Below are 71,509 nucleotides of genomic sequence, written 5' to 3' on the forward strand. Positions count from 1 at the left end.
TTGACAGTTTCACGGAGCTGATGAGGTATTTTGTAGAATATCCCTTGATTAGGGTTTGCCTGATGTTTTTCTTATGACCAAACCGAGGTTATGGGTTTCGAGGAGAAAGCCCCTCCTCGAAAGCCCCTCCTCATTTTCATGACCTCCTATCAAGGGTGCACACCTTCAGCATGACTTAAGACTGTTGATGGCGACTTTGATTGTCTGCGTGAGAGTGTCTGCCGCCTGTTACCCAGGGAGAGTTACTCACTTGTGTGCCCCGCCCTCCCTTTCCCTCCAGTTCTCTTTGGGAGAAAGTCACTTCGTGTAACTCACGCTTAAAGAACGGGGCGTTATGCGCCACCTGCTTGAAATATCCACGAATATTATTTGGACTTCTTCTGCATAGGACCTTTCCTCGTTATCTAGTTAACTTGGCAATTACTAGTATTATGTACAAATGTATATACAGTTACATTTATTTATTTGGCATTTACTTTTAATCCCACGTTTTCAACCGCACACGGTCAGATGTATACAGGCGGGGATGAAACACAGATATGGATGGTGTCAACTTTAAAAGACAAACAGCATGGAGGGAAAAGTTCTTTGGCACCTTTCTCAACAAGTCATCCAGCTCCGCACTCAAGAGATGTCTTACGCATTTACAAACAAGTGTATCTTTCCCTCCCGCCCCGTTCTGTACTCAAATGGTAACTTATTTGAAACACGTATTTGTCATTTGGTTATTTTTATCACACTTTTTAAAAATTTGAGCGAGCTATCTGGGAGTCCGCCCCTTATCAGGCCGCCGCTTGTCAGGCCGCTGGACCGAGCCGTCCCGGACCTCCAGCCACCAGCCCACCCCGGAGCCGGGCGCGGCGGGGCCCTGCAGCACAGCACCGCCTGCCGGCACGTCCGGGCCGCGCGCCCTGCCTCTCCAGCGGCTCCGCGCGCGGCCGGCGTGGGAAGAGCTGTCTCCGCGCCCCCACCCCCAGCCTCTGTGACGTCCACGCCGGAACCTGGAATCCCGGCTCCTTGAGCGAAGGGGAGGAGGCGACGGCGGCGGCGGCGGTGGGACCGGGAGCGGGGCTCCCGCGGCCTCTCCGGTGTTCGAAACCGCAGCCATGAGCGAGTCCAGTGCCAGTGCGCTCCCGCCGGGCAGGCCCAGCAGGCAGCCCTTCATCCATCCAGGTAGGGCGGCGGGACGGTGCTCCTAGCGGTCGGAGGGCACACGGCGGGCGCGAGGTGCCCGGAACGTGACGAGGGCCCGGCCTCCCCCCACCGACCAGTCCTTGGGAAAAGCGGTCTTTCTTACACCTGCTGTTCCTCCTCTGACCCATCCTCACCCAGCTGGAAGAGCGCATGCCCTCCAAAAGGAGCACTAGAATAGGAGTGTGGACCGTGGTGGCTTTTCTTTCCAGTTGCTAGCCGAGAGATCCCAGGCTAGTCACTAGCCTTATCTGTTAAATGAAAGGATTTTGAGATCCCCGCCAGTTCTGACGTTCTGGTAGGAGGTGCCAGACCCCAAACATTTCAGGGTTTACAATTAATTAGGTGGGCTTGGAACGGAATTCGGCCTCAACTGTTTGGTGCTGTGTGATCTTGGGTAAGTGGCATGCCTTCTCTGAGCCTCATATTCTTAAGTACTAAAATGAGAATAGGATGTTGGGGAGATTACCTGGGAGAAAAACGTGTGAAGTGCCTAGCACAGTGCCTGGTACAGAGAAAGCACAATAAGCGGTAACCAAGCAAGCATTATCCTCTCTCTCTCTCTCTCTCTCCCTCTCTATTTTTCTTTTTTCTTGGGTGAAAGTTGTGTCCTTCTTTGTAAATTTTTACAAAATTATGTACAACCACTACCCGATCAAGAAAGAAAAATTGCCAGTACCCGAAGCAAGCTTCCTTGTAGCATTTTTATCTTATATTTGCTTTTGGCAAAACACAAGACCATATTGTGAATTTTATCTCAGTGTTTTCTCTAATTAGTTTTGAGAATAGGGGTTTTGTTACAAGGATTCACAGTAAAGTATGAGTGCAGATTTGGGCACTGGGCCCTTCTCATTGGATCGTCCTCAACGTCTAGAAGCAGAAGAGAAGACGTCCAGAAGGGACCCACACCCTGGGACCCTGCTCAGGAATCAGAACTCAGGCTGGGTTGGGTGATAGTTCTTATTTAGCTCATTATTAATACAGCTGGCAGCAGCCCAGTTTTAGCTTTACAACAGTGGTCATTCAAGGGTTTTTGTTGTTGTTGTTGTTAGTGTTTTTTATCTTCCTCTTATTTTAGCTCAGTCCATCACATTTAAGCTGCCAATCATGGCTCCCTATACAGAGGCCATGAGATGCATCTCTTTTTTTTTTTGATATTTACTGGGTGTTTAAGAAAACTCTAAGCATCTTTTTACAAGTGTTACAACTGGCCCTTCTAAAGTCTCCCCCACTCCTTGGACAGGTCATGTTTTTGACCTTGTAGCCACCAGCATGCATGGAAGTCTCAGAAGCGACATGTGTAGAACTTGGTAAACGGTTAGCTGTTATATGGGCATCATGGGAGTAGAGTTGGAAGTGGGCAGGAGACAAGGGGGGTTTGGTTTGCAGAATCGGCCATGTGCCTCTAAGTGCTAAAACAGATTATACCACTCCCCTTTGTAATGAAAACTTTCCAGTGGCTTCCCACATCTCTGAGAATAAACTCCAGGCTTTTCTATGGTGGCCTACAAGGCCTGGGGATCTGACCCCAACCTTCTTTCCAGGCCCTCATCACCCTTAACCCATCCTCTCTAGCTACTCTGGCTGTCTTGCCATTCCTCCAACATACCAAGGTTGTTTCTGCCTCAGGGCCTTTGCATCTGCTGTTCTCTTTGCCTGGACTATGTTTCTCTTTGCTCTTTGTATGGTAGCCTCCTCCTCCTCCTGTCAGATCTCTGTTCAGATGTCACTTCAGAGGGGTGGACCTCTGGAGTTATCTCTGAAGAGGTACCCCCATCTCGCTTTCCCTGACCTTGCCTATTCCTTCAAACACCACCATCTGAGGTCATATAGTTCGCTTTGATTGTAGCTGTCCCTCCTTCTAGAAAGTGAGTACCATGAAAGACAGGGATTTTGTCTTATTCCTGTAGGACCTAGAACCATGTCTGGTACATAGTAGATACCAAATAATGGTGAATAAGTGAAGGGAAGGGAGGCAGGTGTATCATAGTGTTTGCAAGTCTAGACTCTGCTTCCCAGATGCAAGTCCTCGTTTTCCCATTTACTGAATTTGTCTTTGGGCAAGGCACTGAATGGCTTGGTGCCTCAGTTTCCTGATGTATTAAGTAGAGATTATGATAGTATCTACTTCAGGGGGTTATGATAAGGATTAAGAGAAGTGATTAGAATTTACTGTTTATATTAGTTATTTTGGCTGTGTTACAAACTCAATGGCTTAGAACAGTAATACTCATCATCCTACAGTTTCTGGTGGTCAGGACTTTGGGAATGACCTGTCTAGGTGGTTCTGGCTCGTGGGCTTTCATGAGGTTGCAACCATAGTGTCAGACATGCGGTCGTCTGAAGACTTGCCTGTGGCTGGAAGATCCCTTTTAAGATGACTTGCTCACATGGGGATGGTGAACTGACACTGGCTGTTGGCCGGAGGCCTCAGTTCCTTTCCACATGGACCTCCCAGGGGGCTGCTGAGTGTCATCCTGACATGGTGGCTGGCTTCCCCCAGCAGACGATCTAAGAGGAAGCAAAGCAAAACCTGTGATGTCCTCTAGATCTGGTATCGAACATCACACTGTAGTATTTCTGCAATACTCTATTGGTCGCATGGGTCAACCCTGTTCAGTGTGGAAGGAGCCTAGATGAAGGTATGAATGTCAGGACACTGGGGGTAGAGGATGGATTGGTGGGGACCATCCTGCAGCCAGGCTGCCATGGGACCATGGGAGTGTTAACTGTTGTTGTTAATGTCTCCACTTTCCCTACTAGACGATAAACTCCAAGAGGCAGGGGCTGGGCCTGTTGGGCTCACCACTGGGTCCCCATGCTTAACACGGTGTTTACTGAAGGATTGCTTAGTGTAGCAAGTTTTCAATAAACATTAGTTAAGGGATATTATTTGTGGTTTTGCTCCTGCCTTAGCTTTCATATGCCCCCTCCCCCCTACATCTGCCTGATCGTCTGCAAGTTGCTCCTTGAGCCTGAGAAACTCCCCATGCACCCTCTCCTGGGGCCATTACCTTACTTCTTTATAAGGCATACTGCTCTTCTCTTCTTTCAATTTGGTGTCACTTCCCCTGAAGCCTTCCTTGATTACCTCTCTTCCTTCAGGCTGGACCATGTGCCCCTTCTCTGTGCCCACAGAGACCTTGGCCTCTCCCTGTGAAAGTATCCATTGAACTGTATTCTCAAGTCTCTTGAGCTGTTTTGCTTTTAAGGGTAGGGATGGGGTTCAGACATTGACTTAGCCCTGTGGCCTTGAGCACCTTACTTACTTTTCTGAGCCTCAGTTTCCCCATCAGTAGTAGGTGGAGGACCACCTCGACCCAGGGTCCCCTAGAGAGGACCATCTGAGCATTCATGGCTGCTGCACTGCTTCTCCTCCAGGACCCAGCCACCAGCAAGCCCCTTCCTGCATCTCCTTGCTCATGTCTTTGCAGTTGCTGTTCCCTCTGCCTGATACACCTTCACACTGCTCTTCCTGTGCCAGCTCCTCACACTTCTGATCTCAACTTCAGTGCCACCTCCTCCAAGAGGCAAAACCCCCACTCTATCTCAAGTAACCCCCGGGAGACATTCTGCCCACCCCTGGGCCCCTCAGCCCCAAGGTGCCTGGTATGTTCTTTTTGTGTGGAATAAAATAACTCTTCTTGGCTTTTTCCTTTTGCCAAATGTTTTTGCTATTCTAGTCACTAAGTACTTCACACCACGTCATCTTCAACTAGCATGCATGCAGTGGCTGTTTTTCTAGTCGAAGTATAATTCCCATGACAGAATCAACCATTTCAAAGTGTACAATTCAGAAGCATTTAATACACTCAGTGTTGTGCAGCCATCACCTCTATCTGCTCTCAAAATATTTTCATCGCCCCCAGAGGAAAACCCGTGCCCTGTGAACAGTCACTCCCTGTTTCCCCTCCCCAGCCCCTGGCTACCACCAGTCCGCTTCCTGTGCCTATGGATTTACCTGTTCTGGGCATTTCACATACGTGGACTCATACAATAGGTGACCTTTTATGGATGGTTTTTTCCACATAAAATAAGTAATGTTTTTGAGGGTCATCCACATGGTAGCATGTGTCCATACTTCATTCCTTTTTATGGCTGAATACTGTTCCTTTGTGTGGGTATGTCCTGATTTATCCATTTACCCACTGGTGCACATTTGGAGTGTTTCCATCTTTGGCTATGAGGAAAAACATGGCTAATGAACATTTATGTACAAGTTTGTTGTTTTAACATCTATTTTCAGTTATTTTGGGGCATTCTACCCAGGAGTATATGGTAATTCTGTGTTTCACTTTTCGAGAAAGGACCAGATTCAGAGACTCCTGACCCTTCTGTGGGGAGTGACCATGACCATTATGTCATTGTTCAGTGGGGGAACCGAAGTGACTCACCCAAGATGATCTGATGGCCGTGATGTGGTGGCAGGGCAGAATTAAGAACTGTGTGATGGCTAGAATGGTGTGACCTCTTCTCTCTCCTCCTCAAGGTGCACCACTCTTAGGAGGGGACCTGGAGGGCCCTGATGTGACTGTATTTGGATTGACCCCACTTGCTAGAGGGCCAGACTTGGTCTGGAAGGGTGAAGGGGTACAACTGAACAGCCCCATTAGACTCCTCCTGTGAGGGGAGCTGGAACTTTTTCATTTTTTAAATTGATTATGCCATTACAGTTGTCCCACTTCCCCCCCTTCATTCCCCTCCACCCTGCACACCCCTCCCCCCCCATTCCCCCCCCTTTAGTTTATGTCCATGTGTCACAAGTTCTTTAGATTCTATATTTCCCACACTATTCTTGCCCTCCCCCCTGTCTATTTTCTACCTACCGTCTATGCTACTTATTCTCTGTACCTTCTCCCCGCTTCTCCTCCTCCCACTCCCCTGTTGCTAACCCTCCATGTGATCTCCATTTCTGTGGTTCCGCTTCTGATCTAGCTGTCCTCTTAGTTTGCTTTTGTTTTAGGTGTGGTTGTTAGTAACTGTGAGTTTGCTGTCCTTTCACTGTTCATATTTTTATCTTCTTTTTCTTAGATAAGACCCTTTAATATTTCACATAATAAAAGCTTGGTGATGATGAACTCCTTGAACTAGACCTTATGTGAGAAGCACTTTATCTGTCCTTCCATTCTGAATGAAAGCTTTGCTGGATAGAGCAATCTTGGCTGTAGGTCTTTGGATTTCATGACTTGGAATACTTCTTTCCAGCCCCTTCTTGCCTGTAAGGTCTCTTTTGAGAAATTAGCTGACAGTCTTATGGGAACTCCTTTGTAGGTGACTGTCCCCTTATCTCTTGCTGCTTCTAGGATTCTCTCCTTCACTTTAATCTTGGCTAATGTAATTAGGATGTGATTGGTGTGTTCCTTCTTGGGTCCAACTTCTTTGGGACTCTCTGAGCTTCCTGGACTTCCTGGAAGTCTATTTCCTTTGCCAGATTGGGGAAGTTGTCCTTTATTATTTGTTCAAATAACTTTTCCACCTGTTGCTCTTCATCTTCCCCTTCTGGTACCCCTATAATTCGGATGTTGGAACATTTAGAGATGTCCTGAAGGTTCCTAAGCCTCTCATTTTTTTTTTTATTTCTTATTTCTTCATTCTTTTCTGTTTGGTCATTTTTTTCTTCCTTCTGGAACACTCCATTGATTTGAGTCCCAGTTTCCTTCCCATCACTGTTGGTTTCCTGTTCATTTCCCTTCATTTCACTTAGTTTAGCCTTCATTTGTCCCTCTAATTTGTGACTAAAATCAACCAGTTCTATGAGCATCCTGATCACCAGTATTTTGAACTGTGCATCTGGTAGGTTGGCTATCTCTTGGTCACTTAGAAGTATTGGTTCTGGGGCTTTGAGCTGTTCTTCTTGAGCCATAATGTTTTGGTCTGTTGGCACCTGTTAGGTATGAGGGGCGGAGCCTTAGGTGTTCACCAGGGCTGGGCAACCCAGTTGCTGGGTTGTGATGCTGTATGTGGGGGCAGGGTCAGAGAGGGGCAATGGGGCTTATTCCACGCTCTCTCTCAGATTTCAGACCCCTCTGCTGCTTCCCGCAAGCAAATTGGGTCCTTCTGCTGCTTGTTCCCGGATGTGTGGGCTTGTGCACCTCCAGGACCCTGTGGGTCTCTCCAACAAACTCTCTGTGAGCCTGGGAGCCTCTCCCGGCACCTCGACCCCTGAAAGTTTTTCCAGTTGGTGCTTTTAGGCTTTAATTCCCATTGCTGGGGCGCTGATTTGCACAGTCTGTCTCACTGCTGGCTCCTTTGCCTGGTTTATCTGCGCGCAAATGTGTGACCACGGTCAGCCAGCCTCCTTGCACCCTCACTGGGTCCGCCCGTTGCCACCCCATGCCTGGGATCTGCCAACCTCTGCCTGTGCGCCTGGGTCGGTCTGGCCACTTTTTCCCTGCATGACCCTGCTCTTCCAGCCGCTGACTCCGCCCCTCTTACTGGTCTTTGTTGTTGTCAGACTTCCGTACAGTTCAATTTTCTTCTGTCTGTTTGGTTGCATTTTTGTTACTAAAACTTTGTTGTCTTTAAACTTGGTTGTGTGAGGAGGCACAGTGTTTCCACCTACGCCCCCATCTTGGCTGCTGGACTGGTTTTGTTTTTTAAAGATAAATGAAGAGAACCTCCCTCTGGTGGTAGTTTTCATGGAGCCACCTGGCCTAAGTGCGAATCCTAACTTGGCCAGTTTCCAGCTGTGTGACCTTGAGCAGATCCTGTCCCTTCTCGGAGCCTCAGGTTTCTTCTCTGTAAAGTTGGGAAAATCACACCCCCACCAGGGTCACTAAGAGGATGTAAGGAGATAGCATGTCAAGAGCCTAGCACCACACCAGGCAGCTATCACGTGAATGATAGCTGTTAGTATTATTATAACTGGGGCTTTTGTTGCCCTATTGTTGTAAGATTTGATGACTGCATGGGCGATGTGCCTATCTTTTCTGGAAATATGCTATTTATTAGATATTTATATCGTTAAACAAACTATTCTTTGGGTTGTTTTGGTCCTACAGAGGTATTAAACTTGAAGTAACCATTCAGCCTTCAGTGTTTATTTGGTTCCCCTTATCTGCTAAGCCCATTCATCCGGGTCATTCATCACCCTTAAATGGGCCGGGGAGGGAGAGATCACCTGCAGGTCTGGAGCAGTGGAGATCCCACAGGCCCAGCGTCAGCCTGGAATGGTTCTCTGATGAGTCGGCCATCTGGCTTCTTTTTTTCTGCTGTCCCTGGAAGAGTCAGAATTCTGCCCAGCAACGGAAGCCAGATTAGGCCCAGAGGCCCTGGATAGCTCTTATCACTTTTGTTTCTTTTAGGAAGTGAAGAATTTAGAGGGATAAAAGGGGGAAATGACTTTTCGGTATTGTAACCTTTATTGTAGTCTGGTTGTGTTTAAAAGGAGCATTGTTTGGGTGTGCGACCCACCCAGACTTTCTGTGGGGCTGCCCCTCCACCCACCAGGAAGAGCAGGGAGGGAACTGTCCCTGCGCCTTGGCCAGGCACCCGGCATGGGGGCTGGTGGTGAAAGGAGCAGGCCGGGGACACACTTTCATGAAGCTTCTGGTCAAGCAGGGGAGACACGAAACAGGAAAAGGCAAAAATAGGGTAGTTACAGCCAATCAGAAACTGCCGAAAAGGAGATAAACAGGTGATGGGATAGAGAGGGAGAAGAGGGGAACTGCTGAGTGGGAAGGCCTCTCTGAGGGGAGGTCTTCTGAGGAGGTAAAGGAGTCAGTGCCGGTGACTCTACGAAGTGCAGGCGGAAAGAGCGTTCAGAGGGAGGGCCAGGAGGAGCAGAGGGCTGGAGGTGGGAATGACCTTTGGGCATTTGAGGAGGCTCCCAACTGGAGGTTAGGGTGGAGATGGAATGAGGAAAAGCAGGAAACAGTTCCAGGGAACTGGGAGGCCTGGGTCAGCTCTTTGATTTCAGTTTTAAATGTGTCGCTTCCTTGAATTTCTTGCAGCAACTCAATGCAGTAGGTATTATTTGCCCATTTTACCCCTGTGGAAACTGAGGCTCTGAGAAGTTGACAAGCTCCTGAAACAGAAGGACATTATGAAGCCAGAGCCGGTGTGTCCATGTATTCATTTGACAGATGTTTATTTGAGCACCTGTCACGTGTCAGGCCCCATGCTAATCGCCAAGGGGGTCCAAGTAAGTCTTTGCCCTCAGCGTTCAGTGTGAGGGTGACTTTTCCCACAAGTGCCCCCGTCTGCCACGGATGAAAGTAAACAAGACTGAGACATGATCTGCTTGGGGAGGAGAGGTGGCCAATCCCTCAAGAGAGAAAGGCCCCGAGCGGTGGCCATTTTCTCAGGGGAAAAAGGCCTTGAGCCCCTTCCTCCAGGGGCTTTTATTGGGTTGTAATACACAGGAATACATGGCGGCAAGGATCAAACAGTAGATAACATTTTAAAGAAATCTAAAGGCTTAGTCTGAATCAGAGTCTATCAGGAAGTGAGTTGCAGAAACTTAGGGAGACATACTCATTTCCTGCTCGGACCCTTAACATATGAATGAAAGCACTCTTAGCAGAGCAGATTTCAAAGGTTCTTCAGGAGTTCTTTGTGATGCCCGATTAGCACCCCCCTCAACACACACATGCTCTAGCAAGGCAAGGAGCTGCACCCTCCCCATCAGGTATTCAGGCTTAAGGGGATTAGAGCCAGGAAGTGCTTCTCCCAGAGGACATGGGGACTCAGGTGATGTCACATAGCCGGAGGGCACGGGTCTATTGCTCGCTCTTTGTTGCAGCACCCCCCCCCCCAGTCCTTCCATGAAGGCCTCTCAAGTGGTCGAGTCTGGCCTAGGTTGCTCCCTGCTGTGAGGAGACTTATCCATCATGGACTTCCGACCATGCTTTGGGGTTAGGGAGGAAACTGAGGCAGCATTTGCTACCAGAGACAAGCTTTGTCTCCTGTGGCTCACATTCCAGAGGTCACTTGCTCATCCTTAGCTACAGGGGGTTGGGGGTAGGGGTTAGGGTTACAATTCCTGAAACCAGGCAGAGCGGTCCACAACAGTTTAGACCTTAGCTCAGCCTGGGCAAAGTTTGTGTCTTCTCCAAACTTTCCATTTTGCAAAATCAGGATGGTACTTGAAGTCATTGTGAGAGCCATGGGAGGTAAGTATGTAAAGAGTTTGGCATAACCATGGCACATGGTAAATACTAGTTGTAAATACTATGGTAATTACTAGTTTTCATGAATGTCACTTCCAAGAACTTTGGAATCTCTTGTAGAGATGTCCTGGCCAAGGAGGATGAACATTTCACATAAGAAGTAGCTTGTTTCATAGCAAGAAGATCCCCCAGTGCAAATATAAATCTTCATGTCCGTTAAGTTCATCAGTAAATAATGTCAACCGATGGTCATTGGCACCAATTCAACACCAACAGGAATCCCCAATTTGGAATGCGGTGAAGAAGGAAACTCTTTTCGGTGCAAAACAACTTCACTGTGACATAGCACAGCTTGGCTGGGGAAACAGAACGGCTGTGAGACAGCGCTAGGGCCAGGCGGCCCTGGGGCCCAGCCCCTCTCCAGCTAGACAGCTCTGTTCTGCTCCACTCCTTGCTGGTCTGCCTTGCATTGCACTGGCCTGCCCCACTGTGCTTTGGTCTGCTCTGCCCTGCGCTGGTCTGCTCCGCTCCACTCTGCTCTGCTCCAGGGAGACATCTTCAGTGTTTTAGCTCAGCCAGGGAAACACACCCTTCAGTCTTCAGTGGAAAGGAAAAGTGCTCTGTCAGAGCCAGAGGGCAGCTGGCTTATATGAACAGAAGTCCCCATCCTGGTCCCTGATTGGTCTGTCCTCTTGCAAATGAGGACTCCAAATCCTTGCGGTTTGAGCCAAAAGGCACTATCCTAACTGGTTAGAATAGAGCCTCTCCAGTTGGTAGAAGCTGCACAACTCCTATTGGATGGGGAAAGCCTCAAGTCTTATTGATTGAAATAGAATTCCAGGAACCCCTTTATAAGGGCTGGCTTAGATGGCAGGAACACAGTGCAGGCAGGCAGGTAGGTCAGTGCAGATGCAGATAGTTTAGTGCAGGCTTGTTCCTGAAGGGCAGTTTGCATGAGAAATCCCTGTGTAGAAATGGCTGCTAGCCTCTTTTTTTTTTTTTTTTTTAAATTTGAGGCCAGTTGGCCACAGGGAGTCCTCCTCAGTAGGTGTCTGCTTTCTCAGGGCTCACAATAACTAAGTCAGTTTATCAGAAAGTAACTACACATGTATAGCACAGTGTTCTAGGCACTGCTTTAAGCCACAGATCTGCAACGTACAACTCACAGGCCAAATCCAGGCTGCCACCTATATTTTTAAATAAAGTTTTATTAGAACACACTCATGCCCATTTATTTATGGATTATGGTTGCTTTCTGGCTACAACATCAGAATGAAGTAGTTGGGACAAAGACTGTGTGAAAAGTAGTATTTACTATCTGGCCCTATACAGAAAAGATTTGCTGACCTTTTTTCTAAGCACTTAATGCAGCAAAGCTGTTTAACTCTCAGGATGGCTGTGCAAGGTGGGGACTACTCCTATCTAACATGTGGGGAAACAGAGGCACAGAATGGCTAGGAAGCTTGCCAGGTCACACAGGTGGCACGTGGAAGTGGGATTTGAATCCAGGCAGAGGGCTTTGGAGGCTGTGCTCTTAACCCCTGTGTGATATCATCTTCTCAGACAGAATCAAAGTAACTGCTCCGCTGACAGCCCACAGGATACTCCACTGACTTGAAAACCAGGAGACCTGGGTCCTGGGCACGGCTCTGATTACCCAGTTAGTCACTGCTCCTGTAGGTCGTTTGCTCATCTGTATAATATGGCCTTGGATCAAGCCCATCCCCAGGCCCCACCCAGGTGCCAGGTGCCAGGTGCCATGATTCATGCAGGTCCTCCCAGCCCTGACCTTCTGAAGTCTGTCGGGTAGAGGAGGCTCCCAAGGCTCCTGGCTCCTCCCCTCTCATACTAGGCTCTGGGCTCTTGTGAATGAGGCCTCTCTACATCGTTCAACACACATGTGGCCTTGAGATACAAATTGAATAAAGCCGGATAAAATTAAAAATCATTTTCTTAGTCCCATCAGCCACGCTTCAGTTGCTCAGCAGCCATGGGTGGCTGGTAGTTACCATATTGGACAGTGCACACACAGAACGTTTGCAGAAGGACAGTGCAGCCCGATGCACGGTGCCCTGGCACACGATGCCCTGGGATATAGCCTTGCCAAAGCAAGCCACTCAGGGACAGAAATAGCAACAGGGCTGGCCAGAGGCATCCTGTTAAATCTGAGTTAGATCGTGTCATTCCTCTGCTTAAAACCCCTCGTGGTTTCTACTTAACCAAGTAAAAGCCATGACTTCACCTTGACCCATAGGCCCTGGTGGCTTTGACCTCCTGTCCCAGTACTCCCCTCCCTGCCAACTCTTCTCCAGCCGCAGTGGCCCCCTTCCTGTTCCTTAAACTGGCTGGGCATGTTTCAGGCTCAGGGCCTTTGCGCTTGTTCTTCTCCCAGCTAGCTAGGTGGATCTTTCTCTCCCTGCAAGCTTTGCTCAAACCCATTCTGGCCTTATTTTTCCCATATGCTTATAACTACCTGAAATATATTGTTCTTGTTTGTTTACTGTCTGCCTCCTCCAGCTAGAATGCGAGTCCCATAAAAGACAGGAAATTGTGAATCATATTCAGGGCTGTGTGCCAGTCCTAGGACAGTGCTTGGCACGCAGCAGTTGCTCAGCATATGCTTTTGAGTATGTGAGTGAATGGATGGATGGGTGGGTGGGTGGCCGTTCCAGGGGAAGGGCAGTGATGAGTCTCTGGCCGCAAAGGTTTGTGAGCACTTGATGGCGATGTCAGTGGCTTTAACTAGATCTCCTGGACTGTGAACCCCTGATACAGGCCCTTTGGTTGCTCTGCACACCAGTTACTCAGGTACTTCCCCTCTGGTTAGCATCCAAAATAAAAATCATGTCAAGCCATAGGATATGAGTAAAAAGAAGTCCAAACATTTTGAAATTGATGTCCACACTCCCTTCGTAGTAACGTGAAACTGAATATGCACATGCTGTTGATTATTTCTTGGGCAATAATAGCATAATGTGGTTTGTGTAAAGTACCTGGAATAGGAAGAACGTAATATACAGTCGACATCTCATTTTTTGCCAGCTTATTTTCCCTCCTTTAAAATTTTTAATTGTGAAAAAATATATCATCCATATAGAAAAGAATAATGTTAAATGCTTAAATTCCTTAAATCTTTTTCTCATTTTTTGGGGTGCCCCTGCTCCTGCTTATGTACTAAGCCCATACTATGGTCTGTCCGGTGGGTGATCCAATGTTGCCTGTATCCCTAGCACCAAATTCATTCATTCACAATTCATTCATTCATTCATTCATGGTAAAGAAGAGGGTGGGGGAGTCCCTGCCCTTGTGGAGGTTGCAGAACAATGAGAGGGTCAGAGACAACACACAAGCAAACAATTAGGGAGGGGGATGGCATAATGACAGTGACGTGGGCAAAGGGGTGGGCACCTAGCAGATACATGCTGGTTGAAGGAGACAGTGACAGCTCATCAAGGCAGGAAGCAAGTCTGCAAACCTTCATCCTCTCCAGAGTCCCCTGCAGAGAGGGGCTTCATGCAACCGAGCCAGTTCCCACAGCAGCGGGTGAGAAGCTGGGACTGGATGACCCGGAAGGTCCCATCTTGTCAGGAGTTTCCATGATTCTGCAAGTGGGAAGAAAAACCCAGAAGTGAACCCAGCACCAGATATGGTTGGGCTCAGGTCTTGGCAAACACTGGAGGGAGGCTGCTGGTGGTTTTAGTACCATTCAGATCACAGTCGGCCTGTGCCCACATCCTAGGAGTCTTCGTGCTCATTGGTAGGAGTTGGTGTCCTGAGGAAGGAGCTGCCAAGAAAGTTGGGACCTAAAGGTGCTCTCCAGATGTGCCTGCTCACGCATTCATTTATTCACTCATTCATTCGTTCTTCAGATAGAGGCCCTTCTCTGAGCAAGACTCTGCTCTAAGCTTCAGAGAGACTCTGTCCTTAACCTGGAAGAATACGAGACACCAGGAAAAGTACCCATGCCTGCCCCAATCCCCACCTCTCCTGTAATTACCCGGTCACCTGCCCACCTAAATGACAATCAAATTGCTGAAGTCTGGCTCTAATGGCCAACAGATTTTAGGTATTCCTAGATGGAGGTGCCTCAATAACTGAACTATGTTCCTGCCTGCCCTGCAAATGGTCAACAAACAGCCCGCACACTGACCACGGGACTTTAGTGGCCATGCTGATGACACTCTCAGCTGGACCAGCTCAGGAGAACACCTGACAATAACTATAATGAGACATTCTTATTATCTCTGGGGATGAGAAACTGAAGCTTGGAGAGGTGACGTGACCTGCTTCTGTAAAAAGCGGAGGAACCAGGAGTCTGCTTGACATCAAAGCCTTGGGCAAGCTGCCGTGTCCCTGGGCCTCAGCCTCCCTGTTGCAAAGCGAGGGCCCTTGGCTGCCTGCCACTGCAGATTGGCATGAGAAACCCGCTGCCGTCATGCTTTGAAGGGTGTGTGGTCCTATATGAAAACGAGAGGAGGTGGATCATAGTTATAAAAATAATGGCGCCTGTGTTCAAATGTATGGTGGGGAGGTTTTTTTACTTGAAGATGTAGAACTTCCTAAAGTATCTGAAAGGAAAAGTCATTTCTCTTCAATGATGGCCATTTTGAAAATACAGTTTTCCAGCAGGGACTGTTGTTGTAAAGTGTGAACAGGATGTACCTTTCCTGTGGAATGTGTGCAAGAACGATCAAATCAGTACTTTAATTGGTATGGCATTTTAGTGTTTCTGAAAGGCTTTCAAATCCATGTCCCACTGAATTCATCGTTTCATGGTGAAGACCACATCTTTGGCACCTGACAAACCTGCATCAGGGTCCTAGATCCAAAACTTCATAGCTGTGTGAGTGGGAAAGGCATTTAACCTCTCTGAGCCTCAGTTTCTTCATCTGCAAAATGGGATAATTCTATTCAAAGGGTAGTTCAGAGTATTAAGTGTGGTAATACATATTGAGTACCTCAAATAGCCTGTTAAATGTAAGTGCACAATAAATCCTAGCCAGTAACTGTCCTCATGATCACGCTGACGAGGTCCGAGGTGTCGCATCCCCAGTTCCGGAGATGAGAAACATACAATTCAGAGATGGTCATTGTCTTGCCTGGGGTGGCCTGGCTAGTTAGTGGGTGACAGGCCAGCCCAGGCTCCAGCTCCTTCCCTGACCCCACAGCTCTTGAATATTCAATAGGTCAGTGCTGCTTCATTTTAAGGACCTTTGTTCAAGGCTAATAACAGCTCTTTGTTGCTGTCCAGAGGAAGGAGTGGCCTTCAGCCTGGACTTGGACTCTCTAGCCTCCAGGTCCCCGCCCACCACTCCCCTGGTTTGCTTTAGGGAGCCACCATTACTAATGAGAAGTGTGTCATATCCTCAGGGTGTGCTGGGGCAAGGCAATGGAAGGCTGAGGAAGACTGACTGGCTTACGCTTGGCTACTGGCCAGGCTCTAGGAGCATGGCTGTGTGTCATCTGCAGCTGACAGCCATTCCATTGTGTCTGCACAAGCCCATCAGAAAGGGGAAGAGGGGAAGATTACAGCTGTGCACCATCGGCCTCCAACTCAGAGCGAGGCCATGGCTGGTTCTCTCCTCTCCAGCACTCCCTCTGTCCTGCTCAGGAGCGCCTTCTTGTTCTATTAGCTATATGTACATTTATGGAGTCTATGCATGCTGGGCACTAGACTGAGCGTTTCTGTCTATGAGAGGGGACCGTCCAAAAACAGAATTATCTTCTGGAAGGTGGGTGCTTTGTAGTACAGGCTTCCCTTGCTGGGTGAGGGTTGGAGGAACCCATCCGTATCAGTGTACCAGCTGGCGTTGCTCTGAGAGGCTGTATTGGGCCTCAGTGAATTTTTTTGAAGACTCTTTCAACTCATTTGCCCATTTCATGATGGGCAATTTAGGAGCAGTGCTGCCCTCCCCAAACTGAGTGTTCAGCAGTTTTTGACCAAAAAATGGCACAATCCTTGTGCCCCACCCTCCCTATTCACCTGATCTCACCCCCTCACCCCAAGCAACCTTTTTGTTTATTTGTTTCCTTGGTTGAAAAAAGTCCTCCAAGGGAAACAGTTTGCTGTTGTGGAAGAGATGAAACAAAAATACGGCAAAAGCACTAAAAGGCATCAAAACTGACAAGTTCAATTGACAAGTTTAAAAAACTGTTTTGAGCAGTGGAAAAAACATCTTGATAGATGCATTGCATCAGATGGAGAATACGTTGAAGGTGACGGAAGTTTAAATATGTAAGAATAAGTACACCATTTTTTAATAAATAAATTCTGTTTTGGGGGGTTCCCTCTCAAATATGATGTTTAATGCTCATAAGGGGGACCCCATGGTGGGTCCTCTTCTTAGCCTCGCAGCCTCCAGAGCGGCCCTTGAAAACACAGTCAGATAATGACGCGCTTCTGTCCAGAGTCCTCACTGGCTTCCCATCAGCCACAACCAGGGGTGGCAGCACTGCCCACAACGTCTGACTCCGTCTGGCCCCGCCACCTCTCTGACCTCCCCCCTTCTATTCTCCCTGACCCGGCCAACTATTGTTGCTTAACAAACTACTCCAAACATAATGGCTAAAGCCATTTTATTGTTTCTGCTGATCCTGTGCATCAGGAAATCAGCAGAGCATGGAGGAGACAGTTTGCTCTGCGGCATGTCATGTCTGCTGGGGCTGAGGTGTCCAGACGGTCTCTTCACACCCGTGGAGGGGCTTGGCAAGGATGACCTGAAGAATAAGGGACTGGCAATAATGGCCCACCAGGGTCATAAGCCTGAGGCCTTGGTTCTCCTCCTTGGAGGTCGAGGCCTCTTCCTCTCCATGTGGAAGCCTGACTTCTTACATGGTGGCCCTAGTCTCACAAGAGTGCAGAATTGGAACCTTCAAACTCTTGTAAGGCTTGGGTCTACAACTGGTAGAGTGTTACTTCTGTCATGTCCTTGGGTTCAAGTAAGTCACAGATCCAGCTCAGATTCAAGAGGAGGGGGCAACGAAGGCTTGGTGTGGCTCACCAGGGGCCACATATGAAACAGACTTCCACTCATCTACTTTTCTCCAGCCACACAGGCCTCCATGCTCTTCTTCAAACATGTCATGCACATCCCTGCCCCAGGGCCTTTGCACTTGCTGTTTTCCTATTCCAGGATGCACTTGCCCAGATGTCCACAGAAATCACCCCCTCCCTCCATGCAGCTTCAGCCTAAATACCACCTTAATAGAGAGACCATACCTGACCCCAGCTTATCAAAAACAGTGCATCTTGACCATCACCTCTGCCCCCTTACCCCACTCTGGATTTTTTTTCACTTATCACCTCTTGGCATAATATTTATTGCCTATCTATTGTCTGATTTCCTCTGCTCTCACCTCAGAATATAAGTGCCACATGCGTAGGGCATTTGCTTTGTTCTGTGTGGTAGGTCTAACTCCAGATCTGACATATGGTCGATGTATTTGTTGGATAAATATTAGAGTTGAGGAAACTGAAGCTCAGAGAGGTTAAATAACTTTCCCAAACACACACAGCTATAATTGACAGAGCCAGGATCCAAACCCAAGCAATTTAGCATGTAACATTGAGCCATAGAAATTTTGTTGCCTATAAGGTTAATTGCTTAGTTAATTGCCTCCTGTTTTCTCTCCTTAAGTCCAACCTGTCTTCACTCAGAGTGGTCTTCCCACAACTAAAATTGGATCAGGCATAAACGCCACCCTGAAGGTGGTGTCCTCCCCTTCAACAGAAAGACTTCCCTCAGACCAGAGCACAAGGCACAGCAAAACTTGGCCTCCAGCTGTAGTAGGGCCTGATGTAGTAGAGCAAATATAGACTTTGGAGCCAGGCAGACCCGGTTCTGTTCCCAGCACCCCTGCTCACAGGCTCTCTAAACACGGGCAGATCAGGAATGCCATCCATTCATCCATTCATCCATCCACCCAATAAGTATTCATGAACTCCTGCTCTGAGCCAAGGATTGTGGTAGGTCCTGTGTCAGACGTATGCTCACACAGTCACCCAGATAAATATGCATTTACAGATGAGATAGGTACCATAAAGGACTCATGGTGTGGGAACATGTGTCACAAGACAACTGTAATAGTGCGGGGAGGTAGGGACAATTTCCTGAGGAAGTGACATCTGAGTAGGGGCTAAGAGGGTGAAGACGTGGGCAAGTTCATTCCAGGCAGAAGAGCATATGCACAGGCTCTGAGGAGGTGGGAACACATTTTAGTGTTGGAAAGACCCTAAAAACTGTGTGTGGGGCAGAGAACCCGAGGAGCTGGAGAGGCAGGCAGGAGCCAGATCATGCAGGACTTTGAGGGTCTGGGCAGGGGCTGAGGAACCCACCAATGACTTTATTTTGTCATCCTTAAAACGAGGATAATAACAGACCCTCATTACTACTACTACTAATACTTTTGCAATGTCTGTGGTTACCTGGGCACCGGCTGGCTGTAGGCTGGTCTGGGATGGTCTCACGAGGCCGTCACCCATGTTCCACAAGGCCTCGTCCTCTAGCAGGTCTGCTCAGCTTGTTCTCATGGCAGCAGCCGGGGTGCAGAGAGCAGCAGAGACCCACAAGCTTAGAACTGGCGTAGCATCATCTCCACTGTGCTCTGTGGGTCCCGCAGGTCACAGGGCCAGTCCAGATCCCGCTGAGTGAAGCTCTCACCACAGTGCCTCGTGCCTAGGAATTGTTCCATAAATGTTATCACTGTTATTACTGTGTATAGCACTTTATGCTTTTTGATGTTTTATTCCATACATCGTTCTACCTTATGTTGTGTGAGAGAATAGCTGGGACAAACATTACTAACCCCATTTGACAAAGGAAGAACAGAGTTTAGATAACTCCCTAAGGACACACGTTTAGCTAGTGGCTGCAGCTGAACACTAGCACTCAGATATCATATAACTTAAAGCATATTTGCAAACACATCTGTTGAAAGGGAACCCATTTGCAGATAATTTCATTGTCCTGAGCACCATCCTGGTAAACAAGGTAATTCAGATACAAATGCTGTTGTCCGTGGCCCAGGCTAGGGGCTGTCTGCAAGGTTTAGTTGTGCTCTTTGAGGTCTGAGTCTCCTATACTACTTTTGCTTGTTGGCTCCCCCCAAAAGTTGTTGTCTCACTGGGGTGAATGATGCTTTTCTTATTCTCTACCCAGAGAGCCTCTCTTTGGACTCCAGTTGCTTTTCTTCCCCACCTGTGAATTTCCTCCAAGAATTGCCAAGCTACCGGTCCATTGCACGCAAGAGGACAAACATCGTTTCTCGAGACAAGCAAAGTGGCACTTTGCTGAAGCCGACAGACTCTTATACCTGCCAGCTGGAGAAAGGAATCACTGAAAACCTTGATAGCCAATCCATTCGAAAGTATGCGCTGAACATCTCTGAGAAGCGGAGACTAAGGTTTGTTCAGGAGCCATCTGGAAAGCATCTGATGTAGGTTTGGGGGGTACATTTTATGCGTGGAATACATTTCCTGAAGAGCTCACATAATCAAAACTTTATTACCTAGGGTAAGCTAAGCTGTTCTGACAGAGATACCCAAGCATGTAAAAGCTCAATTATTGGAAGTTTATTTCTTGCTCACATAAAAGTCCTGGGTCAGGTCAATAGATGACTTTGTAGTCATTTAGGAACCGGGATCTTTCCATCTTCGGGCTCTGCAATGCTCCCAAAGCTTTGCTGTTGTCTGCATCTAGCCAATGGAAAGAGACAGCTTGTGGAGTATGAATGCACCAGTTAGCTGTGCTGTGTAATAAGTCACCCCACAACTCAGTAGTTTAAAACAACAATTTCACAAGTTCACAAGTCAGCACTACGCAATTCTTCTAGCTGCAGTTGGGCTCACAATCTATTCCCAGCTGTGGTCAGAGAGGTGGCTCTGCTCATCTAGCTCAGGGTCAGCGGGCTGTAGGCTGGTCTGGGATGGTCTCATCGTCCAGCAGGTTAGCCCAGGCTCATATGTGTGGCAGCAGCTGATGTCCAGGAGGAGCAGAATCCTACAGTCCTTCTTGTAGCCTGGGCTTGGCACTAGCACAGCATCACTTCTGCTGCGTTCTGTGGTCTGAGCAGATCACAGGGCCAGTCCAGATACAACGTTCTGGGGATTCATCCACGTTGTAGCACACATCAGCACTTCGTTCTTTTTTATGCCTGAATAATATTCCATTGTATGGATATAGCTCCTTTTGTTTATCTCTTCATCGGATAGACATTTGGTTTGTTTTCACCTTTTGACTATTACGAATAGTGCTGTGAACATTCTGGTACAAGTTTGTGTTTGGGAATCTGCTTTCCATTCTTTTGGGGTATCTGTCTACCTAGGAGTGGAATTATTGGGTCATATGTTAATTCTAGGTTTAACTCTTTGAGGATTGGCCTTTCTGATTTCCCCAGTGGCTGCCCCATTTTTACATTTCCATCAGCAGCACACGAGGTCTCCAGGGTTTCCATAGCCTTTCTCCTGGGGGTTTATTTGATGCTAAGGCTTGGCAGTGCTGCCATAGTCATAGCCATGCTCGTTTTTTAATGCAGGGAGATTCAGGAGACCCAGATGAAGTATCTGTCCGAGTGGGACCAGTGGAAACGGTACAGCAGCAAGTCTTGGAAGCGGTTCCTAGAGAAAGCTCGTGAGATGACAACCCACCTGGAGCTGTGGCGGGAGGACATTCGCAGCATAGAAGGTAGCGCGCCCCACTCTCTGCACGTGCTCCTCCACAGCAGTGCTTGAGGGACGAGTACGGCTCTGTCCACACCAACTTGTAGCTGGAATCTAGCGTTTCCTTCCACAAATATAAGCAACCGCACACTTGGGATCAGCAGAAGGCTAACTGTGTCTTTGTCTTCAGAAAAATCACAGATATGCTTCTGTTCCTTCTGGTTGTAGTTATCTTAGAAAACCATTTGTGCTCTTCCCTACTTTGAAATCACAGCAGTTGTCAGATCTGCCACTAGATCTTGTTATTTACTGTGCTAATGAAGATGCTCGTGTGTTATGCTCTCACAAATTTGGTTTTGTTTGTATGTTGTGCACTTAAAGCATTATTCTAAGGTGTGGTTCACACGGCCACGGGTGCCCATGGCTCTGAAGATACCGAGAATTCCTACTTTCCCATCATGGTGACAATGGGATGTGGTACTGCACTAGGCAGCTCAGGTTGCTGTGACAAAGTACCATAGACTGGGAGGGGGGGGGCTTAGACTACAGACATTCATTTTCTTAGGGCTCTGGAGACTGCAAGTTCACGATCAGGCCACCTTGTCACTATGTCCTCACATGACCCCTTTTCTGTGCACACTCCAGGAGAGAGGGAATGGGAGAGAGAGAAGGTTTGCACTGATGCCTCTTCCTACAAGGGCACTAATCTCATCAAAAGGGCCCCATCCTCATGACCTCATCTAATCCTCATCATCTCCCACAGGCCCCGCCTCTAAACACCATCCCACTGGGGCTTAGGGCTCCAACATGTGAATTGGGGGGAAGCACAATTCATTCTATAGCAAGTATACAAAAACTGGAAGTTCTGCCAAAGTATAAAATTAGGAAAAAGAAACAATTCAACATTAGGGTGATACAACAGAGCGAGAGGGAAAAAAACCTTTTAGGATTACATAGTTTCTACCATAAAGCAAAATGATTTACAGGAGTCTCCTCAAAACTGTTAGAATGAAAATCTTGTAAAGTTTGTAAGAAATGTTGCAGGATAAATGGAAGAAGTTGTTGTCCCCATTATTACTAGTATAAGACCTATAAAATACCATTGGTAATTTCTTCAATGAATTACCTTTTCTGGGTTTTGTTTTATGGAGAGAATATAAACAGTTTCTAAAACGTTTCATTAGAAACTTACAACTTCAACCATCCACTTTTGAAAGGCAAGTGAACATCATGTTTGGAGTGGAATTTAATAGTAAAAGCTAACCTTTATTGACCCTTCACTACAAACCAGGCCTTGTGTTAAAAATTTTACTCATATTATCTCTGTTGGTCCTGACAAGGTTTTTTCACACGGGTATGTATCACGTGCATGGCTCAAAGAAGTTCAACTATTTGTGCAAATTCACTGGCTAGGACAGAGCAGACCCAGAATCTGAACCCAAGCAGTCAAGCTCCAGAGGCAAAGGTGTTACCTGCCACGCCTCTCCTGTTAAGGGGTGGCCCTTCTGGAGATTTTCATTCAGAAAGCGGCTTGTGTTTTGGAGGGTAGTTTCTCCCTGGGGAGGTGGAACCTTGATCTTCTCTTCAGTGAATTCACTCCTTCCACTCCTGTGATGTCGTGGCTGGCGAGGTGCTCGTGTGGGAGGGAATGAAGGTGTGATAGTCAAGCTGCTTGCTCCGGCAGGCAGCGTTGCTGGGACTAGAGAGAAGCAAAGAGTGTGGGTCTCTTTTAGCTTCAGTCTCAGAAGATGTTCTTTGCTCCCCCAGAGAACAGGCAGATACCTCACTTGAGGTGCTTTCTGACTGTCCTTAGTAATTTCATCATTATGTGGTGGAAAGTTTGTTTTCCTCTTGAAAAATCAACTAGTGTAATCCTTAACAGAATAAGGATTAAAAAGTACATGCTTACCCCAGCAAATGCACATAATTGACAAAATTCAATTCCCATTCTTAGCAAATAAAAAATAGATGGGAACTTTCTTAATTTAGTAAATACATCTATAAAAATTCTGCAGCAAGCATCGTATTTAATGGTGAACTATGGAAATATTTCCCCAAGATTGAGAATGAGAAAAAGGGTGCTAGTTAGCACTGATTCCAATCTACATCGTCCTGGAAGTCCTAGCCAATGCACAATAATGGAGGGGAAAGGCAGGGAGAGTGCAAAGGAAGAAATAAAATGTCTTTAAAGTGAAGTTGCTAGATACAATATCTACATAAAACCAGGAGCATTTCTATATACCAATGACAAACACTTAAAAATGAATATTTTCAAATGACACAATTTACAATAGCATTAGAAAAAATGTAATACTAGGAATACAGAATGTATAAAGGAAGATATAAGTAGTCACTCTGCACCTAAAATATACAATATTGAAATTAAAGAATCTAAATATGTCATGGTCATGGATCAGAAGAGTCAGTATAAAACTGTCACTTGTCCTCGAATTAGCTCATGTATAGTCCATGCAACCCCAATCAGAATCTCAGCAGATTTTGTGTGTGTGTGTATCTGTGTGAAAATTAATATACGTATTCTAAAGTTTATATAGAAATGCAGAGGATGAAGCATACCCGAGGAAGAACAACACTTGAAAGACTTACAGCACTGTATGTCAAGCATTATTGTATGTCTACAGTAATTAGACAGTCTGGTATTGGTGCAAGGATAGACATACAGAACAATAGAAGAGAATAGACAATTCAGAAACAACTTCGTACATTATGGTCAGTACCTAAGCACTATGGTAATTCACTGGGGAAAGGATAGTCTTTCAATAAATGGCACTGGGATGAATTAGATTTTCACATGAGCAAAGATAACGATTGAATCCTTCTGCACACCATTCTCAAATGGTTAATTTAAGATTGAATGTATATTGACAAATCAAAGGTCAAACCACTAGAAGCAGAGCCCTAAAGCCAATGGTAAAAAAAAAAAAAAAGAAAAGAAATGTGTTTTTCTCCTTCCCTTCCACCAGGATTCCTCCAACTTCAGCCCCACAGTAGTTGAATAAATCTGGAGTGGGTAGTGGGTCAATACTTCTGGTCAGTGATGTCTGGATTTCTTTTTCTCTAGGGAAATTTGGCACTGGGATTCAGTCCTACTTCTCCTTCTTGCGATTTCTGGTGTTGCTGAATTTGGTGATATTTCTGATCATCTTTATGCTAGTTTTGCTACCAGTCTTGCTCACCAAATACAAGATCACCAACAGCAGCTTTGTGCTTATTCCATCCAAAGATGTGGGTGAGTCTAAGGCCTGAGGAGTGTTTATCTGGTTATAATGCTTTCTTCTTTAGGAATCTTTATATTCTTAGTCTTGGGTGACTGTATTAGTCAAGATGGGCTGTGTCCTGCCACAGAAACAAATGGCCCTGTGACTCTCAGTACCTAATAACCACAAAGGTTTCTTTCTTGCTCACGGTATAAGTCCATCACTGTTTGTTGGTGGCTTTTCTCCATGTTGTCCTCACACTGGAGCCCAAGCTGGTGGAGCAACCTCTTTCTGGACCATTGACAGTCACTGTGTCCAAAGGAAAAAGAACCATGACAAATGTGCTGGCTCCTACAGCTTCTGCCTGAAGCCGACACATGTCATTAGCTAAAGCCAGCCACTTGGCCCCTCCTGAGTTCAGCAAGGCATTTGAGAGGAGAGCCGCAGGGTTGGGAAGTGGAATATTTAGCAAACATAATACAATGTACTTCAGTGTTTTCTTTTCAAGATTCTCATCTCCGATAATGGTGATGCTCAGGGCTACCATTTATTAAACATCAACGGTGCCAGCAGCAAGGGCTGGACCTGTGTTTTCTTACTGACTCCTTAACATAAGTCACACCTTCTGGGCATTTTGTTTATTCAAGTGGGAAGACTTCCCAGTCACTCTACAGACGGTTGATTACCGGTTAGTACCAGGTTCTGCGCTGGGGCTAGAAGTGGCAGCCTCGTGCTTCTCTTACCACGTCATTCCTCTCCCTAGAAGAACCCTCCTCTAGAATCGCTTCTGGGGCCCTAAACATTCCTCCTTATCACGATGGTTTCTGTCTTAATCCTGCCGTACTTCAAAATAAAATAAGAGTACCATGGAAACCCTGATTTTGTTCAGGGCTTTGGCATTCCTACTGAGTGCCTGCTGTATGCCAGATGCTTCCTTCTCTTTTTCCAATAAATCCACTTTACAGACACGTGTTGCCTGCTGCTCTGTGGAAACCCTGGGTTCGGTTCCAAGGCCCAGCTCTGCTCGTTGGTGAGACTTTCTGAGCCTCAGTTTCCTTATGCATAGAATGGAGGTGATAATTTAAATACTGAGATGGTTAATGCCATTATTCAAATAACATCTCATTATTTAATACTTAGCTTGTTAAAAATAATGCTTATTTAAACTATAAATCATTGGAGACACTAATATAAATTCTATATTATTTAACACAGAAAATAAAAATGTTTAAATAAGTAAGCACTACTCACAATTTTAAAATGAGTACTAAATGATGCAATGCTCAGCACATGGGAGATATTCAATAAATGGCAGCTGCTTTTTCTTCTAAGTGTTATTTCTTTCTAAAAGCACTGGATGCCATTCTGCCTGTTATGTGCATCTGGAGCCTGGGCACTTAACCACTCAGCCTGGCCGCCTGGTCATTTCTCCCTTTAGCCGTAGGCAGAGCCATGGTAGCAGGAGAGACACCCTCCTGTGGAAAACGCAGTTGAACTAAGTGTGGTCAGGGTGCATCCCTTCTTTCTCATCTTTTCCTCTGACTGTACCCTCCCCCTGCACACATACGCCTTTTTTAAAAAAAAAAAAAACTTATCTAGTAAATACTGTTCCTTAAGAAAAGGATCAGAAGTCTTTCTCTTCCTTTTCTTACCTTCCTTCACTTCTTCATTCCTTTATCAACTGTTTATTGAGCATCTACTGTGTGCTGGGCCCCGAGTCTGGCACTGAGGACCCCACCTCTATCCATAGTGCTAATACATTCTAGCAGAAGGTGGGCTTTAAGGAACTAACCACACAAAGTAGAGAAGGCATGAACTGGGCAATGAGGAAAAGGAACAGGTGAAGTCCTGAGAAGTTGGACACCCTGCTGGCTGAGGGGTCCTCAAAGCCCTCTGTGAAGGCAGGGACATTGAAGCCCACACCAGGAGGGTGAGGAGAGGGCAGCTGTTGAAGACCTCAGGGAAGCATCTTCATGCAGAAGAACAGCATCTGAGAAGGTCCAGAGCTGGGAAGTGACTCAGTGTATTAGAGAAACAAAAAGCCTGGCATGGCTTTTCCTATAAAGGGCCAGCGAATCAATATTTTGGGTTTTGCAGGCCATCCAGTCTCTGTTGCCACTTTTCAATGTTGCCATTGTGGTGCAAAAGTGGCCACAGACAAATGTCGTGAATGGGCATGGATGAGTTTCCATAACTCTGTATTAACAAAAACAGGCAGCTGGCCAGATTTGGGCTACGGTTGGCCAGCCTCCAGGCTGGAGAACAGTGAGTGGGGAGCAGAGGAGCCGGCCTCTCATCTCATTTTCCTGACTCCTCTCAAATAGAATGTCCTCCTCCTCTCCTTATAATACCGTGTTCATGCAACTGTTTGAGTACTCAGGTAAACCTAACTTCCGCTAGTCTTTCTTTACCCTTTGGTGGTGAGCTTTTCGAGGGCAGAAACTGCTTCTTACTCATCATTTTTATCTCCAACATCTAAGTGATTAAGTAATGTTTGTTGAAGGAATAAATGAGCATACGCATGTCAGAATTATAAAACAGCATAGCTGAATTTGACCTTAAAGAAACTGGTTCACCTCTCTTATTTTAACAGCAGGGAAACTAAGACCCAGAAAAGGGTGATAGATTGTATTATTTTCCCCAATTTGTTGCTCCCCTGTAATTGTGACTTTGCAGAGCCTCTCACTGTGGGCAGAGAGTACTTCCTGCTCCAAAGATACTGCACTTGGCCACGTGGCTTGTTCTGTCTAGTAGAGTCTTAGCTTGAAATGGCTTTGTGTGGCTTGCCTTATGAAACAAACCATGAGCAGAGCATGCCCCAGGTGGCCATTTCCTCTTCATCTTGGGCCCCAGAATGGAGTCATGGGGAGCAGACCTGAGCCCAAGTGGAAGCCTAGAATCTAACCTGGCTCAGCCTAAATCAGCTGAATTAACCCCAACTGCAGATCTGTGAATAAGAAAATAAATGGTTGGTGTGTGAAGTTACTGAGGCTTTGAGGTTATTTGTTACACAGCAATAGTTGACTGATACAGAAGTGAATTAATTCAAGGATATGATAGTGTCACTAAAATTGTTAGTCAAATAATTTTTAGTTAATTACATATATGTAAATATATATTTTAGTTAATTACATATATGTAAATATATATTTTTCAAATGAAACCACATGATTATTTGCACACACATAGAGATCTTTTAAAATTGGATGTGCTTAAATGAAATAATGATTATATCAATCACACATTGTAAAACCTGTGTAAACATGAACCCTAAAACACAAAATACCAACACAAGCAGAAAATATTACTGTAAGTGGACCCAGATGCAAAACGTCTAGGAAAAGCATACATCTTCAGATGTTTAGGGAGAATAGTAAAAGGGGAAATGTTACTGTACTTGGTGTATTGGAGTTCAGTTTGCAAATAGAAAATCACAAACATACAAACACATCCCTACACAAATACACCAGTATGTATGACATCTAAAGGTGTATGCAAATACGTATGTGCATGTCTACGGCAAAGTGTGCTAGGCAAGTTAGACTGTAAAGCCATTTCCACTGATCATGTTTTATTTTTTTGTTTGTTTGCAGATATTCAATGCACAGTATATCCAATAAGTAGTTCTGGACTCATCTACTTTTACAGTTACATCATAGACTTGCTCTCTGGCACTGTAAGTATTGAACATAATTCTGTATTTGGGCCCTCAAGTCCAATTTAGACATCAGTTTCCTGAATGTCTTCAGTGAGAGCCAAACACAGGGTTGATACAGCACCTGTGACAGGAACCGGATTTGCGGTGACCTCATCCGCAAGGCTAATGTCCATCTGCACCCAGCTAGAACATGCAGGAGATGTGCTGTGTCACTTTCGGCCACTGTCCTCAGCCATTGTCCTTTTCCTGGCCCCTGCCACCTTTTCTATTGACCAGCAACAAAATACTGAGTTCCCCCATAGAAAAATTTCAGTGAAGACCTAACATTTAGGGGTTCTAGGCCACGAGGATAAAAGCTATGGCTCTTCTGTGCAGATTACACACACAGACATGCCTGGTGCACACACATGCACATATGATCATACATGTGTGTGTGCATGCCACATTGGTATGTATGCATACACGTTTCCTGCAGTCTTTTAACAGTTTACTAATCCCAGGTTAACACCCCCTTCTCTACAGTGGTATTAATCTCATCCTTCAAAGGGTTTTACCTTCTAAAAAATGATTTTTTGTGAGCTTTCATTTTCTGATGCCACTTTTTTTCAGCAAATAAGAGCGCAGCTATGAAAAGCGACCATCTGCCTTTTAGATCAGGGTTTCTTCACCTCAGCACTGTCAGTACCTCAGGCCCAGTAATCCTTTGCCCTGGGAACCCGTCCTGTGCACTGCAGGGTGCAGGCAGCCTCCGTGGCCTCCACCCACTAGGTGCCAGTAGGAGTTCCACAGCTGTGACAACCAGTGTCTCCAGACACCGCCTAATGTGTCCTGGGGGACAAAATTGCTCCTAGTTGAGAATCACTCCATTCGATATTTATAAAAATATCTTTTTGAAAGTTATCAGTATCAGAGTAATATGTCATTGAACTTCCAATTTTCTGAGTAGCTAAATAGAATATACTGAATTTGTCCATTGCATTTAATTCTGAAAAAGTGCTTTTTACATTTCTGATGGTTTTCTCAAAACAACTGAGAGGAATTGTCAGGTGGGTATTGAGATGTTCACTATGCAAGGAGAAAAATTCAGTGACTCACCCAAGGTCATGCAGCTGGTGAAATCAAGGTGGTACCAAGTCCCAGAACTGCTGTTAGCCCCATTTCTTTTTACATCCCCAACAAGAAATCTGTAGGAGCTCCATACATCATAACCTCCTTCCTTATAGGAAATATTTTATAGGAGACTTAGATGCACCCGATTATCAGTGTTCGGTGAAGTATGTATTACAAAGAACAGCCCTGTTCAAGAGAATTTTCTACAGTGATGAAAATGTTCTAGAACTGGGCTGTAAAATACAATAGCCACTAATTCTTTTTTTTTAATATTTTATTTATTTATCTTTAGAGGGGAAGGGAAGGAGAGAGGAAGAGAAATATCAATGTATGGTTGCTTCTTGTGCATCCCCTGCTGGGAACTAGCCCCTGCTGGGAACTGGCCTGCAACCCAGGCATGTGCCCTGACTGGGAATCAAACTGCGATCCTCTGGTTCGCAGGCCTGTGCTCAACCCACTGAGCTACACCAGCCAGGGTGCCACTAACTCTTGAGCACTTGAAATAGGGCTAGTGTGACCAAGAGACTGAATTTTCATTTTATTGAAAATTTCAATTTAGGACCTGGCTGGGTTGCTCAGTTTGTTACAGTGTCATCCTGATACACCAAAGTCGCAGGTTCCATCCCCAGTCAGGACACATACAGGAATCAACCAATGAGTGCATACATAAATGGAAAAAACATATCCCTGTTTCTCTCTGTGTGTGTGAGTGTCTCAAATCAATGAATACAAAAATTTAAGTTTAAATTAGCCTTAGAGATAGCCAGCGAGATCTAACAGTGGTTTGTCTGTGTTGAAAACAATTGAGCCAAGCTCGTTATAAAACCAGAAAAATGATTTCCCTGGCCCAGTGACCCTTTACCCTGAAAAGTTACACGATTTTGAGGGAGAGATTAATGGCAACCCTGATATCAACCCTAAGTAAATATAAACAGGTTTCGTGTTGTTGGGCAGGTTTTTATGGCCTGTGTACCCCGCCTTTGGGAGAGTTAAAAAGAAGATGGAGTCTTCTGTTTCTACATTTTTTTTCTGTTAAAAATTTTACTTAGTTAATATAACAATACATGGTTGTCATAAAAAACTTAGAATGTATAGAGCAAAACATGAAAGTACCCCTCTCCAGAGGTCACTGAATCTTGAACACTAAGGTTCATAGCCTTCTTGCCCTTTCTCATGCGCTTATAAGGGCTTGCTTAGTGTTTTAGAATATGGATTTTTCATGCTGTAGCCAGGCCCCTGTTGATGGGCATTCAGGTTGCCTCCAACAACGCTGTGCTGAACAACTCTGTGCTACCTGTACCGCCGCTTCCGTGTATGTTCTCTTCTCACTCTCCTGGAATTTTCCTGCTGTCCAAGGAGGAATCCAAGATGATCGGTTACTCTTTCCATAAGAAGTCAGGGATTGTTCTGTGCTCTGTGTTCACACAGGTCACTTTTTTCCTTATTTTGTGGCTAACAGCTTTATTGAAGTATAATTTATCTATCATCTAATTCACCCATTTAAAGGGNTCTCATGCGCTTATAAGGGCTTGCTTAGTGTTTTAGAATATGGATTTTTCATGCTGTAGCCAGGCCCCTGTTGATGGGCATTCAGGTTGCCTCCAACAACGCTGTGCTGAACAACTCTGTGCTACCTGTACCGCCGCTTCCGTGTATGTTCTCTTCTCACTCTCCTGGAATTTTCCTGCTGTCCAAGGAGGAATCCAAGATGATCGGTTACTCTTTCCATAAGAAGTCAGGGACTGTTCTGTGCTCTGTGTTCACACAGGTCACTTTTTTCCTTATTTTGTGGCTAACAGCTTTATTGAAATATAATTTATCTATCATCTAATTCACCCACTTAAAGGGTTCAATTCAGTGGTTTTTAGTGTACTCACTGAGTTGTATAATCATTACCACAATCGATTTTATATTTCATCACCTCAGAAAGGAATGTCCTACCCTTTAGCTATCACTTCCCAATCCACATTATTAGCCCTAAGCAACCATTAATCTACTTTGTGTCTCTATCATGCACTTACTCTTAAGATATTAAATGTCTTATATGACATTTCATATAAATGGAATCATATAATATGTGACCTGTTGTCTCTGGCTTCTTTCACTTGACACGTTTTTAAGGTTCATCCATGTTGTAGCATCTATCAGTCTTTCATTCCTTGTCATGGCCAAATGCGGTTCCATCGTATGCAGTACCACATTGTGTTCATTCATTCACGGTGGGCGCTTGGGTTGTTTCCACCTTTTGGCTATTGTGAATAGCGCTGCGATGAACATTCAAGCACGAGATTTTGTGTGGAGGTACATTTTCACTTCTTTGGGGATATAGACCTAGGAGTGGAATCACTGGGCCAAATGGTAACCCTATCTCTAATTCTGAGGAAATTCCAGCCTTCCGAAGTGGCTGCACAATTTTATATTCTCACCAGCACTGTATGAGGCTTCTGATGTCCCCACATCCTTGTCAGCACTTGCTATTTTACCCGATTTTTTTTAGTATAGCCACTCTGGTTTGTATGAAATGAAATGTCTTTGTGGTTTTTATCTGCATTTCCCTAATGACTAATGAGTTGAGCATCTTTTCATGTGCTTATGGCCATTTGCGTATCTTCTGACATTAAATGTCTCCTTGGATCCTCTTTCTGTTTTTAATTGGATTATATGTCTTTTTATTGTGGAGTTGTAAGAGGTTTTTTTTTAAAATATAGTTTATTGATTATACCATTACAGTTGTTCTATTCCCCCCTTCATTCCCCTCCACCCTGCACACCCCTCCCCCACCATTCCCCCCCCCTTTAGTTTATGTCCATGTGTCTCAACTTCTTTAGATTCTATATTTCCCCCACTATTCTTGCCCTCCCCCCTATCTATTTTCTACCTACCATCTATGCTATTTTCTGTGCCTTCTCCCCCCTTCTCCCCCTCCCACCCCCCTGTTTCTAACCCTCCATGTGTTCTTCATTTCTATGGTTCCACTCCTGATCTAGCTGTCCTCTTGGTTTGCTTTTGTTTTAGGTGTGGTTGTTAATAACTGTGTGTTTGCTGTCCTTTCACTGTTCATATTTTTCATCTTCTTTTTCTTATATAAGTCCCTTTAGCATTTCATATAATAAGGGCTTGGTGATGATGAACTCCTTGAACTTGACCTTATCTGAGAAGCACTTTATCTGTCCTTCCATTCTAAATGAAAGTTTTGCTGGATAAAGCAATCTTGGCTGTAGGTCTTTGGATTTCATGACTTGGAATACTTCTTTCCAGCCCCTTCTTGCCTGTAAGGTCTCTTTTGAGAAATCCGCTGACAGTCTGATGGGTACTCCTTTGTAGGTGACTGTCCCCTTATCCCTTGCTGCTTCTAGGATTCTCTCCTTCATTTTAGTCTTGGCTAATGTAATTATGATGTGCCTTGGTGTGTTCCTTCTTGGGTCCAACTTCTTTGGGACTCTCTGAGCTTCCTGGATTTCCTGGAAGTCTATTTCCTTTGCCAGACTGGGGAAGTTCTCCTTTATTATTTGTTCAAATAAATTTTCCACTCGTGGCTGTTTCTTTCCCCCTTCTGGTACCCCTATAATCCGGATGTTGGAATGTTTAAAGATGTCCTGGAGGTTCCTAAGCCTCTCCTCATTTTTTTGAATTCTCATTTCTTCATTCCTTTCTGGTCGGATGTTTCGTTCTTCCTTCTGGTCCATTCCATTGATTTGAGTCCCATTTTCCTTTCCATCACTATTGGTTTCCTGGCCATCTCCCTTCATTTCAATTAGTTTAGCCTTCATATGTTCCTCTAATTTGTGACTATAATCTACCAGTTCTGTGAGCATCCTGATAAATAGTGTCTTGAGTTGTGCTTCTGAGAGGCTGGCAATTTCTCGGTCGCTTAGTTATTGGCCCTGGGACTTTGAGTTCTTGCACCATCTTTTGGGCTGTTCGTGCCTGTTCCGTAGCAGGATCAGAGCCCTAAAGTGTTCACTAGAACAGGGCAACTAAGTGGCTGGGTTGTGACGTTGTATGTGGGGGCGGGGTCAAAGAGGGACAATGGCTTCCCTCCGGCGCCCGCTGCCGCGACCCCCACCAGCACCGCAGCCACCACCGTCACTAGGCCCACGCATTTCGTTCCACTGCACTCGAGTGTGCCACCGCTGTCAGCCCTCCACCACTGGGTTCGCCCCCTGGGGCCTGCTCACTGGTCCGTGGTCCGTCTCACTGCGCGCGAATGTGCGACCTTGGTCAGTCTGCCCTGCACCCCGACTAGGTCCGGGCTGCCTGCGCTCCGAGGTCTGTCCTTCCCGACCCTGCTCCGCTGCTGGCTCTGCCTCTCTTACCGTCCCTGTTGAACAGTTCGTAGCTGTCAGACTTCCGTATAATTTGGTTTTCTGGTCTCTGGGTGTGTCTTAGTTCTCCAAAACTTTTGTTGTATCCAAACTTGGCTGTGGGAGAAGGCACAGTGTTTCCACCTATGCCTCCATCTTTATAAGAGGTTTTTATGTATTCCATATTATAAGTATCTTATCAGATATATGATTTAAAAGCAATTTTTCCTATTCTCTGGATTGTCTCTTCACTTTCTTGATAGTGTTCTTAGAAGCACAAAAGTTTAAATTCTGATAGAATCCAATTTATTTTTTCTTTTATTGCTATTATTTCTTTGGGGATCATATCTAAGGTTCCATTGCCATGACCTTCCAAGGTCATGAAGATTCAGTCCTCTATTTTTTTTTCTAAGAGTGTATAGTTTTGGCTCTTACATTTCGGTCTTTCATGTGCTTTAAGTCAACTTTTGCATATGGTGTAAGATAGGGGTTCAAGTTTTGTTTTTGTTTTGTTTTTTGCATGTAGCTATCCAGTTATCTCAGCACCATTTCTGGAAAAGACTATATTCTTTTCCCTTATCAAAAACTAATTAATTGTAAACATATGCATTTATTTTTGGACTCATTTCCCATTGATCTATATGTCTATTCTTATGTTAATACCTCACTGTCTTGACTACTATTGTTTTGCAGCAAATTTTGAACCTGGACTGTGTGAGTCCTCCAACTTTGTTCTTTTATTTTCAGTATCTTTTTGGCTAGTCTGGGGCTCTTTCAATTCCATATGAACTATAGGATTAGCTTGGCACTTTCTACAAAGAAGCCCATTGGGATTCCAATAGGGATGTTGAAACTGTAGATTAGTTTGGGGAATATTGCCATGGATTTCCTGATCCATTAACATGGGGTGTTTTTCCATTAATTTAGATCTTCTTGAATTATTTAAACAATGTTTTTTAGCTCTAAGAATACAAGATTTAGCCTGGCTGGATAGCTTGGTTGGTTGGAGCATCATCCTTGTATGCCAAGATTGTGGGTTTGATCCCTGGCCAAGACACATACAGGAAGCAACTGTTACTAAACAGAGGTCTGGGGGTGGGGGGAGCAATATTTGGCCCACCTAGGGATGCCAAAAACTGCTACAGAACTACGGGGGCCCCTCCCAAGGACGGTATATTAATACCTACTGGGCTCATCTGTCCGCTGCCAATTGGAAAGACATCTCTCAATTCCAGAGATTTGTGAAAAGGAAACAAAATATTTATTTAATGCTATTCAGACCTAATGCCTTCATTAAAATATTAAAGTCCTTTTGGGTATACACCTACACACACAGCGCTCCCTTCTCCCCCTGTCCCAGCTCTGGGTACCGTAAATCAGGAAAAGAGCACATGTCCATTTTTCCAGGCCTCTTGTATCATCAGCTGTGTTGACGTCCAGGCGGGATCTCCAATTAATCCAAAGTCATGCAGCACCTTCCCCTGGCAAGAGGTCTTTGTACCAATTTCCGGTCAAAGTCTCTCCTGCTTTGCAGGCCACACGGCCAAAGGGAGCACTCCAAAGCTGCAGGGGTCCGCACTCCACCAAAAGCGTGTGTCTTTCTCCTTCGCCTGGTTGCAGGGTTCTCCATTCCGGCAAAACTGCGTGATTTTCCCTTTCACCTAGGAAAGAGGGGGTCCTCACTCTGCCAAAACTACATGGCTCTCTCTTTCACCTGGCCAAGAGGGGATCCTTACTCTGCTGAATCCGCATGGCTCTCTCCCGCAATGGCTGCAGGGATCTGCACTCTTCCAAAACAGTGTGGCTCTCCTTCTAATGGCTGCCACATCTGGGTGTAAATCCCTGGGCCAATCCTTCTTTGCAGCCCCATTTCTGACTCCTCCCACAATCAGTTACACCTGCCAGTATTTCTGTATTATTACAAGTTTACTGGGCTGCCATCATTAGTCGGGGCAGGTATGGCCCCATGGCCTGGAGCCAATCAACTCCAGGCTCCCACGCAGGTGCTGTAACTCAGGGGATCTGCCCCTAGTTATGTCTTGGGTGGAAGTCACTTCCTTCTCCCTGGCTCAAAGCATGGCTACAGCTATTTAACATATCTATGAAACCAGTTAAAGGTTATAGATATGTTAAATAATCATTCCAGCTGCAAAACTGTTGCTATGCAAAACAGCTCTCAATGGCCCTGTTCCATTTGTCCCTTCCCCCAACTGACACCTGGAGGGGGAGTGAGGACATTTTAATATTTCCTGGATACCCTGAGCTCTGGACCCCATTCCAAATCCTTTTTCTTGGCCCCCCCTCTTGGCTGCACCCTGTTACACAACCACTGAATGCATAAATAACTAGAATAACAAACTGATGTTTCCCTTTTTCTCCCTGGCTCTCTCTCCCCCCTTCCTCTCTCTAAAATCGGTAAATAAAAGACTATAAGATTTATATTTCAGTTAAATCTATTCCTAGGTATGTTATTTTTTGCTGTTACTGCACATGGAATTGTTTTCTTAATTTTATTTTTGGATACTAGACCTGTGTATTTTTAATGCTCAGGTTTTACTCCTGCTTTCTTTATTCCTTAAGCACGAAGTACCCATCATGCCTCTGGGATCGTTCTAGTGTCTGGGGACTCAGGGGCAAACAATAAGGACACTGGAATGTGAGTTCTTGGTCTCCTGGTTCCTTGCAGTGAACTTACCAGTCTGATCTCATGCCTGTGACTTTTTTTCAGGGTTTCTTGGAAAATACCTGCCTGTTCTATGGACATTACACCATTGATGGGGTAAAATTTCAGAATTTCACATATGATCTGCCTCTGGCTTATTTATTAAGCACAATTGCCTACCTGGCACTGAGCCTTCTTTGGATAGTGAAAAGGTAAATTTTCTTATCATTGTGTTCTCTTTGAGTTGTCCTGCTGGCTGGAGTTTACTGGAGGCCATGGACTCTTTGAGCCCATGCCCAAAGTATGAGCAGAGTCCAGGGGTGGGCTTTGTGGGGGAAAGATTTGTGAGTGTTTTGGAGACTGTGGAAACCTGGAGGCAGTGGAGGCAGGATTTTGTAGCTGGAGGAGCAGCCCAGAGATCTTTACTCAACCATTATCATGCACATTTGCCCAACTTTATCTTTCATCTGGTGTGTATGTTAACCAAGTCTCTCCTGGATTTTGAATGGCAGAAACCCAGTTCTGACTAACTGGGGCACAGGGGAGTTGAGTGGCTCAGAGAAACAAGGAAGGGAGGAAACTCCAACTACAGGAAGGACGAGGATAAAGATATGGCTTTGACATATCCGAAAGTAAGGATTCCTTCGTCTCTGATTCCCTTGGTGGTGGCTTCCTCATGTGGACTTTCTGGGTCATGGGTTCAGGAATCCTTTGAAGAGATTGGTTAGCTCTGCTTCATTTCGGTACCCAGCCCTGGCCCTTTAGCTGTGGCCAGTTGGTTAGGGTCACATGAGAACCTGGCATTTCCCCAGTAGACAAGTGGTTTAGTAGGGGTATCAATTCCCAAGAAAAGAAAAATGAGAAATATTAATTATTTTAATTACTAACAAAGAACTTCCCCCAAATACGATAGAAATTGTGTATCTTTCTAACATGAAGTTCTGAGTGGGGCACAGGTTAGTGTGGTAGACATCTTCTCAGCCATCCCACTTGTGGGATTCAAGTTCACCGAAGTTCAGCCACCTTCAGCATGCAGCTTTGAAGTTCCTTGAGAGCTGAGAGTGACCATGGAGGAGTATCCTGTGGACAGGGTTTACCAGCTAGGCCTAAAGTGATCACTCATATTTCATTGACTACAGCTTAGCCACATGACCACAGCTAACTGCAAGGGAGTCTGGGAAATGTCATCCCTGGCTGGCAGCCACTTCCCAGTACTAACACTATACTATAGAAGGGGAACCACAAATATCTGATGGGCACCTCTCTTACCCACATCACTGTCACGTGAGAACAGGAACAGTGCTATAAGCCAGGGGGCTGTGAAGCTCCATATCACAGGAGTAGGAGAGACCAAGATGCTGGGGCCTGGATTTGCCCTCCATGGGCACTAGGGATTACCACCACAGAGAAAGCCCCAGAGCTCAGCTGGGCATTCATGTCCTGAGTCAGAAGCGATGACATAGGTAACAGAAAGTTACCCGGTGTGTGTCCGTTCCCCACCCACATGGGCAGTGTAAGGACAAGAAGGAGCAGTGACTTGTTCTGAGGGGCAGAGAGATGCTTGGTAAAGAAACGTTGGTTGATTGGGGTTCTGCCTTTGCTGTTCTGTAATGGTAGACAATATGGAGTGTCACAGGTGGGCACAAGTAACCAGGTTCTTGGTGATCAGGACAAAGAATTGAACCGAACATCCAGAGTTTATAGCAGAGAACACGGGAGCAGGCCAACTCCAAGCAGAAATTGACCTCACGGGCTAGAGGGACTCTATTCTTATAGGGTGGATATTCCCTAGCTAGTTTAGGCAGGCTTTTACTGCACATGTGCAAATAGTTGTGTTACTTTAAAGCTACTGCACATGTGGTCTCCCATGGTTTTCCCGGATTGGCCACCAGGGAAGGGGGTCCCACAATGTTACTGAATGGACGCCCCTTCTCCTGGAGTCCCCTTGTACTAGGTTCATTTTGTCCCTCGCCAGAGATTTATAGCTCTTCATGTTAGAGATTGGTGAAAAGGAAAGGGATTATTTATTCAAGTTATATAGACTTAAGAGTAAGAGTAATGACTTAATGTTTTCATCAAAATCCCAAAGTCCCTTAAAACACCCACAAACACACAGTCCTTCCTTCCCCCCTTTGCCCGGTCTGGGGTACTGTATCTCTGGAAAAGAAATAGAAGTCCGTCCCTCAGGCAGCCCCCGGTTCTTCCCAGTGATCCGTGCTCTGCTGGTAGGCCTCCCTCGGTTCCCAGAACCACCAGCTTTGTCACCGGGATCTCCAGTCCTTAATCCAAAACCACATGGCACCTTCTCATGGCCCACCAGCAACAGTCTTTTCACCCCTTTCCTTCCCGCAGCGTCTCTCCTGCATTCTTCCACACTGCCAAGGGAAGAGCTCTGCATCGCTGCTACATCTTGCTTTCCAGCTTCCTAAGCTGTGTGGCAAAGGGAGCCCCAAAGCCGTGTCATTCTCCCCTGCCAAAGCTGCGTGGTGATTCTCTGCCAAAGCCACATTGTGATTCTTGTCATGGCTGCCACGCTTGGGTTTAAATTCCAGTGCTAATCTTCCTCTGCAGCCCCATTTCCGACTCCTCCCACAATCAGCCACACTTGCCAATACTCCCGTATTTTCCAGCTTTTCTGGGCTGCCATAGTTAAAGTCTGGGCAGGTGTAGCCCCATGGCATGGAGCCAGTCATCTCCAAGCTCTCATGCAAGCTCTCTAACCAGGGGGAGTTGCCTCCCAGTTACATCCTGGGTGGGAGTCACTCCCTTCTCCCTGACTCAAAGTATAGCCACAACTATTTAACATATCTATGAAACCAGTTCAAGTTATAGATTTGTTAAATGACCATTCCAGAGGTTACCTGCAAAACTGTTGCTGTGCCAAACAACTCAGTGGCCCTGCTCCCTGTGTCCTGTTCCCCAGCTCAGACTTGTGGGGGTGAGGACATCCCATATTTTTAATATTTCCTGGACACCCTGAGTTCTAGATCCCATTACAAATCCTTCTTTTGGGCCCTCCCCCCGGCTGCATCCTCTTACGGGTGGAGCCCTCTTTAAGACAAAAAATACGAAATATCTTTTTTAAATTATAAAATATGAAAATAGCAGGACCCGATGAACATATTGCTAGAGGCGCTCCCAGGGCCCTGAAAGGGCCCTCAAGAATAAAGAAGCTTTCTTAGCCAAACAGTAATTTCACCTCCAGATCTTGCTCAAGTTCCTCACTTCTGGGCCTTGACTGCTCCCTGGAGAAGACTGGAGGGAGAACGGGGTGTGATGTGATAGGGAAGGTTCACCCCTGGAGAAGGAGGCTCCGAGTGGTGAAGACCGTGGGCTTGGAGGTTCCAAGACTGAGATGTGAAGGTCACTTCACCTCTTTAAACTCATTTTTTTTCACCTATGAAATGTACACACTTGGTTGTTGGAAGGGTGCACTGAAACAAGGCAGGTAAGGAACTTAGCACTGGGCCTGACACCTGGAAAACTTTATTAAATTAAAATCATCATCATAAACTGGCCCCCATTCTGCCACTAACTCTCTGATTCTAGGGAAATAGTTTTTTTTAGATCTTAGCTTTCTCATCTGTTAAGTGTAGGTTTGGTCTAAATCGGTGGGACTGGGGTGGGACTTCATGGAGCTTTATAAAATAACACATTTCTGGACCCCACATGAGACCTACTGACGGAAAATCCCAGGGTATGAACCCACCTGGGAGTCTGCGTTTTAGAAAAGTACCCAGATGGTTCTGACATAAACTCTTTGCTGTGAACCTTTGGCAGAGTGACTGATCTCTGTCATTCCTTCCAGTTTTTATTGTCTTCACAACTCGGTGACAAATCCTAAAGACACCCTGTTTCATCTACAGTGTGTGGCATTTGATGTATATGTATCATCAAGTACCAGGATGTTTTTCATAAAAGCATTTGAGTAACAATTATGAAGTGTGCAAGAGTTGCACCTGAAAGGGGCTTACTAATGTGGATAATTTACTATTGAAAGTCACTTACCGCGATTCATTTACCCATCAATTGGGTGGCGGCCATATTATGGTCCAGAGATTCTGGATAGAAAGGTGGCAAGGCCACCAGTGTTTCTGCTCTCGAGGAACTTAAATTTTAGTAAGGATCAGGGATGATAAGCAGTAAACAGAGGAGTAAAATAATTGCAGATTAGGTTCCCTGCTGTGAAGGAAATGAAAGACTAGCTTGAAGTGGGGGTTACAACTTCAGAGAGGGTGGTAGGGAATCCCCAGAGGGGTTATCTGAGCTGAAACCTGAAAGATGGGAACGAGGCGGGCAGGGGAGAGGCAGGGGAAGAGCTGTGGCAGGAGGAGGTTAACAGGAACTGGGAGTACAAAGGCCTTGAGGCAGAAGCAGAGGTTTGTGTGTCTATGAAAAGGAAAAAAAGCCAGTGTAGTATCAGCAGGGTGGCTATATGGGAAGCAAGATCATGTAGAATCTCTAGGCTGTGTCCAAGAGTTTGGGCTTTATTCTAGCTGTGAGAAGAGTCATTAGATGGATGAAAGGAAATAATTTTCAATGGTGAGATGCCTGATCAGCTGCCACATGTATTTAGGATGGTCCAAAACTTGACCATGTCAAAATGGGTGGAAAATGCAGCCATGTGTAACTTTTATTCTAGGCCAAGCCAGTGGGCCTGTATTTTGTTGCTGTTCTTACAAGAAGCGTAATTATTTTGGGGGGTCAGGTCAGTGGAAGGGTTCAAAATCAACCTGATCCGAAGTGAGGAGCACTTCCAGAGTTACTGCAACAAGATCTTTGCCGGCTGGGACTTCTGCATCACCAACAGCAGCACGGCGAACCTGAAGCACAGCAGCCTGCGGTATGAGCTCCGAGTGAGTGCTGCTGGGTTTTCTCTTGGTGGCTTCCTTGCCAGCAAGCCTGTGCCTTGGGAGGCCGGGTTGCAGCCTGCAGAGAAGCGAGGGGTGGGGGGCCAGGCTGCATCCGGTGCTTAGCAAGTTTCCTCTTTGTAGTTTTCAAGAGCTTTTTCTCAGAGAACAGCTTCCTGGGGTTGATCGCCTTGGGCCCAAGCTTGGAGCTGGTGAACTGAGGCTAGGAAGGGGGTGGGGACACAACAACCAGTGGGGGGAGGTAGTGCCAACCCCTCTCTCCCTGGCGCCTTTCTTTTCTCTTCATGAGAAGCGGTCATAAACATCGCTTATACCTGGAGAAATAGGACTAAGGGTGGGAAGCTATGATGATAAACTGGTGTGGTATGAATATGAAAAGTAGAAGAAAGATTATACATTAATAAGGAGAGAAGGAGGAATAAATAGCATTGTGATCAAACCTATTCCCCCCAAAAGGAAAAAGGGACAATTATATCAATGAGTAATAAAATAAGATGGAAGAAATCAAATCAAATGTATTATTTTTACACTAAATACAAACAGATTGAATCCTCCTATTAAAAGCAGAGAAAGATTGAGTTAAAAAGCAAAAAACACCCACCTTATATACTGTTTCAAGAAATAACATGGTATGTATTACCAGTATGTAACATACATGTATAATGTGCACCCATGTTTTGGGCCCAAACTTTCAGATAGGGAAAGCTTTCATTTTTTATTTTTTAAAAGATTTTATTTATTTATCTTTAGAGAGGAAGGGAAGGAGAGAAAGAGAGAAGTAGCAATGTATGGTTGCCTCTTGTGAGTCCCTTGCCGGGAACTGGCCTGCAATCCAGGCGTGTGCCCTGACTGGGAATCGAACCGTGATCGTGTGGTTCACAGGCCCGCACTCAATCCACTGAGCTACACCAGCCAGGGCTCATTTTTTTATTTTTTAATTCAATTATTTATTTATATTTAGAAACAAAACCAATTATTGTATTCCAGGTTATTATTTTGCATACAGATCATTCTACAGTTACACTTTTAATGTGTAAGCATAAATAAAAGAATTAAAAACAGTTACATAGATACAGAATTTGTAATACCCCTGTATAACGTGTGTCTTATTTTTCCCTAAAAAATTTTGGCAAAAAAGTGCACATTGCACATGGCAAAATACAGTTATGTCAAGAATAGGTTAATAGGCCCTGGCTGGTGTAGCTCAGTGGATTGAGCACAGGCCTGCGAACCAGAGGATCACGGTTCAATTCCCAGTCAGGTCACATGCCTGGGTTGCAGGCCGGTTCCCTGCAGGCCAACTCCCAGCAGTGGACGCACAAAAGGCAACCATACATTGATGTTTCTCTCCCTCTCTCCTTCCCCTCTAAAAGTAAATAAATAAATAAAATCTTTAAAAAAAGAGTTAAAAATAGGTTAGTAGTTCTTTTTTCACATTTATTGCAAAGTCTAATTGCAATCTTAAATAGGATATTCTCCCTTGACTTTGGCCTTTAGTAGGCATGAAAATTAGTTGGACTTCCCTTCACCCCTCTGTTCAGAAATGAATTTCTTTGCTCCTCAGGCAGATCTGGAAGAAGAAAGAATACGACAGAAAATAGCAGAAAGGACCTCTGAAGAAACAATACGGATTTACTCTTTGAGACTGTTTTTGAACTGCATTGTCCTGGCCGTTTTAGCAGCATGCTTTTATGCAATCTATAGAGCAACTATATTCTCGCAAGAACACATGAAAAAAGTAAGGACTCCTCCAAAGTCAATTGCACTTTTACTCTGGTTGGACATTATGCTAAATAGCCTTGTAAAGCTCTGAGGCAGATACCATTATCATTTCTGTTTTACATGTGGGGATAGAAATTTGACTAACGTGACAGGGAACCAGAAATCAAAGGCAACCAATTTCCACTTTTAATAGAAATGAAAAGCATCCAAGATAGAACGTTTGGGGGATCTGCTCTCCCTAGAATTCACAATATTTAAATCCAGCTGGACTGCCTGATTTAATCCCCAACTCCTCTACTTACTGTTAGGGCCTCAGTTACCTAACGTAACAGTGGCTTTAAAAACTCAAGTTGGTCTAGTGGCTCGGCTTCACGGAATCAGTCACCAGGGGCCCAGATTCCTTCCATCCTGAGGCTCTGCCATCCTTAGGGTGTGGGCTTCTTCTCTATGGTACTTGAAAGCTTACCATATAGCCAATGGGAAGGAGAGGAGGAGAGGACACCCCTTCCCTTCAAGGTCACGACCTGGAGGTTGCACTTAAAAGTTCCACTTACATCCTTTCGGCCAGAATCTAGTCAGGTGGCTGTACCTAGTTACAAAGGAGGCTGGGAAACTTGGTTTCATCCTGGATAGCCATGTATGTGTCTGTTACTAAAGAAGGAGAGGATGACTATTCTAAGTCACTATTACAGCCTTGAGAAATATATTGCCCAGTGATACAGAAACGTGGATTATTTTTTACACCTCACCTAAATAAATTCAGTAGAGCTCGTTTTTCTTTTAGTATGGTGCTAGATCACGTTTCCTCCATTTGAATGCCCACAGAAAGAGGTAGCTTATGATTAAGGGCCTTGGAAGTAGCATGTGTGTTTTGTTTTGTTTGTTTGCTAATAAACGTGTAGTTGAGGGTTTTTTCCATTTTAGTGAGATATAGTTGACATATAACACTGTGTAATTTTGAAATCATACAGCCTAATATGTATAGCTGAGTTCTTTTAAGATCAACTTATTTGTGATGCAATTTTCCGTATTATACTTCTGACCAGTTTTGTTATCTTCATAGGAAATTGACAAGATGGTTTTTGGAGAGAACCTCTTGATATTGTACCTGCCTTCTATTGTGATCACGCTGGCCAACTTTATCACTCCAGTGATCTTTGCCAAGATCATCCACTATGAGGATTATTCCCCAGGCTTTGAGATTCGGCTGACAATCCTTAGGTAATGTCTAGACATGCCAAGCAGATCATCACTTATACACTCTCTTGCCTATGGTAGACATTGGTAATCAATTGTGACACATTTTCCTGCTAAACCAAGAATCCTCTTCAACGTTCAGACAGCCCCCATGAATGAATCAGAGGTAGCACATGCAGTGTCATCTCTTTGACGTAAGAGTCTATTCATTATTATTATATTTTTGGTTCCCATATTAGCACATCGACATCTGAGGGTGAAGGGTGGGGCCTTAGGAGGAGGAGTTGCTCTGAAGATGTTACGAATGACAAGGGGGGTGAGGAGGTGAAAAAGAAGGAAAGGCAGCTGAAAGGGTGTGCTATTGGGCGAGCTGCTTCTGCTGACAACTGGGCCTCAGTCCTACTGGGTAACTCTGGGAGTTTGTGGAGTAAACACTTTGGCCCTTTCTCAACAAGCCAGGTGCTTTGCCTCTGCCACCTAAGGGAGGCCAGCTCCCAGAGGCATTAACTCCTCACACTTCCATCCCCACTAACCCCATGCGTGGGCCCTGGGTGGAGAGTGACAGGGCCTCCTTGCAGGAGGAACCTGAGGCGTTAGTTGGAATAATAAGCGCTGAGAGAATGGGGCCAGGTCACCCGCAGTGTGCACTACAACTGACCTTTCTAAGTTGTTGTAATATCTCTTCTCATTTGAAATAAATAGTTTAATTTTTAAAAATAAAAGGTCTAAAGCAGGATGCAGGGAGTTAACACAAATGGGTTGAAGAAAACTGGGTAGGGGCTGAGTGAAATGAACATTTTCGGTTGCTTCTCAAGTGCCTCAGATTACATTTAGGTCTTTTTTTAAAAAATATTTTTACTTTGGAAATTTTCAGACAGAATAAATAGTATAATGAACCCCCTGTGCCCATCACTTAGTTGCCATTATTTTTGTTCCCAGCATTTTGTTCCTCTTGTTTTGTCTATTCCCGCTCTGTTGCTGGTTGATTTAAGGTAATCTCAGGCAACATGTCATTTCGCCTGTAGCGTATTTCTAAGTGACAAGGATGTTTTTTAAACTATAACCATCGTGACCCCTAATACAATTAAGATATTTTCCCCGATGGAACTGCAGACGGCTGTGTATGATTGGTTTGCTGGAACCGGGACACAGAAACGGCCGGATGCTTACCGGAGGGAAAGGGCGTGGAGGAGGGTAGAAGAGGGCAAATGGGGCTGGGAGGAGACTTGACTTGGGGTGGTGAACACACGACACCAAGTACAGACGACATGGTGTAGAACTGTGTGCCCCTTTTATTCTTTAAAGAAGTCTCCCTCCCCTTGTGTTGTGCCCTTGATTTGTGGGAGAAACTGGGGCCTTTGTCCTGTAGAATGTCCCCTAGTCTGTTTTAATTCATTGTTTTTTCATGGTGTAATTTTGTTTTACTATACCCATAGTTGTGGTAAACTCCTGTGTATTCAAACTTTTGTTGTGTTATGTTATGTTATGTTAGTTTGTTATAGTTTTTAGCTATAGAAGCCTCCTCGGCAGTGGTGGGTCCGCCTCCCACCACGAGGCACCCAGTGTCAGGCGGCACACTGAGTGAGGAGAAGAGTGAGCTGATCAGGGGTGTGGACTTCTGCTCTTTTCTACTGCCCACTTTTTAATGTTTTCATTTTTCATTACAATCCAAATAATAGGAAAGCATCTTTTAAAAAAAAAGTACCGCTCTCTCCCCTCCTCTCTTGAATCCAGCTTCCTCAGACAGCCCTCATCTGCGCGGTTAATGTGGCTCACGCCAACATCCACACATTTTCTTTTAAAAATAGATTCATGTCTGCATCAGACTCTGCAATGTGTTTTATTCACTTCTCAATAGATCAGACATCTCTCGAAGCTGATGCTTATAAGATTCAATCAGCTCTTTTCAGAAATGTGTAATGTTCTGTGAAGGGGCTGTCATACCATAGATTCTGGAGTTCCCAGCTTTCTTATACTTTTTTTCTGCCATTTAAAAAACTGTGGTGATATACAGGCATAAAATTTGCTATTTTTAACTGGCATTATGTACATTCCAAGTGTTGAGCCACCATCACCACCACGTTTTTTCCAAAATGTGGTCGTCCTCCCAAACAGAAACTCTACCCTTTTGTGAGTTTGCCTTTAAGAAAGGCAGTTCCCCGCTCCCCAGCCTTTGTCCCGAGGGCCCAGCCTGCCACAGGGCCTCCTCTTCTCTTCCTCTCTCCTCCCTCTCGTCCTGCAGGTGTGTCTTCATGCGGCTGGCCACCATCTGTGTGCTGGTGTTCACCCTGGGTTCCAAGATCACATCCTGTGACAACTACTCGTGTGAGCTCTGTGGCTACAACCAGAACCTCTACCCGGTGAGGCTGGGGCAACGGGAGCATCCGGCTGAGTGGGTCATTTTGGAGTGACAGGCCCAAGGTGGAGGGAACAGAGTCCGGCACACCAGACACTGCTAAGTGCCCTCAAACCCAAGTTGGTGCTGGAGCTCAGAGGATCATCAGCTGATGGCCCCTAGAGGCAGCAGGATCTGGAGACTGGGTGGACATTGGGAGGGGTCTGAGAACCTGGCTTTCTCTGCCCTGAGTTGGGTCTCATTGTCTCTCCGTGTCTTTGGTTTCAGTGCTGGGAGACCCAAGTTGGGCAGGAAATGTACAAGCTGATGATATTTGACCTCATCATTATCTTGGCTGTGACACTTTTTGTGGATTTTCCTAGGAAGTAAGTGTGAGGGGTAACCCCCCTTATCTCCCCTTCACTTCCCACCCCTGCCCCAGCTGGAGGACCCCCTCACAGCTGCTCTCCATAAAGCGCTGGATGATTCCACAGTCCCTAGAAACCACTGACAACCATCCAGTGACCTTCAAACAGCTCCAGGTCATCAACCCCTAGTCCCTAGGCGCCCCCAAAAGTCAGTGTGAGGAGTGGAAGTGGCACTGCTTTCTGTGAGGTTTCTGTGGACATGGCTTCCTGCCATCAGCAAGGGCCTCAGTGGATACCACATTTCCTGATCTGGGTTCAAGCCCCAGCACTACCACATGCTAGTCCTGTGACCTTGGACAGGTAATTTAAGGTCTGTGCTTATTTTCCCACCTGTGAAATGGGGACATAGCAGTACCCACCTCACAGCACCATTGTGAGGATTAAATGAGAAAATGCAGATAAAAGTACTAGGAACACACCATGCTTCAAAACTCAGCAAAATGCTAACTGTCACCTTTATGATTATCATGACTATGCTGTCATATTTTCAATTATTCTCAGCATCTCCTTGAGCCTTAAGCGAAACACTGTTTATTTAAGGACTTTTTTTCCCTGATGTACAAATTCCGTAAGCATGTCAGAGGTCCAGTATGTCCTTAAAAATAAACATTAAAGAAGAAACTTTCTTTTAAAAATTTATACAAATATAACAGGAATATGTGCTTATTGAACATTTTTAAATATTTAAAATTTAAATAAACACAGAAGTGTAGCAAATAGTGAGAGTTCTTGTTTGTTACCTTTCCCTTCTACTCCCCAGTCCCAGCCCAGTCCTCAGAGATGGCCATGGTTAGTACTTTGGGGAAGATCCCCCAGTCCTTAAAAATAAAAATACCCATTTGCATAAATACATATATAAATAGATAGAGTCTTACTAGAAGTGTTCATTCTCCCCCTTAAATGGGATCATGATACATCTGCATTGGTCTGCTGCTTGCTTTCTGTCTCCCATACAAACAAAATATCATGCACTTTCGACGGGAGGACACATGGATTTTCCTCATTTATTTTAAGGACTGTGTAATATTCCACTGTGTCCGTGGCTTATACTTTGTCAACCCAGCCCCTACTTGTGAGCATTTAGGTTGTTTCCAGTATTTTTGCTGATACATGGCAATGTTATGGGGAAGAATGGTGTGTGTTTGTCGCAGGCCCTTGGTCCTAGGGCATCGGCAGGAAGCTTGTAGGATTCCAGCCTGCTAGGTGACAGGGTCCTCCTAAACCCTTTTCCGTGTGGATGGATGCAGATGACTCTGTGGGCTGCGTGGCAAGCCAGAGCGCAGATACTGTCCATGTTGTTTATTGTCACCTCAACCCCAGGAACTAAATTGATTTTTAATTCCCCCATACTCCAGATGAGAAAAATAAGCCTCGTCTAAATTTATTTGGCTGGTCAGTTGTAGATCTGAGACTCAGATCCTACTCTTGAAGGTTCCAGAATTCACTGTCTTTTGAATCTTCTAGACTTGTGACTAGCCAGTTTCCATGAGAGACCTGTGTGGAAACAGCCCAGTTTTGTGATTGTGGTTCTGTGACCTTGGCTGACACCAGTGGTGCAAATAAGAAATTGCCCCCTTTGTTTCCAGGCTCCTGGTGACCTACTGTTCCTCTTGGAAGCTGATACAGTGCTGGGGGCAGCAGGAATTTGCCATTCCTGATAACGTTCTGGGAATCGTTTATGGGCAAACCATTTGCTGGATCGGAGCCTTTTTCTCCCCTCTTCTCCCTGCCATTGCAACCCTGAAATTCATCATCATCTTTTATGTGAAAGAGGTAAGGAGAGGTGGGGATAATGGACTGATGCCCTGCACTGCTCTTGACCTTGGATGGTATTCTGCATGTGTTTGGAGCTCACCCCCATTCTGACAGATGTATCAAAATTATACCCCTTGTTTAATATGTATTTTTATTCTAGAAAAAAGATGTTCATGTTTTTATAATTTTTAGAGTTTTGTTAAGTATTGTTTTGCTCCTGTGATTTAAATGTCATTTTTATATGTAACTGTCAAAGAGATGAATTGCAATGAATTGATCAGTTGACAGTGGTACATTTTGGTAATGTTTAACAAGCGTTTATTAATTTAAATTTTGTGATTTTCTGTGTGGATTTTGGAGCCAGTGAATTTATTTTCAGGCTTCAATTATTTGTGTAGGTCCCTGAACAGCTCACAGGCCCCAGGCATTGTGCCTGGACCAAGTGCCCCGGGGGTGAAGTGGCCCTGTAGGTGACCAACGTATCTGGCCTTATGAACCAAACTTCTTTTTTCTTCATTATAGAGATGATATATGCTTAATATTAAACATTTAAACAATACAGATATGTATACAGTAACTCTCATCCCTTCTTCCAGAAATACCTTCTGCTAACAAGCCCAACATTTATTGATGCCAAGCCCTGAGAATTCAGAAATGGACATAATAATAGTATTCATAATAATGACAATAATAATAGCAAGTGGTAATAATACCATGTGCCCCCACTCTGCTGAATGCCTAGGAAGCTGAAATTCAGAAAGGTTAAGTAACTGGTCCAAGGTCACACAGCTGACAAGTGACTCCTGGGATCTGAATCCAGGTTTATCTCACTCAAGAGCCACTTAACCTGATAAGCAGGGCCTTTCATTAGACCAGACTTTCTATCTGGATGTTTTGGCATTTGAAGAATGTTCTCATGCTTTCCTTTGGAAACTTTAATTGGCTGAAGTCACCAAAGGAGAAATGGAGAAGAAAAAGCCTATAGGAACTTTTTTCTTTCCAGAAAACATTGGTTGGCCAGTGTCTTCCCAGTGTGCAGCCCAGCATGGGAATAGTGGGCACTGGGCTAAGTTCTGACTCTCACTCCAGGCCTGACTGACTGGCCCCAGACAGGACACCAGGTGTCCTTGGCCCTCAGTGCCCTCTGCTCACAAGATGCTCTGGCTACTGCTGGATTCAGAAGAGCTTGATGTCTACTCCCAGCAACAGAGCATTTTTAAATGCTAAGGGGAAATACTATGCCTGCCACTATACCTCTTTCCCCCTCTCAACCTGATATTTTCTTAAAGTCTTTTTCCCCCAATGGAAATATTTATTCTTTATTTATTTATTTATTTATTTAAAATATTGTATTTATTTATCCTTAGAGGGGAAGGGAAGGAGAGAAGGAGAGAAATATCAATGTATGGTTGCCTCTCCTGAGACCCCCACTGGGAACTGGCCCGCAACCCAGGCATGTGCCCCTGACTGGGAATCGAATTGCAATCGTGTGGTTTGCAGGCCCGTGCTCAATCCACTGAGCTATACCAGCCAGGGCGGAAATATTTATTCTTAAATATAGGAAACATAAATATGCTTATAAAACTTCAAGTAAAGTATCTCTTAACTTTTATAGATTATTATAGATCCATTTAACATATATTTAAACCCCTATAACAAATACTTTTTAAAAACTATATTTTATTGTTTATGCTATTATAGTTGTCCCCACTTCCCCCCCCTCCCCAGGCAATGCCCACACTGTTGTCCATGTCCTTGGGTCATGCATATATGTTCTTTGGCCAATCTCTTCACCTTCTTTCATCCAGTTCCCCCCTCACTCCCCTCGGACAGCTGTCAGTCTTGTATCTATGCCTCTGTTTCTATTTCGTTCATTAGATTCCACATATAAGTGATATCACATGGTATTTGTCTTTTTCTGACTGGCTTATTTCATTTAGCATAATAGTCTCCAGTTCCAGCCATACTGTCCCAAAAGGTAAAATTTCCCTTTTTTACTGGGGCATAATGTTCCATTGTGTAAATGTATCACAGTTTTTTAATCCACACATCTACCAATGGGTACTTGGGCTATTTCCAGAACTTGGCTATTGTAAATAGCACTGCTATGAACATAGAGATGCATATATTCTTTTGAATTGGTGTTTTGGGATTCTTAGGATATATTCCCAGAAGTGGAATCATTGAGTCAAAATGCAGTTTTACTTTTAATTTTTTGAGGAACCTCTGTACTGTTTTCCACAGTGGCTGCACCAGTCCGCATTCCCACCAACAGTGCACTAGGGTTCCCTTTTCTCCACAACCTCACCAGCACTCGTTGTTTGAGGATTTATTAATAATGGCCATTCTAGTGAGGTGATGTCTCATTGTGGTTTTAATTTGCATCTCTCTGATCATTCATGATGTCAAGCATTTTTTTTGTATGTCTCTGGGCCACCTGTATGTCCTCTAAAGAATACCCTTTAAAAAAAACTTAAATGAGATCATATAGGACAGGGTCCTGAAATCCACCCTTTTCACTTCACAGCACCACGTAAGATGTGAAGCTTGCTTTCCCGTCTTTTCTAGGGGCCACGTGGTATTCTGTTGTGTGGGTGTGATTTAGCCTTTCAGGACTGCTCCCCTGTAGCTATTTTAGTTGCTTCCAGTTCAGTTATTCCCTGTTATCAACACCTGTAGCAGTAAACATCCACACACATGTATTTTGGCCCAGTGTTGGCACAGGTCTGGATTTTATATCTTTCATCTTGATCTATATTGCAACTGCCCTCTAGAAAGGTTAGACCAACTCACATTCCCACTATAATGCTTCAACGTGCTATGCCCATTTATCCTCACAGAAGCTGAACTCCTAACTTCTCCTTTCTTTCTCTCCCCTTAGATCAGTCTTCTTTATACCTGCAGACCCTCCCCGAGGCAGTTCAGAGCATCCAATTCTAATTTCTTCTTCCTGTTGGTGTTGTTAATTGGCCTGTGTTTGGCGATAATACCGCTGACAATCAGCGTGGCACAGTAAGTACCACTTGGTTTCTAAAACATTTCCCTGCTTCTTGACTCGGTCCTCTTCTCTGTTAAAGGGCCCAGTGCACTTTCTATGGGCTCTCCTCACAGTGCTCCGCCCACCGTGGTCTGGTCAGTAAGTTGCTTCCGGCTTAGCCAGGCCCACCCTTGTTTTGGAAGCTCCCTCTGGTTGCTGGAAAGTCTTGATCCGCTTTCAAAACTTGGGCTCGCTGGGTGGCCATTATTTTTGAGAGTGCCAGTTGGGTCGGCCCTATCTAGCTCCCTTTTCCTGAGACTTCTCTTCTAGTTCCCTTTTAGATTGTTTCTGATTATGAAAATAATACATTGTAGAACACTTGGGAGTATAGGGAAAAACAGAAAGCAGCAGCAAGTCACCCATGTTCCTGACACTTTAGTTGAGGGTTTGTACTTAGTGAACATTTATTTATTTAACACCTTCTATGAGCCAAGAAGTGTGCTAGACGCTAGGGGTATAAAGACATTTAACATATGACAAGGAAATGTGGAGTCTGGTGTGGAATTTGGAAAAAGCAGAATGCTCAGGGCTCAGGGCTAAGGATCAAAGTTGAGGTTTCAAGCCCCAGTGATCTCACTCCCTAGGTATGTTATCATTTATACCAGAGGCCAGCAAACCTTTTCTGTAAAGGGCAAAAGAGAAATAATTTAGGCTTTGTGGGCCATCTGGTGTCTATAAGCAGCCATAGACAATATATAAACTAGTGAACATGACTGTGTTCCAATAAAACTTTATTTATAACAAAACAGGTGATGGGCCACATTTGGCCCATGGACTGTAGTCTGATGACTTACACTGCCATGGGATTTCTTTCCTTCATCTTTAAATTAAAATCCTTAAGTTTTGAATCTGTTTCTCACATTTTTTAAGTTAACTTGAATATATATTTTTATTGTTTTTTAAATAATATATATAAAAATTTAAATAGTACAAAAGAGTGTGAACTAAAGGGAAAAAATTACTCTTTATCTTCACCTCTTAGTCCCATTCTGCAAAGGTAACCACTGTTAACATTTTATGAATACTTCTAGAAATCCATTATGAACAATGTATTTTTTTAAATTTTTATTTGTTTTCCCAGAACACTTTTGCCTCCTACTTTTTTAAAAAGATTTTATTTATTTATTTATCTTTAGAGGGGAAGGAGAGAAGGAGAGAAACATCAATGTATGGTTGCCTTTTGGGTGTCCCCTGCTGGGAGTTGGCCTGCAGGGAACCGGCCTGCAACCTAGGCATGTGCCCTGACTGGGAATCGAACCATGATCCTCTGGTTCACAGGACTGTGCTCAATCCACTGAGCTACACCAGCCAGGGCCCTAAACAATGTATTTTTAAAAAAATACATATGGAATAATGCTATAATCCTGTTTGTAGCTTATTTTTTTCTTTTATTTTATATTGTGCCATTATCCATGCCAATGCATGTAGAACTCTTGTTCTTCAAAATATCTTTTAGCTTTGATTTTTTTAAATATAATATATCCACATGGCACAAAATCCGTAAAGTATAAAAGAGTATAGGATAAAGTTCATCTTCCAGTCCTGTTTCCCAACTATGTACTTAGTTGTTTTTTTAAAATTATTGTTCAAGTACAGTTTTCTGTCTTTTATGACAGCTATTTCTATGCGTGCCTCTGTCTCAGTGGCTCTTCAGTATTCCATTGTACAAGTGGATCATAAGTTGTTCATCCATTTCCTCAAACAACACTTAGGTTGTTTTCAGGAATTTATTTTTACTTGTAAAAACAGGATTGCAATGGAAAATCTTCTACACAGAACCTTGTAATGTGGATGGATGTAGGCCATTCTTTGCAGGGCTTAATTTTTTCCATCATCATTTTATTTTTTCCTTACTTTGTACTTTGAAAAATTTCAAATCTATGGAAGAGTTGAAGAAATAGCCACAATGAAAACTCATATACCCTCAACTGGATGTCCCACTTTGGTACATTTGATTGACCATTTGAAATTAAGTTGTAGGCATCCTGACGTTCGTCCCTACGTATTTGAGCACGCAGCTCCTAAAGGACACAGTGACATCATCCTGCCTAAGATAATACTAACATCATATTCCTGCCATTTTCAAATTTCTCCAGTTGTCCCCAAATCATCTTTCATAGCTTTATTTTAAAGTGAGAATCAAGTTTTACCCACTGCTCTTGGTTATGTCCTTTTAGTCTCTTTTAATCTTTGATTTTTTTGAAGAGCCCAGGCCAGTTTCCTCATTTCTAAATAAGAGACTGGAGAAAAAAATCCCCACATTCTGCATTTGTCTGATTTATTTCCCCATGGTTTCATTTAACTTTGTTCAGTCTGACATTCCTGTAAATTGGAAGTCAGGTCTAGAGATCTGATGGAATTTCAGGGTAAGTATTTATGACCGGAATATTCCAGAAGGCCATAAGGTCAGGCAGTTCCTCACCGGTTACTGTTAACAAAGCCTGTGGGCGTGAGAGCAGGAACTCTCAGCCTGGGAGCACATCTCACCTGAGCTCCTTCTTCTGTGTGTCCTGGCAGCATCACTTCCTCGAAAGCTTGTGGGCCCTTCACCAACTTCAACACCAGCTGGGAGGTGGTTCCCAAGACGGTGAGCACCTTCCCCAGCTCACTGCAGTCCCTGGTGCACAGCATCACGTCGGAGGCCTTTGCAGTACCTTTCTTCATGATCATCTGGTGAGTGAGAACCACCTGGACCCCTGGGAGTATTTCCCACTGCAGCCCGCGGGCTTCCTCCACTGGGAAATGGGAGCTCACCTGCTACACTTGTCACGTGAGATGTTACTGAGCCTCTCTGAGCCTCGCTTTCTCATCTCTAAAATGGGCATCATAACTGTAATTCTTGTAGAGGATCATTGAGCCGGTTCGGTAAGATCCCACATATAAGGCACTTAGCCCTGTACTTGACTTATAAAAAACCTAATAAATGTTGCCTATTATTATTACTAATTCACAGAATCACTTGCTTTTTGAAAAGGAAACAGATTGCCCTGACCAGGTGGCTCAGTTAGTTGGGGTATTGTCCCATCCACCAAAAGATTGCAGGTTCAGTCCTTGGTCAGGGCATATATGGGAGGTAACCAATCAATTTTTCTCTCTCTCTTAACCTTCCTCTCTCTCTTAGAAAAAAATCAATATATCCTTGGGCAAGGATTAAAAAAAGAAAGAAAGAAAAAGAAACTGATCATTGAGCAGAGAAAAGAGCATCAACTTGAGCCATGGCTCTACCACTTATAAGCTGTGTGGCCTTGGGTCGTTGCATATATATCCTTTCGGAGCCTCCATTTCCTCACCTGGAAAATGGGGATAAGAATGGCACATACCTGACAAGGCTGTGAGAAGCAGGACCTGTGGTAACACACATAAAGTGCTTAGCAGAGGACCTGATGCTTAAAGGCTCAGTAGGTGACAGGTGTTACATGCAAGGGTGATGAGGGTCTTTGCTGCACAGTGATTCATACTTAGAAGTAATGTAATTCTAATAACAAATGTATACTGAGGGCTATGTGCTAGGCATTGTTCTAATTACAGTGGATCCTTGTTATTCACAGTTTCCTTTTTTTCTGTACTGTCCATGTGCCCACTCACTAAAAGGTTTCTGAGATCTCAAAATCAGTACTCGCAGCAGTTTGCATGATCATTTGTGGACACACACAGAGTAGGGAAAAATGTGATTCTCCTGCCATGCACTGTCCTAGTTTGTTCAGCCTGCTATACCAAAATGCCATGGACTAGGTGGCTTTATTTCTCACAGTCCTGGAGCCTGGAAGTCCAGGGTCAGGGTGCCAGATGGTTGCATGACCCTCTTCCAGCTTACAAACTTCTCAGTGTGTCTTCACAGGACCAAGGAGCTCTCTAGAGTCCCTTTTATCAGGGCACTAATCCAAATATGAGGGTTCCACCCTCACAACATAATCACCTCCCAAAGACCCCAACTTCTAACACTGTCACATCAGGCACTAGTGTTCCAACATGTGAATTTAAGGGGGGACACAAATATTCCGACCATAGCATGTACCTTTCCAGCTGAGGTCGAATAAGGCCTCAGGTATACTGCTGTCTTGTTTCAGTTCTCATGCCTGTAAGCAAGAGTCCTTATTTTGCAACCTACTTAGTGCCATGTTTCCTGCATTTAAATGCTTTTGGTTGGTGATTTCACTGTTTGAAATGCCCCCGAATGTAGCGCAGAAATACTGTCTAGTGTTCCTAAGTGCGAGAAGGCTGTGATGTGCTTTACAGAGAAAATATGCACATTAGTTGAGCTTCATTCAGTCATGAGTTAACAGTGCTGTCGGCTGTTAAGTTCAATGTTAGTGGATATTAAATAAGGTGTCCTCAAACAGAAACAAGGTTATTTGTTGATAACCTTTCTCAATAAACAAGAAACATAAGACAGCTTATCCACCAGTTGACAAACATGTTGTGACCGCTCATAGGAACCTAAGCCTATATTTCCCCTAAGGACATGGGTTCAAAATCCACTAATTCCGTGCTCCTGGAGACTTTATAGACTATAACTGCCACAAATAACTGGAGTTGGTTGTAGTTTACATGTGCTAACTCATGAAATCATCACAGTTGCCCTATGATGTGGACAATATTACAGTAAGACAGCACCATAATGCAAGAAGTGGGCCAAAAAATTCATTTGTTAAAGGCAGGATCCCTTTGAGGAGACTAATAAAGTAACCTGGGAGAGCTGGGCAGCCAACAAGCCTAGAATCATGGGGACCCCGGGACTCAGCGACTCCATCCGAATTCATTCACCCCAGCTGCGGTTTGGCTGGTACCATCTGGTGCTGGTTACCTGGTCTGGCTTCAGCATCCTTAGGGACCATTCTTGTCCTGGGCCAAGGGGACTTCCAGAAGAGTACCATTGATATCAGGGGTTCCGGTGGCCCTCGTTTCCTCAGCCCTGTCTGGGGAGGCTGCACAGGAACCACCTCCCCTTCATGCAATGAGCTTGCTGGCTGTTTTCCTCCACTACATTTGCCCCACTCATCCGAGATAATATCTTCAGTCAACCTCCTTTGGAGATGTAGGGCTGCAGAGAAAACAAGAGCCAATGGCCAATTGCTTTTATTCAAAATTGTGTTATCTTAGGCGGCATCACTGGGTTTTACTGTATTATCCCCATTTTACAGATGAAAAAACTGAGGCCAGAGAGACTCCACAATGATCATTCACCCCTTTATCCATTTCTGATGCCCTCTGTTTGGAAGATGTGTGGGTTTTCTTTTTCTAATGAGTAAAACAGGCAAAACCTGTTGGGTTGTTATTCTAGTGGTCTTCAAATGGCACGAACTCCCTAGTGACCACTCCATCTTGTGTTGCAGCCTCATCATGTTTTACTTCATTGCCCTGGCCGGAGCACACAAGCGTGTGGTCGCCCAGCTCCGAGAGCAGCTGTCCCTGGTAAGGAAGCATGTTGGTCTGGAGGGTCATGTCTGGGGACATTTCCACAGGACACCTAACGGAAAATGGCACTTTGCTCAGGAATGCTGTGCCCCCCTACCACCACCACCACGCCCCCAAAATTATGCCCTCAGGCCAGGCCTCCTCTAACTTTATTCATTCAATGACTTATTCATTCCTTTAACATATATTGGGTTGGCCAAAAAGTCTGTTACCTTTTTTCTATAAAATAAGACATATTTTTCATTTTCACCAAAAATTTTATTGTTTTGGATGCTTTGAATATGTTGGTATCTTCTGCTATTGGCTTCTAGTGGGTAAGGGCCAGGGGTGCTGCTAAACACCTTCCAATGGGGCATCAGACAGCCCCACGGCAAAGAATTACTTGACCAAACATCAATAGTACCGAGAAACTTCACAAACCACTTTTGACACATTCAGTCTGTCACAACACCTTCTCCATACACTGCACAAATCTTATTTTGCATTTCAGTTGCATTTTTACCTTTCTTGAAATAGTAAAGTGTAATACATCAAAAATGTCACATATATCCTTCCATCTCCAATATTAAAATGGCTGCACAAAAATTCACCAATTTTGATAAGTTTTTTTAAATGCATGTTGGAGCCCTGGCTGGTGTAGCTCAGTGGATTGAGCACAGGCCTGCGAACCAGAGAATCGCGGTTCGATTCCCAGTCAGGGTACATGCCTGGGTTGCAGGCCGGTTCCCTGCAGGCCAACTCCCAGCAGGGGATGCATGAAAGGCAACCATACATTGATGTTTCTCTCCCTCTCTCCTTCCCCTCTAAAGATAAATAAATAAATAAAATATTTAAAAAAAAAATAAAAATAAATGCATGTTGGTATGACAGCTGTCACAATACAATCTAACAAAATTATTTTGAATGGAGTTAAAGACACCTAAGTGGTACTAGAGCCATCGTGTGGAAAAAACCAAATGAACTTTTTGTCCCACCCAGTACAAGCGCTGTCTGCGCCTCGTACTGTGCAGGGATGCAGGGGTGAAAAGGGAAAGAAGGCTGATAAATAGTTAAAGAAAGAAGATAAACTCTGATAGCAATAACTAATGTGAGGATAATACAAATGAGGCAGAGCTACAACTGGGCCATTTGCTGCTGTTAGATGGCAGCCACTGAAGGCCTCTTTGAGGAGGTGGCTGATATTGTAGTTGAGACTCGAATGATGAGAAGGAGCCAATTATGGGAGATTTGGGGATGAGAATAACAGGCAGAGCACAGAGAGGGAAAGAGCTGGGCATTCCTGGGGGCGCTATAGGGAGGGCAATATGGCTGGAGAGGCAAGATGATGCTGGAATTGCAGCCAGGGGCCCAGCATAGCCTGACAGCTGTGCTCAGAAGTTTGGGTGTAATTCTGAGAGTGAGGGGAAGCCTTTGGAGGGTGTGAAGTAGAAGTCTGATGTACATTTTTAAAAGGTCATTGGCCGCTCTGTGAAGAATGATCTGTGGAGGGGTCAAGAGTGAAAGAGACAGACCAGTCTAGAAGCCATTACAACCGTCCAGTGTTTAATAACCTCAGCCTCATGTCTGATAAATTATTTATTAGGTTGAAATAATGTTTGTTTCCAACTACGTTGAATGGACCCTTGACCCTATTTCTTCTTTTAGGAAAGTCGTGACAAGCGTTATCTAATCCAGAAACTAACAGAAGCCCAGAGGGATGTGAGGAACTGACAAGAATAATGGTGAAGATGTTGCTGCGTGTTGCTTATCAGCTGACTTAGTGACCTGCCGAACCTACAAAGTCCACCTGGGTTTTAAGCAAAATTTTTTAAAGTATTTTTTTTCTGGAGTTTGGGCCTTTCCTGAGGGCGGCTCCATATGTGCCGCTGCAGTGGCTGTGTTTACGTGACCCCGTGTTTACGTGACCCCACTCCTACTTAGGGCGTCAGCGATTTAGAAAAGCAGGTTCAAAACCAAGTCTCTGCCTGTTGACCGGCCACTCAGTGACTGTGAAAGACTGACTTAGAAAGTCATTTAAGCTTTTACACCAAAAAAAAATGGAGGAGAGAACTTACAGACTTTTAAGAGCTTATTTGTTTTGTCTTTTAGAGTTAACTGCAGAGGTCATCTGTTCATGAAGCTGGGGTAGTTCTTTTAAACCAGGTCTTAGGGGTTGAGACTGAGAAGTGTCCCTGAAGAAGGGGTGACCCTTTTATATGGTTCTGTAGACTTAAAATGAACGCAGGTGTTTTCTTTTAATGAAGAGAAATCCTTGAATCATGGTTTTTGGACCAGATGGTGGAAACATGGAGAGGGTGGCTATGTAATTTCAGCGACATGGTAGTAATATGAGAAAAGCTATTCCTGCTGTGTGAGTTAGAGTCTCTGAATGCCCTAGGTTACGCCTTCCGAGGAGCACTGCCACAGGATGGCAGTGTTGACTTCTTAGCAGCAGACTTATTTATGACTAAGAGGGAAGTTGCCTTTAAGGGGCTGGATAGCCACACGCTTCAGTACCCTTCCAGTCCCCAGTTTGGAGACTGGGCAGAGGGCCCAGTGCCACAAAATCAAGAGGCAGACGAAGTTTGTCTTCCAAATGCCATTTCCTCCTGCACTGAGGTCTCCGTTTCTGAAGGACACTACACATTTCAGAGCCAGGCTGAAAAAAGGCGGTTGAGTATTTATTTGAGTTGCAGATTTAAATGCATAAGTGTTTTGGGAATGGGGGTTGCAGGTCTGCCTGTGAATCAGATCAACCTGTGCAAGCGTACCAAATTAGACAGAATACTGGTTTCTTAGATACACATATCCAAATTGTTAAGGGTTGAAATTTTAAACACAAGTGCCTTTATGTCACAAAACATGCAGAGTAGCTCTTAAGATTTTCATGATAGTATAAACTATATCAATAAATACCTCATCATAAGCTTTCTAAAAATTGACCGGTCTGAACTTTTAAATATAAGCCTAAGTTATTGTTTAATGTAATAAGGTTTAATTTTTATATTAGATTGTTTTCAAAGTACTTTAATTTTATAATGGACCGTTTGAGGCTGCCTTCCTTTCACTGACTCTGAACCTTTCCCGAGGGGAGCCTGGAATTTAACATTTGGTGCCGGTTTTGAAAGCTGTTGCTGTTAGGAGTATTTTCCACCCCCTCCACCCCTCATTAGGGAGAAAATGACTCTGCTCTGAGAAGCAAACCATGCTTACCATAGCTTATACAATGCTCTATACTCTGCCCTTTGCCAGACCATTTACTTTCCTTCCACAAAGTTAGCATTAACATGGGGTATTTTTGTACCTGTGAGACCAATGAGCTTTCTAAGCTTTTTCTCTCTTAAGGTTTATGACTTCCTAAGTGTAAAGACTAGTTTCATAGAATTTTTGAGTAAACAAAAAGTTCATTCCACCCTAACTTTTAAACAGTTCCAATTTGGGGCATTTCTGGCTAGTATATTTGTATATATTATGTTCTTGCCTTCATCATGCTTCTGAGGAGAGTCAAGTTGTGTGTGTGTGTGTGTGTGAGTGAGAGTGAAAAATGAAGCTTTTTTCCTTATAAAACTGATACTGAAATATGCTAATATATTTTAGTTAAATGCTGCTAATTTGCATACCTTACTTGAACATTTATATCTATTTTGATAACTTTAAGTGACATCTGTGTAACTGCTCAAGTACAGCTCTTGATAACAAATGTGCGTGAAAAACTGATTAAAGTCTTTAAGTTTTTTCAATGCAATTGCATATATTTGAATTCATGGAACTTTCTTATCAATAATCAAGTGATCATGTTACCATCCACCCAGTGGGGGTCCTATCACTTACTGCCAACAGTCAAAACTCCAGAGGCAGAGTTCATTAAGTAAAAGGAATCTTTTACTTAATGATCACACAATTTGAAATGAAGGCAACTTTCTGCCTCAAAACCCATTCCTTCTGAAATATCCAAAGAAAAATAAAATATTACTGCCACCCTCTGCCAGACCAGACCAGTCCTAGGCTGCACCTGGAATTCCTCTTCCTATTTAAAAGTACTGTCCTTGGGAAAAAGCAGGTGGCTGCAGCATGCTTCTGGTCATCATCTGCTCTGGGTGTCCTTTAGAGTCTCTGTACACTGGCTGAAGTCCCAGTTGTGGCATTCTGCTCCTTCCTTGGCTTCTGCCCGCTAGTCTTGCACTTGCTCCCTGTCTTTTCAGCATTGGCTTGCCAGTGTAGCTATACTCGTGGTCAGGCAGGCCTGCACAGCAATCACTCCAATTGCCCGAGCAGCCAGGACCTCCCATGTGAGGGAGGGGTGCAGGGTTGCCTCCCAGTCATGCAGTCTCCAGGGCCCACCAGCCCAGGAACTCAAGCCCCTGGTGGTGGGCTAGACCAGTTGAGGGGAGAGGAAAACAAAAAGTGCAGCATCTCCATGCTCTCCACTCTTTAAATATGGCCCTCAGAATCCCCTGAGTCGTGGAAATAGGAGAGTATGTCCTTCCATCCAGTCACCTCCCTAGCCCGACACAGGTACCCAACACACTTCTTTCTGCTTAGTCTTGCCACTGTACCTTGGTTGTCAGGGCAATACACACTGGTTCGCACAGCATCACTGAGGCTCAGGCTGCGGCTCATACCCAGTCGTCTGTGCTTCCCAATCCTTCCGCTAGAAATTTCTGTGGAGTTCCCCCTCTTACAATCATGGACAAGTTTGAAGTTTGTAAAGTTGTACCTCTTTCTATAATCAGAGAGAAGTGTATAATTATAGGTAATCATCAGATGAGCGTTTTTAAAGCTCCTTGGCTCTGTTGAAGCCAAGGGGAGGGTGTGTGTGTTTTAAACTTAAATGATATAAAATTATTCCAAGCGCTCCTGCATCCCACACCCACCAAAGGAACTACTACTAATGATGTTTTTGCTCCCCCCAAATTACAATACATATTCAAACAGATACACTTATGTGAATGTATGAAATATATATTTCTGAGCTTCTCCCTTTTTTTCTCACATCTTGAAAATCTTTCCCTGTAAGTAGTCACCACATTCTTTTTAATAGCTACACAGCATTCCATTATATTATTATGTTACAAAACTCAGGGGTTCACTGCTTGGGGTTTCTATTCAAGAACAAGATGTGGCCCTGGATTGGTAGCTCATTTGGTTTGAGCATCATCCCAATACACCAAGGCCGTGGGTTCGATCCTGAGTCAGGTCGCATTCAAGAAGCAACCAACAAATGCATAAATAAGTGGAATAACAAATCCGTATTTCTCTCTCTACCTTCCTCTCTCTCTCTCAAAACAATAAATAATTTTTTTAAAAGAACAAGATGTGGTTCTCACAAGGTAGTTTTACTTGCAGGAAAGGAGACAGGAGGTTCACATTGGAAGCTCTGTCTTGCTGAAGGGAGCCTTAGCTATTCCTTATATATAAAGTGTTTGGTTAATTACATGTTGATTTCTTTTTCTATTTTAAAAAATATTTTCATACGAACCAGAGGATCGTGGTTCAATTCCCAGTCAGGGCACATGCCTGGGTTGCAGGCCGGTTCCCTGCAGGCCAACTCCCAGCAGGGGACGCACAAAAGGCAACCATACGTTGATGTTTCTCTCCCTCTCTCCTTCCCCTCTAAAGATAAATAAATAAAATCTTTTAAAAAAATATTTTTTCAGCAGATTTTTTCTAATGACTTCATGTCTTAGAGCAGTTTTAAATTTACAGAAAAGCTGAGAGGAAGGTACAAAGATTTCCCATACGCCCATTACCCCCCTCAAGCATAGCCTCCCCCCATTTACCAACATGCCCTACTAGAGTGGTTATTTGTTACAATTGATGGAATCTACGTTGACACATTGGACACATTGGATATGCACTTTTAAAAGTATGATATATAACTAAATCTCCTCTCCCTATCCCAACCCCCAAGAAACGAATGTGCACCAACATAAGTGCAACCAACAGTAAAGTGGAAACAAACAAAAAAGTGTTGTCGGCATAAAATCTAAAATTGAGAAAAGGACTAGGAAGAAATTTCAAGTAGTCTGTCAGTCCCAAAACCTAGAGATAACACTATTGCCCATGTGGTGAATTGAATTTCACTATTTTGAAGTGGGTGTAGAATAAAAAGAGAAAAGTGGTAAAACAGAAAGTGCAATAGTTATACCAATAAATTAATTCATTCATGGTCCTCTTTCCCACAAATCTTTATCCTGTCGGTGATGGGAGAGGAGTTAGTTACAGAATAGTCATGGGGAGTGTAAAGTACAGCATAGGGAATACAGTCAATAATACTGTAATAAGTACTTATGATGTCAGATGGGTACTAGATTGACCAGGGTGATCACTTCGTAAGTTACATAAATGTCTAATCATGGGGTTGTATGCCTGAAACTAACATTGTATGTTGAATTTATTTTAAATTAAATTATTTTTAATTTAAAATAAAAACAATGCAATTTGAAAAAAACTTTACACTATCAGGATCTTTAAAAGAGCAATTTAGCATTCTCACCACCATAGCAACCAAAGGCTCTTCTCCACTGTGGCAATCCTAAGTGATTGATAGTGATCGCACCCAATAGAATATTTTCACTTGCAATTTTTAACCAATAGAGTGGAAGCAGGGGCGTTTCCACCACTACAAACCTGGGTACCGTCTTCCATACGTATGACGTGCGTCATCAGTCTGCGCTAAGGGCACGTTTGGCCCTGTCGCTCAAGGTAGTAGTTGCTGTTTTGTCCCACGATGAGCTGTACCCAGTTCATGGGGTCTTGCTTCCCGTGGCGGCTGGGCGTGGGCGCCCAGCGGCACCTTTCAGGTAAAACGGGCGCGGCCACAGTACTGTGCTGGGTGAGCGAGCCAGGGAATTTTTTTCCGGAGGTTTGGGCCGGAGAGGTCACGGGGAAGGTGTTTGCGTGCGTCACTGGGCTGCGACGGTGTGCGATGCGAGACTTGAAACGCTGGGGCGCTGGCGGCGAGGTGGGGTGTGTCGTGCGGAGCGGGAATGCGAGGCGAGATTGGGATGGTTTTCTGCGAAGACTTCGTGGGGCAACCGTTTAGGGTTGACGCGTTGGGAAGTTGCACACAAGTCTTCACGTCACTGCAGGCGGTCGGAGTTCCTGGCAGAGGACAGTTGGGGACTTTGAAAGTTCAGTGCTTCGTGGGTGTCCTCCTTGCCTTCGCTTAGGGTCTTGGCAGGCAAAGTAGTCACGCGACCTGCGTCTGTTTCCCGGACCGCCCCCCGACCCCGACCCCGCCGCATTCTCACCGCGGAGCTCGTTGGAAACGCAGATTTTCACGTCCCTCCGCTGACCTACCGGGTCGCTACGTCTGCTTGTAGTGTTTCAACAGCCCCTGGAATAAGACGAATACATAAGAAAGTTTGAAAAACACCACAGTGGTGGAAGGAACATCGAGTTTTGAGTAGGGAGACTTGGGTGTGGAACCTGGCTTCTCCTTAGCTCGGTTCATCTGAGCTGCCTCAGAAAATTGTGACGTCGTTTTCTCATTGTTTACGTACCACCCTCAGGATTTTGCTTTAGAACAAAATCGCTTTAGCGCTTGTATATACTTTTGATTATTAAATGTGTTTTTTTCTATAACCGTGTTCCATTTTTTAAGTTAAACAACGTCGTGAAAGTTCTTCGAGAAACTAAATCCTTATGGTGAACAGAACACCGGCACCGGCATTGCCTGCCCCAAATAGAGTAATCATCAAAAATCAATACGCCGAAAACAAAAAGTTACTGAATTGTTTTAGGTACTGTTGCCTACCAAGGCTTGAGCCGAAGACCATCTTTTTTTCTTTCCCTCCTCTGGAGAAAGAAAGGAGATTAGCTAATGTTAGGAAGATGTTCAAGATCTTTCAGCTCTAAACAGACCAGTCGCCTTAAGTCAAAAGAGAATGTAAGAGAGTAACTCCTACTACATGAGTGTTATTTAGTGTACGTTCATAAGCCACTTAAGATATCCCCATATACCACTTAAAATCTTATAGGTAAAATCATTGGTTTAGGTTTCCCACTTTGGAAAACACAAATACAAAATGATACATTTGAGAGTTTCTAGTACTGGCCCTCAAGTTTATTTTTTAAAGTATGTCTCAGTACAGGCAAAACTCACAGGATTGTTGAACATGAATTTTAATGCTTTCTAGAGCAAATGAGTACAACAAAGTAGCAGTCTTTTTTTTCCATTTACAAGTTTATCTTGCTTCCTATATCTTATTTCATCTTCATGATCCTCAGTAAGAAAGGTTTATTATGTTTTCCCTTAAAAAGAAAATTGTTACCAATATTATAAGTAAGAAATGGCAGTTCTGATTTGTCTGAGATTACATTTGAGATGGGGCACATTATCTGACTCTAGCACTGTGCCCTTTCTGTGGTCCCTCCATAAGAGATTGTGGAAAGATAGAAATGGCCAATATTACGATAACTCAATCTTCCATATTACCCCCCCATCCCAAATCATTTATTAGGTGCCTGAATCAGAAAAGGTGGTGAGTGCTGGGGAACAGTCTAGTATGGTTTTAATATAAATATAATCCTGCCCATCAAAAGTCAGCTGTATGTCTGAACTCATCCTATATACTCAGCCCCTTGCAATTTTTCGGTAAATATATATATTTTTAAATGAGCACTGGGTTGTTTTTAAAGTTCTTTCCCATCGACATGTTTTGGGGTGGGAGTAACAAAGAAAAGAACAAGCAAACGAGATGATTATAAGAAATAGAGCCAGCTGGTCATTTTCCATTTTAATTCTTGGGCAAGGAAGTGAGATTGATGAAAGCACCAGTCCTTGGACTAGGAGGCAGAAACTTGCAAGAGGCTACGGTGATTTTGTCAAATGTCTCAAATTGTCCTCCATATAAAAACATGGCCACAGGTGATAGTGACTCATTGTCTAAAGGCACAGAACTGAGTGGTATGTTATACTGGGCAGAACTTGGAGTCCTCGAGTCAAATATGCTCAATGAGATGGAGCATGTTGTGCAGAGGAGTAGATCAAAGCTGGGTCACAGTACTTCACACCTCCATGTCCACAGCACTGTGTTCAGAGCGAGGCATTTTAAACTCCACTTGGCCAAAAAGCTCAAATGCAGAACAACCCCAAATACCACTGGATCTACCCCGTCACCTTGTGTTCAAAGCATTCAAGCCTTTTTTCCCCCCATTTTTGATGTTTTATTGTTTGTGCTGTTGTAGATGTCCCATTTTTCCCCTTCATCCCCTTCCACCTGGCCTGCTCCCCACTTCCATAGTCAGTCCCCACACCATTGTCCATGTCCATGGGTCCTTCATGTATGTTCTTTGACTAGTCCCTTCAATTAGTCCCCACTTACCCCCTCCCCTCTTACAGCTATCAGTCTGTCTCATGAGTCCATGCCTCTGATTCTATCCTGCTCATTAGTTTATTTTGTTCATTAGATTCTTCTTATAAGTGAGATCATATGATATTTGTCTTTCATAGACTGACTTATTTCACTTAAGCAGCACTCAAACCTTTTTAATGAAAAAACCACAGATATACCCAAAATGAAAATTTCCACTCATTTTCTGGGTGTTAAAGTTAGTCTAAATGAAAAGTATCTGTTAAAGACATGGTTTTCATATATAATCTTTGGAACACATCTCAAGACGATATCAATACAAGTCAAAGTTCATGTCACAAACTAAATAGTCTCAGTATCCATAACCATATCTGCAAAATGAGGTTAAAACACTTTACACACCTAGAGACATTACAAAACCCTTGTCTCAGTGGACAAAACTTTTGGCATGCTGTCATGGCTCAGACAATACAGCCCAGGTATTGCCATTAGCAGATTTTTCTAAACAAAATTGAATCTGTCCTGAAGAATTTACATTTTGAAGGCAAGAATAATTGAGCTGAATCAGTTATATACCATAATGAGATGAAATCCAAGTTTTAAGGCTTATTTTTCAAAATAAGATACCCATGGATACAGGTGTTTTAAGAGAACTTCAACTTACAGTTCTCAACCTTGACTGCAAAGAAGGTTCATGCACAGAGCTTTTTAAAAATAGCAGTGCCCCCCTCCCAGAAATTGACTGAGGAGGAGCATTCATGGTTTTGAAAGCTCTCTATAAAGTTCTGTGCAGCCAGGGTTGGGAGTGAAGAAGGCCAGGAGGGATGGGTGAACTGGAGAACCATGCCTAGACCTATAGTCCACTGCCGCATTAACTGGAGAGAAGGCAGGCTCAGAATTTCCAAATCTTCATATGCTTAAAGTGAAACCAGAAATCCAGATACAGTATTTAGCTAAACTCTTCTGTTTTAACTGTCAGTAACTAATTAAGAACAAAAAACCCCGAAACACTGCAAGATAAACAACATACTTAAGGGCATGTTAACCTGCAGGGAACTCATTTGCTACCTTTGTTCTGAGGTGCTCCTTTCTTCTGTGTATAAAAGGACACATCCCAGTTTTACTCCAGAGTAATGGAGAATAAACACTTACATTGCAGCTTATGGAAGAAGAATCAGTGTCAGACTTTGCAGCTCAGGAATGACTTTAGACAAGATGAGTCGGGCAGCTGTGGATCGAATCATACGGGTGGATCATGCAGGCGAATACGGAGCAAACCGCATCTATGCAGGACAGATGGCGGTCCTGGGTCGCACAAGTGTCGGGCCAGTCATCCAGGTGAGTCTGCTTTATCTCTTTCAGCCTGGTCTACTGAACAGGGCTTAGGGGGTGGGGACCCAGAGACCTTCAAGTAATAAGTTACTTTAGGTCATGCATTCTCAGGGGTTTACTCTTTGTCCCCCAAACAAGTGGAAATTGGATATTGGGGAGGGAGGAGTGAAAAGCGTATTCTTTTTATGTATGGAGCACAGATGGGCATCTAGTACGTAAACAGATATACGGTGTATCTATGGTATTAACTTTTCATGTGAGGATGGATGATCATGAAAATGGGGTTGAGAATCACCACATTAGGTAAAAGTACTGGTTGCTGAGAGGTTGCCTCCTGCCCTCAGTGCAGCCCAGTGGAGATATTTTATACTGGGAAGTAGAGGAAGAGACCTGGGCTTTGTAATCACACAGACCCAGTTTCACATTCCAGCTCTCCCACTTCCTCCCTCTGTGACCTTGGAGAAGTGACATGACTCTGCATCTTCATTTCCACACCTGTGAAATGGGCTGATTACACCCACCTCACTGGGTTTTGGTAGGTGTTATGGTGAGGAATAAATGAGCAGCTGATACTGTGCCTGGCATGTAACAGACACTCAGCACAAGTTAAATTGCCTTTTCTGAGTGCTCAGGCAAGTTACATAACCTCCCTGTGCCTTACTTTCTTCATCTGTGTAAGGAGGATAACAGTTTGTCTTTCACAAAGCAGTTGTGCAGCTTAAGTGAGTTGCCGATCTGAAACCATTTGACAGCGCCTGGCACTTAGAAAGTGCTGTGTGCCAGCTGTTACTATCGTTCTCTCTTTCTCCTTTGTTGTAAATGATACTTATATGCTAGCAATCTGGAAGGAAATCACACAATAGCTAATATTCTGCCCTCCTAATTTTGAAAAAGCTAACCATCACATTTCTCCTGAGTATGGATCCTCATCTTTTAATAGGCACTTGTGGGTCTGAGCCACTCTGGTGGTTCAGAATCATGGTTCATGGGTGGAGCATGTAGCCGCTTTGGGATACAGCGGGCAGTGGCCTGCATAGAATGCTTACATGTCTTTATTGTTATGTTTCTTACAGAAAATGTGGGATCAAGAAAAGGACCATTTGAAAAAGTTCAACGAACTGATGGTTGCGTACAGGGTCCGGCCGACCATTCTGATGCCCTTTTGGAATGTGGTGGGGTTTGCACTGGGTGTGTGTCTGCCCATAAGGGCTTGTGGGGGCTGAGAGGTCTGGGACAATCATATCCTTTAAGTGCCACTTCACAAGTCTTGCTGTGTCCTCCTGCAGCCTTTTTAAATTTACTTAGTATTTTCCTAAAGTTAAAAGTGGCTGACTTTCTTTTTGCTTAAATTTATTTAAGGTAGAATCTTAAAATCAATAGTTCTATAAATAAAAGGTACAGTAAAAACAGATACAACAAACACTGCTAGACTAATTCAGTTGTAACCAGATAATATTTTCTGACAAAGGTTCTAAATCTGGGATCTCACTCCTAAAAGGGAGAATAGTAGATACTGTGCAAGATTCAAAGACATACCCCAGGTAATGACTTTCTCCTTGCCATGGTCAAGTTGGGGAGATTATTGAAAAGAGAATAACATTCTTATTATGTTAATTAAGGTTTAATACTGTAACCTGGCACTACCTAAAATAATGGTTTTCAGTGGGGTCAAGTTGCTCTTGAGCACAGTTGGCAGTATCTAAAGACATTTTTGGTGTCACCTGGGGATGCCATCAGCATCTAGTGGGCAGAGTCCAGGGATGCTGCTAAACATCCTGCAGTAACAGCAAAGGGTTATCCAGCCCAAAGCTGGTAGTGCTGAAGTTGACAAGCCCTGACCTGACATGCTGTCTCTTACCAGTGGTATCAATCCCATCCTTTACTGTTCTGGGTTTGACAATTCCAGGCGCGGGAACCGCCCTGCTTGGGAAGGAGGGAGCCATGGCCTGCACCGTGGCTGTGGAAGAGTCCATAGCACATCACTACAACAACCAGATCAGGGCATTGATGGAGGAGGATCCTGAAAAATACAATGAGCTGCTGCAGGTATTGGACTACCCTCTGAAAGGGGGCTGATGAGGGGGAAAGGGGCAGACATGCAGTTTAGTAAAAAGACACACAAAAAATAGAATGTTAGGGAATGATGGGACCTTAGAAGTCTAGGTCAGCACCTCATGTCTTTGAAGGCATGCAAACTAAGGCACGGAGCTGGAGCCGTGTGCCTGGTCACATGCTCAGGCAGAGGTCAGGAACCATGTCTTCTGAGCCTGGGCAAGTATTCTCTCCATTTTCAGATTTGTGGTAGATCCTGAGCAAATGCTCTTAGCATGAACCCTTCACATTAAATAAATGAACTAAAAGATACCCTTAGATAATTTTCTATAGCAGATGAGGGAACAGATATGGGCCTGGCTTTTTTTAAAGCCTAAATCAGGTTGATAAATGATGGCTTGTGACCAACCACCTGTTTCTGTACAGAAGTTTTGTTGGAACTCAGCTATACCCATTTGTTTACTTGTCTGTGGCCACCGTCCCATCTACAATGGCAGAGTTGAGTAGCTGTGACAGGGACTGCACAACGCTTCATGCATTGACTTTGTCTCTCTATAGGAAATGTTTTCCTACTCCTGTCTTAGATAATAATATGAGCCTTTAACCCAAAATAAGATAGAACGCCAGGAAAGTTAGAATGCTGACTTGCATCGATTTCTGTTTGTTTAACCAGGTGATAAAGAAATTTAGAGATGAAGAGCTTGAGCATCATGACATAGGCCTTGAACACGATGCAGAGCTGGTGAGGACCTACCTTTACTCTTTGCTTGTGGTGCTTTGGGCACCTGATGTTGCAGATCGAGGGCTGGGAAGGTTTCTGTTCCCAGAAAATAGGTTTCACAGGGACTGCCAAAGAAAGAAAACCAATACACTGCTTTGACAAAGAGCAAGCTCCCAATTGGGAATCTTGGTCCTTGCTTCCACCCTCCCCCTTCCCCTAGCAGCTCCTCTCCCACTCCAGCGAGAAACCAGATGACTCCGTGCTTTGGCAGCAGCAGAGGCATTCTAGTTCCTTAAATGGGCTCCCCCAAATTAAAATGGACTATTCCTTAGATCTTATTTCTTATCCAAAGACGTCTCATCACTCCCAAGTCTCTATCTCACCACCACAAGTGAACACAGAACGTGTTTCTTTTGTTTGCTGATTGTTGTCTTTAACAGGCTCCAGCATACGCTGTTTTGAAGAGGGTTATCCAAGCTGGATGCAGCATGGCGATATATTTATCAGAAAGAATTTGAGGTATGTCCACCATACCCTGTTTATAAAGATGATTGTAACTTAACAAGTGATATTGACAGAAAAGGAAAGGTGTAATTATTACTGAGCAAGGGCTTACTGCCCCGTGCACCATGACATCGTCTTTGGAGAAAAGAAAAGGTTTTAATTGCAAGGTCCACCAGCAATGAAGCAAGAGGCAAGGCTCGAATCTGTATCCCTACTGAGGGGTTTGGGGCTACATTTAAAGGAAGAAGCAGGGGAAGTTGGGTATATTTATAGAGTTACATTGATTCAACGTGGGAACCTAGTGCCCGGGTGTGTGGGATTCACAGCTTTTCCTATGTTGAATGTTTGAATTCCGTGTTGGGGGTTTGCATGTCGTGCACAGTGGGTTTTGACTCAGTGACTTTGAAAGATTATTCTGGGGTAAATTCTTTCTCTAGTGCGTTGTCCTGCTGTCCAAGTGTGTGATCCTGCAGCCTTATTCTGCTGTTTCTGAAAAACAACTTAGTGTCTTGTTAGGAACAGAACAGGCCATTTTATGATAGTTTTGTGGTTACATTATTGTTACGTGAATTTTGTCAATAAACTGCAAGTTTTTTTTTTTAATTCATAAAACTGGTGTTATTTTTTTTTCTGTGTATGCTGTAAGGCTGGCAGTTCACCAGGTACATTCAAATTATAGCAAACAAAGTTGGTCATCGTTTGGTCTATAGCTATTTTTTCCTAAAAGATCATAAATGAATCATTCAAAAGTAATAGGAATCTAAAGAAAAAATTTGAGCTTACTGATAAAAATGGAAATTGAAAACACAAGTAAGTTTGACAAAGCAAGACTCTCAAGTTCATCAGGCAAGTGGAAGACTTGTCAGTTGTTTCTGTTTTGAATTTTGGACTGAGGGTGCATTACTTCCATTAGAGAATATACTAAGTTGCGGAT

At 44.3% G+C, this 71,509-nt stretch overlaps 2 protein-coding genes across 4 annotated transcripts in view; both read left to right on the plus strand.

Annotated features, from left to right (window-relative positions):
• Positions 1 to 938: 938 nt before the first annotated feature.
• On the plus strand, positions 939 to 60,394 carry TMC7 (transmembrane channel like 7). The gene is made up of 16 exons (XM_037067726.1): positions 939 to 1,173; positions 19,460 to 19,703; positions 20,835 to 20,983; positions 24,041 to 24,208; positions 27,770 to 27,852; positions 35,977 to 36,122; positions 40,619 to 40,766; positions 42,346 to 42,519; positions 43,567 to 43,724; positions 45,943 to 46,060; positions 46,324 to 46,421; positions 48,050 to 48,236; positions 51,100 to 51,230; positions 53,773 to 53,928; positions 56,589 to 56,667; positions 58,315 to 60,394. Exons 1-16 carry the CDS (start codon positions 1,107 to 1,109, stop codon positions 58,378 to 58,380), a joined length of 2,172 nt encoding a protein of 723 aa, XP_036923621.1. The 5' UTR covers positions 939 to 1,106; the 3' UTR covers positions 58,381 to 60,394.
• Positions 60,395 to 63,318: 2,924 nt separating this feature from the next.
• The window catches only part of COQ7 (coenzyme Q7, hydroxylase), a 15,588-nt gene continuing 7,397 nt past the window's right edge, over positions 63,319 to 71,509 (plus strand). For 2 of the 3 annotated variants that reach the window (XM_037067703.1, XM_037067705.1), the window contains exons 1-6: positions 63,319 to 63,452; positions 67,126 to 67,304; positions 68,372 to 68,486; positions 69,205 to 69,344; positions 70,024 to 70,092; positions 70,512 to 70,590. In XM_037067703.1, coding sequence (XP_036923598.1) covers positions 63,380 to 63,452; positions 67,126 to 67,304; positions 68,372 to 68,486; positions 69,205 to 69,344; positions 70,024 to 70,092; positions 70,512 to 70,589 — 654 coding nt within the window. In that variant the 5' untranslated portion in view covers positions 63,319 to 63,379 and the 3' untranslated portion in view covers position 70,590. Of the gene's footprint in view, positions 63,453 to 67,125; positions 67,305 to 68,371; positions 68,487 to 69,204; positions 69,345 to 70,023; positions 70,093 to 70,511; positions 70,591 to 71,012; positions 71,169 to 71,509 lie in introns of those variants that run through there. The other variant, XM_037067704.1, reaches the window with a different exon arrangement.

Source organism: Sturnira hondurensis, unplaced genomic scaffold, assembly GCF_014824575.4.
Source record: "Sturnira hondurensis isolate 20B ecotype Veracruz unplaced genomic scaffold, ASM1482457v3 Scaffold0017394, whole genome shotgun sequence".
Lineage (NCBI taxonomy): Eukaryota > Metazoa > Chordata > Mammalia > Chiroptera > Phyllostomidae > Sturnira > Sturnira hondurensis.

Coding starts and splice junctions, on each gene's coding strand:
- TMC7 (XM_037067726.1), top strand. CDS start 1,107: ATGAGCGAGTCCAGTGCCAGTGCGCTCCCGCCGGGCAGGCCCAGCAGG. Junction 51,231..53,772: donor CTGACAATCAGCGTGGCACA/GTAAGTACCACT, acceptor GTGTCCTGGCAG/CATCACTTCCTCGAAAGCTT. Junction 53,929..56,588: donor CCTTTCTTCATGATCATCTG/GTGAGTGAGAAC, acceptor CTTGTGTTGCAG/CCTCATCATGTTTTACTTCA.